Source organism: Adiantum capillus-veneris, chromosome 23 (assembly GCF_014529385.1).
Source record: "Adiantum capillus-veneris isolate H3 chromosome 23, ASM1452938v2, whole genome shotgun sequence".
NCBI classification, from domain to species: domain Eukaryota; kingdom Viridiplantae; phylum Streptophyta; class Polypodiopsida; order Polypodiales; family Pteridaceae; genus Adiantum; species Adiantum capillus-veneris.
In genome coordinates this window covers 24,972,442-25,044,530 of record NC_140953.1, presented here as the reverse complement: position 1 = coordinate 25,044,530, position 72,089 = coordinate 24,972,442, and the positions used below count along the sequence as shown (strand labels likewise).

General features: G+C 42.1%; 2 protein-coding genes across 5 annotated transcripts; both read right to left on the bottom strand.

Moving 5' to 3' along the window:
- Positions 1 to 48,364: 48,364 nt before the first annotated feature.
- LOC147427534 (uncharacterized) lies at positions 48,365 to 50,207 on the bottom strand. Of its 4 annotated transcripts, none has more exons than XM_086497249.1 (3): positions 49,744 to 50,207; positions 48,940 to 49,607; positions 48,365 to 48,854 (listed from the first exon to the last, which is right to left on the bottom strand). In XM_086497249.1, exons 2-3 carry the CDS (start codon positions 49,386 to 49,388, stop codon positions 48,719 to 48,721), a joined length of 585 nt encoding a protein of 194 aa, XP_086353375.1. In that variant the 5' UTR covers positions 49,389 to 49,607; positions 49,744 to 50,207; the 3' UTR covers positions 48,365 to 48,718. The 4 variants fall into 4 exon arrangements, with proteins under 4 accessions (XP_086353375.1, XP_086353376.1, XP_086353377.1 ...); XM_086497250.1 differs by having other exon boundaries at positions 48,940 to 49,592; XM_086497251.1 differs by having other exon boundaries at positions 48,940 to 49,403.
- Positions 49,880 to 50,431, bottom strand: LOC147427533 (uncharacterized). Its single transcript, XM_086497252.1, has 3 exons — positions 50,210 to 50,431; positions 50,079 to 50,113; positions 49,880 to 49,938 (listed from the first exon to the last, which is right to left on the bottom strand). The coding sequence occupies exons 1-3, from the start codon at positions 50,338 to 50,340 to the stop codon at positions 49,880 to 49,882; spliced, it is 225 nt and encodes a 74-aa protein (XP_086353378.1). The 5' UTR covers positions 50,341 to 50,431.
- Between the last annotated feature and the right edge of the window lie 21,658 nt (positions 50,432 to 72,089).

Here is a 72,089-nt window from a genome sequence, read left to right as displayed (position 1 = left end):
TGTACCACCATCCGATTGCGACGCTCCACAACTCCATTCTATTGTGGTTGTAAGCTATAGTAAGAAGACATTTTATGCCATGCTCATTGCAGTAGTTGTTGAATTCATTTGAGAGGAATTCTCCTCCTCGATCTGTGCAAAGCTTCTTCACCTGCTTTCCTGTTTCATTTTCTACAAACTTTTGCCACATTTTAAACTTTCCAAAAGCTTTAGACGTCTCACAAATGAAATACACCCACATTTTTCTACTAAAGTCGAACAACAAAAATTAGAAAGATCCACCCAAAGCAGATGTAGACATTTGACCACAGAGATCTGTGTGTACCAACTCTAGAGGAGATTGAGCTGGTTTACTTCTCTCTTGTGGAAATGCCTTTCTTTGTTGCTTGCCCATCATGCAAGCTTCACAAAATTCATTCGTATCTAAGATTTGAGGCATGTGTGCCACCATCCCAGATTTTTGCATCTCTTTTGGCACAACAATGCTTAAGTGACCAAATCTCTCATGCCATCATTGAGTTGTTCCTTTTTTTGTAGTGACCATAAGTGCAAAAAGTTTGTAGAGGTTGTTGCATCTTACACCCTTTTCCACTGTGCTGCCTTTAGAATCCAATATTTCTGCTCCACTTTTCTTAAAACGGACTTCAAGATCACGATCAGTGATCGCGGCAATGGGCAACAAATTCTTCTTGATTTGAGGCACGCACAACACATTAGAGAGCTCTTTAGTTTCACTTGTAGCTGCAAAAAGAAGAAATTGTCCCAGAACCTTCGAGTGAACATTTGGCATTATTCCCAACAATTACACTTATGGGTTCATATAGAGGCTTCCAGAAACTATCCTAGTCTTTCTTACTAGTCATATGTTGAGATGCAACACTATCTAGAATCCAAGAACCATCAACAAGCAGAGTTTGTGCTGATGAGCATACCTCTTCTATGATGGCCCATAGCTCAAGGTCTGTCTTAGCATTGTTGGCAGATTCTCTTTCCTTCCAAGAAGCTTTCATGGGCCCATTCTTCTCGTCTGCTTTCTTCTTTTTATAGTCTTTAACAACATGAACCTTCTTGTCTCACAGTAAAAAGAGCTACCTAAAAATTTACTCTTCTTGGGCTTCTTCTTAGAAGCATTTGACATAGTCTCCTTGCCTTTTGCATTGGTTGTGAAGGCAGCATCAACTCCACCATCCGTGGTCCTGAGTCGCAACTCCTCTTCAACCAACATTGCACTCAGTTCTTCAAATATAAGAGGGGTTGGACGAACTTGAGTGTTGAGTGCCATAACGAGACCATCATATCTCATCGAAGTATGTGAGTACAGCGTCGAGCTAAATATTTTGGAGAAATAGCCACACCAATGGTAGCTAATTGATCTTGGAGGTCCTTAATTAGCTTGATAAAGGCCTCCACTTTCTCTTTGTCTCAGCAAGTTTCTCAGCAGCAAGCTGATTTTTCAGATTTTGAATTATGGTGTGATTGTGCACCTCATATTGGCGAGCCAATATGTTCCAAGCTTCATGTGCTTTAGTGGTATGTTGAACCAAAGTGAGAAAAAAATCACTTACACCAATGGTGCATAATGCATCTACATTCCTTCTTTTCTAGGCACGTAAAAGAGTAGCATCCGAGGGATTTACAACGCTTCGATTTTCCAGATTATTTGTTGCAGTGGGCTCTGGGTCTGCACCATTGGGCCCCAACATCGTATCCAAAAATTCATATGAATATAGAAAATATAGAATTACAAAAATTTTGAATTCCCACAATGTGTAGTTGGTGCCATCAAGCTTTCCTTTGGTGAATGCTGGTGAATGAATGGAAAGCGGAGTACCACTGGCAACAACATTTGAAGACGCCGACATAATTGATGTTGGAAAGTAATACAAGTAATTCTTGTACTTTTCTAGCTACAAGCACCTAGTGCTCTGATACCAAGTAGGAACTGCGGAATACAATAAGGATCTAGTAGTAAGGAGAGTAGAGAGATATATGATGCAAAGTAGATTAGTAAAAAATCAAAAACTTTAGATTAAAACACTAGTACAAAGTGATGGCATCATCCACCCATGCGCTCTCAAGGTAGAGATTAGATGGCAATTTAGACAACTAGAGTAAGTAGGAATACAAGGGACTAACAATCCTTCAACAAGGATGTGGGTGTGTGTGCATCAAGTGTGCACACCATTCTACCGAGTTACTCATGAGAAGGCCTCCTTATATAGATGTAAGGGAGCCTCTAAACGCCCATGTGTAGCCGCCCTTAGATAGCTAAGTCTAAGTAGAACTCGGCCATGTGTCCATGTGTATGGCGGCCTTTGTGTAGCCAAGCCCAAGTAGTACTCTCCCATGCACCCATGTGTATCCGCTTTTGGGTAGACAAGTCCTCCTAGAACTCGGCCACCGGCCAAAATAATAAGGCCACCGGAAAAAGACCACCGGCCATCGACCACTGGCCAAAGACCACGGACAACTGGCCATCGGTCACTAGACGACCATTTTCCAATTGTCTTTCGACTGTCATCCCGGCCAAGACATTGCGGAGAAAGGAATATTCCGACAAATAAAAAGTCCCAAAGTTGGCCTTGAATTTGCTCCGTACCATCCACGATCACAAATAGAGATCTCGTCAGCCTGTTCAAAGCTGGAATCACCAAATATATGTGCATCATTGGCTTCTCCTCATATGGGGGCCTTGCAACATATATTTTGGTGGCAAAACTGAGAGAGGTGGGCATTGCAAGTATGCCAACAGCTTTTGGAGAAGTTGTAAGCTCTAAGTTCAGCAATCAAGTTCAAGAGCTAGTAGAAACATATTTCACACACAGCGGAACTATTTTGAAAATGGATTTATTTATGAAAGCTCAAAGATTATAGACTTGGAAATGAAGAAAATTATTGGCCAATGTCATATTTTCTTCAATAAAGATGATGGGGATTATGTAGAGTTCCTTAACTATGATGAATCTTGGGAACACATTTTTGCAAGAAGCACAGCCAAATAAAATGTAGCTTTGGAAGTAGAAGATTCAATCCCAGAGGACTGTGTTTCAAGTAATCTAATAGAGGTAAATAATGAATTTGATGCTAAATAAAAATTTATGGAAATTTTTCAAAGATTGCTTGCATGGGATTTACCTCCATTATTAGTTCCAGTGAACATATATACTCTGTTGAAAGTGTTTCAGAGGCTAGTCACCTCGGCAAAAGGATTGTTCTCAAGGAGCTGAAGAAGAATACTTATAGGGTAGTGATGAATTTCTCAACATCATGGAAGCATGTGAAGTCAAACAAATCAATAGGGTTAGTGAAGATGATTGCATAGATAAAGTTTTATTTACGATAGTTGATGGAGTGCAAGAGATTGTGGAGACAACACAGGATATGCATGAGAATGCAAACGAGTATATGTTTATTGCTCACAAATTGTTTATATTTGATAATAACACCGAACAAGAAGAAGAATCCATTATTAATGATTTCTTCAATGGATTTGATGAAGATGCTCATAGTAGTACAGAAGGTCTTTCTGATGCATGTACCCATTCAGAGGGGGTGAAAGAAGAATCTCCACAAGAGCACGATATCCAAGGATTATTTTTCTTGTATGCTTTCTCATCATGAGCTGCAAGAGGCAGCAATGTCTAGCTCTTTGACAGATGATGCAAAATTTCAGTATCCAATCACTCCAATGGAGGGTGTTGTGGATGTAGATTTACAGGTAGAAGCTGACCAAAACAAGGATGTCTCTAATATAGGTATGGATTGTCCAAGGGTTCATGATGATTATATTGCTAGAGGGGGTGAAGATGGTATGCTAGCTCATCAACCAAGGTAGAAAAGCATCCAGATGCTTGCTATCTTCTTCAAGGGGTATGGATTTTTTATGGTAATTTGTTTATTGCTAATCATGTCAGGGAGCTGATGGTTACCAGCAAATGGGAGTAGCTACTCTTGTATGCATGCCAAAGGATAGATTCTCTTCCCAGTCACACCAACAAATTTTGGGAGCTCTCTCTTTATTCAGGATAGATTTTCCTATTTTGTAAAGATTACAAGTGTTATGTGCTTAGTATGAACTTTAAAATTGTGCCCCTAGTATAGCATCCTCGTGTTGGAGAGAAGGGATGAAAAAGCCTTCTTTGTTGACATAGCTTTGGACATGAAGCCTCAACTTCCCAATCAAGGGAGTAACGGAGGCTTGATGTTCCTTGAAAGCTATGTCAGCAGTTACAGTGTCTCCCATCTCAAATGCTTGAATGCCCAACTTGGTGGCCAACTCCATTGCTATGAAGTTGTGAGTAGAGCCAAGTTCAAACAAGATGAAGGCATCATGCTCCCTTACCTTTCCCCAAGCATAGGAGAGAGGTGATCCTTTGCAATGAGAATCCTCTTTTGGAGCTTCGATGGTGGAAGCTCTAGGAGTTTCATTGCGAGCATTTCTCTTGGGGCAAGAATGATAGCCATGTCTTTGCTTCCCACACTTAGAACATTTATGGTCCTTGCGAAAAACTTCAAGCTCTTCAGAAGAGGATTTGTTTTACCTTTGTAACTCCCTTCTCCTTGGATTGATTGTTGTTGTTGTTGTTGGAATTGCCTTGGGAAGAATTTTGGGCATTGGCTTTTCCCTTTGTATCACTCTTGTCTTTGTTTTCCATGGGCTTGACATTCCTTTCAGCCCCTTGTTGGAAATTGATGCGCAAAGAAAGCATGGTGTGGTGGATTACTTCGGTGACAGAGCCAGTCCATTTTGAGAGTTGACGTACTCGGCCATCTCTTTAGGTAATCTCGCACAGAATTGTTGCTTTTGCTTGGCAAAGTCTATCTTTTGAAAGACAAAAGCCTTGAGATGTAAATCCCAAAAATTGTCTACATATTTGTGGATAGACTCATGAGAGAGAATCTTGAAACTGAGTCATTTGATAAGAACTTTGTCCTTTACATCCCTTGCAAGGAATAACTTCATGATGGAAACTCGTAGAGTTTTCCATGTCTTTGGGGCTTCACCATTGCCACGAAGGCTAGCCCACGATTGACGAGCCGATTTTTTCATGAACAATACTTTTGCAAGAGAGAGAGTTTAGAGAACATGACAACAATTGAGGATCGGATTTATGTGGAGTCGATCCCCCCTCCAATAGGCATTTGTATTATAGAATCTCCCATGAAGAGAGACTTGGTACAATACAATCTTTGTGTTCCTTGTGACCTAGGTGATGCAATAAAGATGGAAAGCTTCATGCATCACGAGAATAACATAAAATTTGTAAAAAGCATTAACTATCCCAAGCTTTAGTCGCAAGACCTCAAACACCTTCGAAGGTGGAGAGAGCTAGCAGCGAATGAGGATAGGGAAGAGGAAGAAAACATTCCATAGGAGAAAGAAGTAGTTTCTCATTTATCATCACTCTTCTTCCTAGCATACATAATAGCATAGTAATGAAGATGGAGAAGATGGAAAACTTAAGCATTGAAGCATGGCTCTTGCTTGGATTTGCATTCCATAGCCAAGAGTGTTGGTGTAGGCTCTCAACTTCTCTACTAGCTTGGAGAAGGAGATGGAGCTCTTTCACTTTGCACTATACACAATGAGAGTGTGTGTGAGTGTGTGTGGGAGAGTATACCCCTCAAGAAACCCCCTAGATTGATTTGGTCAACCCCCCCCCTGTTGTAGCTCATGCTTGAAGATCATTGGACCTCTCCAGGCCTAGCCAATCACATGCAAGGAGCATATCAAGCAACAAGGGTAGCCTTGGGACAAGTGTCCCCATTCCCCTTTGAGAGACAGGACTTGATAAATGCTAAAACATTTAATTAAATTAACTAATTTATCATTGGAAACATCACTTGAAACTATGAGTAGAAGTCCCCCCCTTGACAATAACATAGGTGAGTGTGTGTGCTTCTCTGAAACGACTATCAGTGTGAGACAAAAAAGAACTCAGAACCAAACATAAAAGGGCAGTCTTACCGCTGATGTGTGGCAATGTCTATAACCCGTACATTTTATTGACAAATGACTGACATGAAACGAAACATAAAATAGAAGAAAAACTACAGGACATCACTATCTACGAAAAGTGTTGGTGCTTCACCATCTTCATCACTTTCAACCATGTTGATTTGTCACTTATTCTTCTTAAAACATTTATCCAAAGGATGATTAGTCTTTCCACAATGGATGCAAGGAATTTTGTTGAAACAATTCTTGGTTTGATGATTGTTGCGTCCACATATTGCACAAGGTCTAGTGTTGGTAGTAGGCTTGGTTGAAGTTGCAGTCCTGGTTGAATTTGTAGTTGAAGTGCAACCACAAGCTACATATGCAGTTGGTATGAAAGAACTAATACATGGTACTCATTTCTCTTCTTCCTGCAACGAATTAACAATACCATCCAAAGAAGGCAGTGGATCCTTCTCCTCTAAAATAGTTACAATTTGACAAAATTCTACAGGTAGGCTATTCAAAAAAATGGCTATAAGATCTTCATCTGGGACATGAGCTTCAACATAAATTAGCTGAGTGCGGATGCTTTTTAGTCTGTTAGCTAAAGCTGTAATATTTTCATCATCATGCATAGAAAGAGTGTTTGGCTCATTTTGGATCATTTGGCTTTAGGACCAAACACTTTCTCTAGCTCTATTGAAGCAACATTTGCAGATTTCATGGCATCCAGATAATGAATAAAATCATCCTCAAGAGATGTCAGAATAATACCTAAGGCTTGCTCATCCTTGCATTGTTGCTCAGCAGATAATCCTCTGGTAACTGCAGCGGATGTGCCTACTTCGTCGGTTGATAGCGGCTTGACAACGCTCCACAGATTCTTGCGCATCAGATATCCCTTCACTTTGATTTTCCAGGTGTGGAAGCCGGATCCATTAAACTTGTCGATTTTTTATACCATGTTGAAGTCTTTAAGAAGCTTGATAGAAAGATTGTGTTATTGGTTATTGCATCGGCTTAACTTTCAGAGAGGTTGTCTTCGTCTTCAACTGTCTTTGTATGCACGTCTTAAGATACTGCAGACACTTTCTTTAGAAGCTAAAGGTTTGGCAAGATTCATCCATATCACTACAATTTACTATTCCTGAGCTTGAAAAAACGGGGAAAAAACGCCTTCAAATTTTCCTAGCCAATATACTATTGAGCCAAGCACGGAAGGTGTCTTACACCTTGTCAAGGGTGTGAATACCCACTTCCTTAGAGCCAAAAGGGTCAAAAATGTAGACACTTGGTAAAATCAATGTGAAAAGCCTCTGTAGTAGATTCGGGCAAAGAAGAACGAACAACACGATGCAGTTTTGCTTCCAAGGAGCCTGTAGAGGCCGAATTGGCAAGAGTTGCAGTGTCAAAATATCATCAGCATCCCACGGCGACCATATTGATGCCGAGTTTGCTCATTTTGATGCAGGTCGACACCAGCTTCCCCCTCTGCAAGCGCCTATTCCCGCGAAGCTTTCTGAGTTGCGGGCACCTCGCTCTGATGTCAGTTGATGTTGTCGACTAGGGTGGATGGTGGCGTGCAGCCATGGCTAGAAGAATGCAGGTGCAGAAACGAGATAGAGAGAGAGCGAGAGAGAGAGAGAGAGAGAGAGAGAGAGAGAGAGAGAGAGAGAGAGAGAGAGAGAGAGAGTCGACATAGCAAGGGAAAAAAAGACACGCTATACTTGATTGCATTACTTTGTTAACACGCTTACAATATAAATCAAAAGTAGCCATGCAATTTGGCTCTAAACTAATTGTACTCTGCATGCTATAAGATGATTTTGCCATGGGTTTGACACTTGACACTGGACATTCCCACAATTGGGCTTGCATACCCAACAGTTCAATCTCTCTCTCTCTCTCTCTCTCTCTCTCTCTCTCTCTCTCTCTCTCTCTCTCTCTCTCTCTCTCTCTCTCTCTCTCTCTCTTTATATATATATATATATATATATATATATATATTTGCAAGATAGTAGGCAAAAGCAGTTACTTAACAATAGTGCAATAATAGGTAAAGGAAACTAGCAAATTGTAGCCAGATGTAGCAATCAAAGCCAAAGTAAAGTGACCAAGTGTGTGTGTGTGCGCGCGCACGAGAGAGAGAGAGAGAGAGAGAGAGAGAGAGAGAGAGAGAGAGAGAGAGAGAGAAATAAGAAGAGAAAACTGGAATAAGCTTTCCTCGAGAAGCTTTCTATCACTCAAGTTTGTTATATTGGTTATCCCAGCTCCCTCTGGAGTATCAGGTCTCTTGGGATTGCTCCTACTATGTTATAAAAATCCCTTCTTCTTATTCTTCCTCTTCCAAGAGTCACTATCAATCAAACGCTCATGTATCAGTTCTTGAGCCCAGGGCTCGTCAAATATATCTTTGATGTCTCTTGTTCAGGACTCGTTGGATAGATCTTTGAAGTCTCTTGGGATTGTTCCTACAACGTTGTAAAAATCCCTTCTTCTTATTCTTCCTCTTCCAAGAGTCACTATAAATCAAACGCTCATGTATCACGTCTTGAGCCTACGGCTTGTCAAATAGATCTTTGATGTCTCTTGTTCAAGACTCGTTGGATAGATCTTTGAGGTTTCTTGGGATTGCTACTACCACGTTATAAAAATCCCTTCTTCTTATTCTTCCTCTTCCAAGAGGCAGTATCAATCAAATGCTCATGTATCAGGTCTTGAGTCTGGGGCTCGTGAAATAGATCTTTGATGCCATTTGGAATTGTTCCTACAATGTTAAAATTTCTCTTTTCTCCTTAATTTTCAATATGACTCTCTCTATATGGTTATGGCATGTAACAGACCTATGCTCAAGCTATAAAGCGGCAATTGAAGACGCCCTTCGTCTATTCAAAGATTGTCCATCCCCAAGAGGTCTAGCACATAAAAACTGCAAGTGGGTATAAAAAACTTGGAAGATCCGCTTTTTGAGGAATAATTTGATAGGCTTTCAAGAACCAAGCCATTCTGGTATGCACACATATAGTTCACTCTTGCTATCTCAAACAAGCGTGGAAATCAAGAACCTTTGAGTTTTCAAAAGAAGCCGTGTGACGCCCAACTTTGAAGGAATCATACAAGAAAACAAGCAATGGATTCTCTCTGTTAGGAACTCTAAGGAGTGGAACCAAGCACTCTCCGACAATGGTTGGTTAGTAACTGCTAAGTATGGGATTCTTGCTACCAATTGATACACATCTTGAATGGGACATGTGTTAGCAAGCATGAAAAGTCAAAGGTCTATCCTTTTGTATCGTTTGCCTCCTCAAGCTACATGCTCTGCTTTAGGCTTATAGTAGAGTCATTTTTTACTTAATAGTCTACCACTCACAATTGTAAGCATGGTAGTGTTTGGGAAAGGTTTGCCTCAGGTTAGCCTTGAGCCGGTTGAAAATCGCAAATTTGAAAAATTCTACTAGCGTTTCCGGTTTGCATCTTGGCAAGGAGGAAACCCAACTGTTTAGGAAAAAATACTTTCCCGTACATTGGAGTATGGCCACACCAAAAAAAAAAAAAAACATTTCAGACTTTTGAAAATGTAGACTAACTTTTGTAAAGTCACATTACCGACAATACATTTAATGGTTTAAGAAAATGAAGAAAGAGGATTTTAAAGGTAAGTGAATTTTTTGAAAGGAATAATTTTCCAAATGAAAGCTTTTCAATATGCTTTTCTCGCTCTCTATTTCTCTCTGTTTTGCTAGGAGTTCAAGACTTGTCAGATAGATCTTTGAGGTTTAGTCTCTCTCTCTTCTCTTCGCTCTCTCTCTCTCTCTCTTTCTCTCTCTCTCTCTCTCTTTTCCATTTCCCTCTTGAATAAGAGGTCTTGAGTTCAAGTTTCCTCGGCGGGTAGATCTTTAAGGTCTCTCGGGATAGTTTCCTACGACGTTAAAACTCTCTTCTTCTCTCTCTCTCTCTCTCTCTCAATGAGTTTTTAGCAGTGTTTGGGAAATGTGTCTCAGTTTGATATCGTGCCGTTTTCAATTTCCAAAATGCCGGTTGAGGGCAAGGGGAAAAGGAGAAATTCCGCCCCAAAATAGAGAAAAATAGTGTAAAAACCGTAGAAAGTAGACTAATTTCTAAAATTTCCTCTTGGTGAATTCAAAGAAAGGAATTTTGTATGTTTGGAAAAACTGGTTTTTGGTATTTACGAGCGAGAGAGAGAGAGAGAGAGAGAGAGAGAGAAGAGACTTTGGAATTGTCGACATAGTGCATGCACGCATGATGTTGACACTAGCCTACATGCAGCTTAACTTTTGTGATGGTGATTGTGCATGATATATTCCTGGGCGCCCAAGTTTTTGTCGGGGACCTCCGCCTCTCTGTCCCCTGTGTGTGTGTGTGTGTTTTTTAGAGAGAGAGAGAGAGAGAGAGAGAGAGAGAGAGATCGTCAACTAGCTGACTTTACCAATCTTCTAATCTAAGACCGAACGCATCACCATTTTCAAAAACCCAGCTTATAACTTTCAACCCTATAACCTAAGAATTTCAACTGGTTTTCAAACCTCACTAACCCATGCTTTCAACTATTAGTAAACCTAAGGTTTTCTCTAAGGCTATCTATTGAAATATATAAAAGCTAAGGCTTCATCAATTTAAGCTAAACTCTTCTCTAATTATTCTTTCGATCATAATTAAACCTAAGGATTTTAAACTATAAGCTAAGGTTTCATCAATGCTCTTCTCTAACTAACAATGCTTTCAACCATAATTTAACCAAAGTTAGTATTAGGGTTTGATACCTCAAAGTCAAACTTTATCCTTTAAAAGGATCCAACACTTTTGCATGGAGCTTCCATGAAGTGGACAACAAGTCAAAATTCTCAAAATAGGTTGGCCAAATCCAACTTGAAGACCTCTTTGCTTTGGGATAGCAACAACAAAACCATGTCACTCTCATACACATTTTGATCCTCTATGTGTGTATGCCACTGCTCATCATGTCAGTGTCGATCCATTGTTCCTCACATCAATCATCGACGATGATCGTTACAAAGTATTGTCATCGTTTACCTTTACCATGTTGATTCTTTTACAATCACCCAAGTCAAGAAAAGATGAAAAGATGGAGAGCCCACTTTGCCACAATTAAGTTGACCTTTCCAATTTCTCTTGATTGAGCTCCCCAAGTTCTTAACTATGCATACCCTCCAAGTTGACCTTTGGTGTGTGATGGAGATGCCTAAAGCCACATGGTGTACTTCTAGATCTTGGTAGTGATGCACTTACAAAGACCTTGAGAGATAGATTTGATCTATTTATGCTACACACAGTATAAATTTAGGAGTTGGTGCTTATCATGGATATGTTACTTTCCCAAAAGAGTTGCTATCAAAAATGCTTTTGAGTAGCCTTCTTGCATGCTATTAGAGGTGGAGTCCTTTTTGTAAGCTTGGTGGGCATAAAACATTCTAGATTTATTTTACACACACATGCCTCCTTGTGAAGTCAAACACTTAAAAATCTATGGCTTCATTTTTCCCTTGGAAACTTGAGCCACATTGCTATGCACCAAGATATGTATGAGATATACTCTTACAATGACTCCATGCTCGTCGATGGGGGACAATTCTACCAACTCTACAGTGACCATACTAGTACAAATAGATAAAGAGGTGAATAAACATCCCACACTAGTACAAATAGAGAGAGAGGTGGATAAACATCCGCATCGATAAGGTTGGTTGAAGTTGTATGGTGGGACATTAACGGTTTTCATCTATGCAAAATTACCTATCTACTTGTACCCTTGAACAAATCATCGAACTACGATCCGAATGAAGCTACAATCGTTGCTTTGCAGCAGTGGATGCATTGAGTCAGTCAGTTTTATTAGAAAAATAGCACCTTGCATAAAGCTACTCACAAATTTATCTTTGTCAAAAATAAATTCACCCTATTTAAATATGTATCATATTCCTCATTAATAAGCCAAATGGTAAATTATATAGCTCTGGTGTTTTTCACAAAAATTATGACACTTGAACATAGGCTAATGGAAGCTAGGGTTTTACTTGCTTTTTCGTGAGCCTACTACACAAAGTAAAGGAGGTTGGTGTACAAAGTCTCTTAGACCTACCCAACAACCAGCATTACTAAATCCACCCACATCCACACATTCAGCATAAACATACATACTTACAAGTGTGTCTTGTCAAAACTCTACTACTTTGCATACCTCGCCAACCTTGATACAATTTACAAAGATTCAAAGTGGACACAATAAGAAAGTCAATATACCAAGAGCATGATCGGGTCAAGGCTATTACTTCCTTGCTTCTCTCTATAGGGTTGGTTAGGCCTTGTATAAGAGATGTAATTGTCAACAAAGTCATTTTCTCTTTAGGCTTGAGGGATACATGGAATTTTCATTTAAAAATTTTCAAAATTCGGAAACTTTCACCATTTTACAATGATACTTCTGTTCAAAAGCATTCCTAAAGTTTTTAAGGGTTCTCATTCTCTCTCTCTCTCTCTCTCTCTCTCTCTCTCTCTCTCTCACACACACACACACACACACACACACACACACACATACATGCACACATTGAAAATTGTTGTATCAAAAGCACATCCATGATCTCCTTCTATATTAGTAGTGTTTTGACACTAGTGGGTGTGGACACAATATCCTTCATACAATGTTCCATTGTATGTTTCGTGAGAGTTTGAAGGTGCATTTGGTAGAGGGACCTCCCCAATAGAAAAGAGAAATTATGAAGTCCATCAAGGAAGACAATCCACTATTGAAATGGCATACATGAGAGGACAAAGGAACTATCGAATGCTCATCTCCACCCGACCACCTTCTTATGAGGGATGTTACAGTGTGCCCAATCATGGCTACACAACAACTAAACCTACATCCCTTTGCTTAAAATTGTGCGCCCTTGTGGCTACACATTGCCTTTAATTAGTTTGAGTAGCCAAAGGTGAGTCGTGACCCTAGATGTGACCAACGCTAACATCAAACAACACACTCAAAGTATTTTATAATAATATGGATTAATTGAAATTGCCAAATACGATTATACATATGATCAAGGCTATAACCAAAATTGCACACTCATAATGTTTGATGGAGTGATAATGAGTCTTTGTTTGTTTATTTACCAAGGCATTACACTCATAAATCATACCATACCCACTCGTAGAGGTAATGATAAAATCTACACTAAAACTACTAAAATAATAAATAAATATGAGCAATAAATATCATACTTGCACATCATGGTAGATCTTGAACTGGAAGTGGTGTTTAATCACCCCTCTAGGAGAGCTCTAGGAGTTAAGATTAAGTGGGTAGATCAGCATATTACCATCATCAACACATATTGACCTTGCTCATCACAGGAAAGAGTAAAGCTGTGGGAATAGCTTAAGGGCTATCATGTGGAAGAGGAGTGTCTTTTGGTTTGAGACTTTAATATGGTGGAGAAGAGAAGAGACGGAAGAATTGGAGCATCAAACATTCTTGTTGGATCTAAAAGATCCAAATGGCAAAGTCTCTGTGAGAAATGGGCCTTAATTGACATGTGGGAGGCAGGGCCATGGAGCAACACACCTAGGTTCACATACACCATCCTAAAGTATGCTGGTACAGCTTCTCGGCTAGATCGATGCTTTAGCTCTTATCAAGCCAATTGGTTGCCCCCATGGGTTGAACTAATGGTGGTTACTTCACAGTATCTATCGGATCACCTACCATTAAGTATAAAATTTCAAAAAACCAAACATGAAGATCATTTTCCCCAGGGGAAAAGAGATTACTCTCATACGGGGCTCACCTCTTCAAGGACCCGCTCTTCAAAATCCTCACACACAAAGCTTTGGGTAAGCTTCGAAAAGATGTGCATTCAGGAAGCCCTAGGGCTTGGGACGTTTTCACCAAGAGAAAGCAAAAAGAGATTAAACTATAGGTCCTAGAAGAAAGAAGTATGTTGAGGGGCACCTTAAACAGCTCGCAAATGAAGTGGAGGTTCTAACCACCAAAAAAAAAAAGAAGGGTCTGCCTCAAATTTTGACATACATGATGGCTTGAAGTCAAAATGAACTTAACTGACCACCAACTAGAGGAGGTGAGGAAGGCCATAATCCTATCTAGAGAAACCTTTCTCCAACCAAAGGAGGCCAATCAGGCTCACTTCTTTAGGGCCCTCAAAGTCAAAATGAATAGGGGTTCACTCGCTCACAAATGGGAATGGAAAGGAGCCAAAACCATAGAGCTTAGACTTTTACCCCTCCTAAGTCCTCACACCTCACCAGCATGGTTTTATCAAGGGAAGATCCATCTATGATAACATTTTTGCAGCAATGGTTGATATTGAATATGTTGCTTTCACTAAGCAAGAGTGTATCCTACTATAGTTAGATCTAGATAAGGCCTGTGACATCATGAATTCACTTGGCTTTGGGCCCCATATGTGCCAACTCGTCAGCACCATGTGTGCTGGTAGCCATTCAGAGATCCTTTTCAATGAAAGGATTGTGGGTGCCTTAGAGGTTAAAAGATCCAACAAGCAAGGCTACCCTCTTGCAACTCTGTTATTTGCCATTGGATCCCATCCTCTAGTAACATTACTCAAAGACAGTGGTTCTAAAGGGGAGATTCAAGGACTAACTCTACCTAACAACAACCATCTGTTGGCTAAGCTTTTTGCAGATGACTCCCTGCTTTTCCTCAAAGTGTGCCATCAAGTCATTAGGAAGGCTCTAGAAATTGTGCAAACCTACGCCTTAGCTTCAGGGTCCAAGTGTAACATCAAAAAGTCAAGATTGATCTCTCTCTCTCTCTCTCTCTCTCTCTCTCTCTCTCTCTCTCTCTCTCTCTCTCTCTCTCTCTCTCACAGTGTGTGTGTGTGTGTGTGTGTGTGTGTGTGTGTGTGTGTGTGTGTGTGTGTGTGTGTGTGTGTGTGTGTGTGTGTGTGTGTGTGTGTGTGTGTGTGTGTGTGTGTGTGTGTGTGTGAGAGAGAGAGAGAGAGAGAGAGAGAGAGCACAATGCATTTGATCCATCTATGTGGACAGGGGATATTGTGTCAAAAGGGGAGATATTCCGGGGGAGCCCTTTGGGTTATGGAGAAGGTAAGGACCAAGATGGGAAGGTGGGAGGTATGTTCTTCTCCCCTTCCCAAGTAGAGTTAAGTTCATCAACTCCTTATGTTGCCTTCAACGGTGCGCTTCTTAAGCTGGCCAAATGCAACTGGAAAAAGTTCTTGAAACCTGTGAAGAGATTCCTATGGAAAAACAACACTAAAGACTCTACACCTTGGTAGTGGGCTAGATGGGAGACAGTTGCAACTAGTGGAGCATGGAGGTCTAGGGATTCTTAACCCTAGCATCAATGCAAAGGCCCAGTGTACTAAGTTTGTGGTGAAAATAACTAAGCAAGACCATACCTAGGCTATTATGGCCAGGTCTATGATGGACATCTCTAAATTATACTCAAAAGATGGCATGTGGAAAGGGATGGAAGTACATGATAAGCTTGTTGCCCCTCATTTGACAGCCCTTAAACTTGGAGTCTCGATAGGTGAGCTCATTCGAAAATGCAACAAGGCAATGAAATCTTTGGCGTGGGGAGAGCAGACAACGTATTTCCACAACTCCACGACTCATTGATCCCCTTGGCTCTCTAGGGCTGGAAGCATATCTATAACCCCTTTCTAGAGGAAAGTTTCCAAACAAATCAATAACAAAGGTATCAAATGTCTTGGCCAACTTTAGGACTACAACAGCTATAGATGGAAAGAAATAGACCAACTAGCTAGTCAGTATAACCCCAGTGGGACTGAAATCTTGATGATCAGTAGATCCCTTAAACAGTTGAACGGGTGGTATCTTTCGGACTATGATTCCGGATTTGAGTGGAAAGCGTGGTAGTGGCTAAAGGATAAACACCGCAAACCAAGGGAGTGTACTTCTCACTTATGTGTTTGAAGGACTGGCTCTCTCCACTCAACAAATTATGGGGCAAGCAATGGCCAAAGTCAAGATGGGAAACAATTTTGAAGAACATATGGCACGTGCATTGGCCGCATAGGATGAAGGACTTTGTATGGAAGGTGCTATGGGGAGCCTTGCGGACTGGGGTGAAAGTTCTCGCTACGGGAAGTGGTCAGGATCGTTGCCTGCAATGCAAGTCCACTAGTGAAGACCTCGCTCATTTTTTCAAGGAATGTCCGGCGATTGGTGGCAGGAAAAATTTGCAAATGGGTTCAAAAAACCTGGAAAATAGTGTTCTACAAGAACGATCTCTTCTTGGGAGGGAAAGCGTATAAGAGTGAAGTGCTTCTTAGCATAACACAAGTAGTGAGATTTTGCTACTTTAAGCATGTATGGAAGAAGGTTGGACCTATCCAAACACTCTTGTGCATATATTAAATAACTAGCTAGCATGACCCGCCTACCGGCGGGTCTCGTTCGCTCTTACTATGACACAAATTAAATTAATGACACACATGGTATTCATAAATTGTGCTTGTATGATCTTAATTAGTATTTTTCATAGTACACACGCGCACACGCGCACACACACGCAAAGAGCGCAACATGGTTTTCATTCCAAATAGTAGCCAATAATTTTGTTACAAAAAAGAGGCTTCTTGATAAGAGAGTAATCATCAGAAACATAAGGGATAAAACATAAGGAATCCCAACCCCAAAAAGAGATCACCATCAAACCAACCCCATTGTATAAGGCATCATTTAGGTTTAAAGCGAAGCTTGCGATAGACATGGGTTCGCAACCATAACACCCAGGGCCGAATGTATCGCACACTTCGTTCAAGATGCCTTGGAGTATCATCGACAACATACATTCTCACTTTCCAATTCTCTGCTTCAAATCCAAAGGAAGGTAGTGCATTTAAGGGCCGTGAAGGAGTACGAGCGGAAGTGTAACACGAGAGAGAGTGTGAGAAGAAGGGCACGATGATAGGGTGAACTCTCTCTACTGTAATGTGTGGAGAATAGTGTGTTCTTATTAGGTTTTTACAAAAGAATATGTGTACATACCTGGCGGCCCGCCCACTTACCTGGGCGACCACATTGGGCTTTATACCCCAACAACCTCCCACTTAAAGTCCAATGTGGTACTTTAAGTGTGAGAGAAGCTACTATACAAGCTAATATACAAGAGATGTAGAGAAGTGATGTACTACCCTACACCTAACTGCTTGCGAAAGTGTGAAAACCTCTCTGAGGGAAGTCCTTTTGTAAGTAGATCAGCAGGATTTTCTGTGGTGTGAACGTTGACAAGCTGAATTTGCTTATCCTCGAGCATTTCCCTGATGAAATGATACTTCACATCCACATGCTTTGTCTTTGAGTGATAAACTGGATTGCGAGCCAGTTGTATAGCACTCTGACTATCACAATATAACACGGGCATCTCTTCTTTGATTCCCAAATCTGTTACTAGTCGATTAAGCCAAATTGATTCTTTGCATGCCTATGATGCTGCAACATATTCAACCTCTGTAGTAGAATGAGTAACACAATCTTGTAATCTAGAACGCCATGATACTGCTCCACCAGCCAATGTAAAGACATACCTTGATGTAGACCTTCCGTTGTCTAAGTCACCTGCATAATCTGAGTCTGTAAAACCCTTTACACTTAGCTCCTGACACCCATTGCATATACGCATACTCTTTGTAGCTTTCAGGTATCTCAATATTCCTTTCACTGCCTCCCAATGTTTCTTGCCTGGGTTTGACATGTATCGACTTACTACTCCCACTGCAAATGCAATTTCTGGGCGAGTAGCAATCATTCCATACATCAAGCTACCCACTGCAGAAGCATATGGAATCTCATCCATTTCAGCCTGTTCTTCCTCAAACATAGGACAATCTTGTTTGCTAAGTTTCACATATGGTGGCTATGGAACACTCAATGCCTTTCCCTTCTCCATATTGAAACGTTGCAAAACCTTGTCAATATACTCTGCTTGAGCTAACCAAATCAACTTCTTTGATCTGTCTCTCTCAATGCGCATACCAAGTATATGACTTGCCTCACCCATGTCTTTCATGTGAAACGATTTTGCCATCTTTGACTTCAGAGCTGAAATTTCTTCCAAGTGCTTGTCAGCAATCAACATGTCATCCACATACCAAATAAGGATCAGCCAACTACCATCCTTAGCCTTCTTTGTATATAGACAGTGATCGAACTCACTACGTTTGTAGCCTTGAGAAAGCATAAACTTGTGGAATTTATGGTACCATGCCCTCGGTGATTGTTTTAAGCCATAAAGACTCTTTAACAACTGGCATACCAAATCTTCCTTGCCTTTCTCAACAAACCCTTCTGGCTACTGCATGTAAATTTCCACATCTTAATCACCATGCAAGAACGTTGTCTTGACATCCATTTGGTGCAACACCAAATCTAATATGGCAACCAATGCAAGAAAGCATCTCAATGTAGTCATATTGACCACCGGAGAGAAGACTTCATCAAAGTCAATGCCTTGTTCTTGCTTAAAGCCCTTGGCAACAAGCCTTGCTTTGTACTTTGGCTGACTATCATGAGCGGTGATCTTATACCTGTAAACCCATTTACAAGGTAGAGCCTTTTTGCCCTGTGGTAATTTAACTAGCTTCCATGTCTGGTTTTTATGCAGAGCTGTCATCTCTGACTGCATGGCCAATTGCCAATTCCCAGAGTCCTTCATTTGCACTGCTTCCTTGTAACATGAAGGCTCATTGCCATCAGTCAACATGAAATAGTTCATAGATGGAACAAACCGATCAGGAGGTCGCGTGACACGTCCAGATCTACGCAAAATAGGTGGCTCAGGCTCAGCCACAACCTGTGGTTCCAATCTATCCTGTCCTTGCTCCTCTTGAGCCCTGACATTTTGTCTTGCACGTGCAGGTCCATCTTCTTGGAAGACAACTCTTCTAATCTCCTCAACCCTCTCTAGTTTAGAATGATATTTGGCTTCATTAAAGTGAACATCATTGCTGCGGATAACCTTTCTGGATTCGGGATCCCAAAGTCTGTACCCCATCTAACTAGAATTACCATAGCCTAGAAAGATGCACTTTCTACTCTTTGGCTCAAGTTTGTTCCTAAATTCCTTCTGAACGTGAGTATATGTCTCATAGCCAAAGACTCTGAGATGCTTGTATGAGGGCATTTTGCCTGACCATACCATCTCTGCCACTGAATCCTTTTGCAAAACCAACCTTGCTAGGAGATCTATTTATAAGATGAACAACTGTTGATACAGCTTCAGCCCAAAACCCATTTGGCAGTTGTGCATTAGACAACATACTTCTGACCTTCTCTTGTATGGTCCTATTCATCCTTTCAGCAACACCATTTTGAGGAGGATTGTAAGGAGCAGTAAGTTCACGTTTTATACCTTTTGACTCACAAAACTCCCGAAAGGCCTTTGAAACATACTCTCCACCATTGTCAGTGCGTAAGCATTTCAGCTTCTTGCCACTCTGATTCTCCACAAGTGTCACAAACGTTTTGAAAACACTAAACGCTTCATCCTTGTGCTTGAGAAAGTAAACCCATACTTTCCTCGAGTAATCATCTATAAATGTCATAAAGTAAGAAGCTCCCCCTAGAGATAGGTTAGGCATAGGTTCACACAAATCACTATGAACAAGTGCCAACTGTGTATCTCTTCTACTACTTCTATGCTTATGTGGATGATTTGTTTGCTTACCATACAGACAATGTTCATAGAATTCAAAATCATTAAATGAAAATCTAGGCAAATAACCAGAACGAGACAAGATTTCCATTCCCTTCTTGGACATATGTCCTAACGGGCTATGCCACAAAGAAACGTTCGGCTGCTCGGTTACATTGATTACATTTTTAGAGACATTTGATACATAAATCATGTAAAGTCCTCCAGAATTTACTCCATGTGCTACTGTCATCGAACCCTTGGATATCTTCGACATGTTTTGTCCAAAAGTGATGACGTAGCCAGCATCATCAAGTAAACCTGTGTTGATCAAGCTCTTGTAATTGCGGGAACATGTCTCACATTCTTCAGCGTGAAAGAAGAGCCATTCTGAAACTTCAATTGAACATCTCCAACACCTAAGATCTCAGATGTCTGCGCATTGCCTAGCTGAACATGATCTTTAGTGGTCACATAAGAGGTAAACCACTCCTTGTTTGGAGACACATGAAGTGATGCCCCTGAGTCTATAATCCAGTCACTCAGTGCATTTCCATCAGATGATGTAAGAAGAGCTGAGTCCATTGTATTCTTCAAGAAGTAGATGTCTCCTGACACTAGACTGTCATCCTTTGCAACAGTGTTTGTCACATTTATTTCTTGAATCGTCACTGAGGACTTGTTCTTCTCACCATGGTCTTCATCTTTCTCTTTGCCTTTTTCTGCTTTCCATTCTCTGCAGTCTCTTTTCATGTGACCCTTCTTGCCACAATGGTAGCATTCTATGTCACTTTTGCCTTTAGCACTGCGGGACGTGCTACGAGACTGATCCCTCGTTCCACCTTTGTACTTTTCTTTGTTCCTTCCTCTGACAACTAAGGTTGTTCCTTTGCCTTTGTCCATTGTCTTTCTGTTGGTTTCTTCAGTAAGCAGACTACCTTCTACACCTGCTATGGTCAAACCATCTGGAGGTGCAGAATTACTCAAAGCTGTGCGAAAAGTGTCCCAACTTTCTGGCAATGTGATCAACAGGAACATATCTCTAACAGTTTCATCAAACTTGACACCTTGAGCTAACAACTAACTGTAGATGGTGTTGAATTCATTCAGATGATTGGACATAGGTGTCCCTTCTTTCATCTTCAAGTCAACAAGCTTCTTAAGCTAGTATACCTGTGAAGCTGCACTCTGCTTCTCATAAAGATCACTCAGCTTTGTCCATGCTTCATAAGCCGCCATCTCGTCTGCTACATTGAAGTAAACGCTTTCTGCCAAAGTCAGCATAATGGTAGAAAGTGCCAATTCATCCATTTCGCTCCATTCATCTTCGTCGATATCGTGTGGTTTTATCCCCTTGAGCTTTATAGGTTTTATCTGCTTCTTTTGTACCAACACATGCCAAATCTGCTTCTTCCACAATGGGAAATTGGTTCCATCCAGCTTCTTGATATTGTGAAGAGCAGTGTCCTGTGATCCAGCCATAGCTACGCTTCACAGTAGTTTACTTTTCTGGGAAAAATTCGGCAGAGTTTCTCATGTAAATTGACCTCTGAACCAATATCAACCTGTCAAATGAACCAATAAAGCTTCAGATTCTGCAGAAATTTTGCCAGAGTCTCCTTTGTAAAATGGCTCTGGTGTACTAAAAAACAGACCAAAAACAGCTCAAGAAACCATTGTCTCTCTAACACTGTAAGCTGTGGGTAAACCTGTCCTACACCTGTACTGTCTTGTCACTGTCCTGTAAGCATAGACTGCGACAATGCCTCAACGGCAGTAAAGCAAACATGCAATTCCAACTCTCTAACTCACAGTCAATACATCCTAGCTGCCTATCTAAGGGTGCTCGAGGGATCGCTCCAAGACCTGTATCACCGAAAGGATCTCAACATTGGAGAATCCCCCAGCTCAATAAAACCTCACTCGACCCTCAACAAAGGCTGCAGTAAATCTGACAATACATAGACTTCCCACAAAGTCATACATCCACAAATTTCCCACTGTATGCTGTAACCGCTGCAGCGGTTGTTTGCTGCATGACTCACAGCCAGCAAACCCTCAACAAACATACATCATCTCTGACAATACATCCCATGTGGAAGTACCTACAATGTCAGGATGAAATCTGGAATATCAAGCAGCAAACACAAGCTACCTGATGAACTGGTGGATGTCGCCTACAGTCTGTGTGTAGGTGAGCCCGTGTCGTATGTGACACGCCTCCAAGAACTGTAAGCCGTCCTTCGTTGTGTAGATAGCCACAAATCAGCACTTTGGAAGTGCAGATATCCTGAGCACTTGCAGTCGTAGGTCGAAACCCCAAAATTGCAGAGTCGGATCTGCACCTGCTGAGAGCACGTAGTCGAAAATGGCATGCGCAGCACTTTGTAGAAGCCGAACGGTGGCCGAGATGACCTCAGAATGAAATTCTGAGAACACCAAGCCCTTCGCACTCTCCCACAGGATTTGGGGCCGTGTCTTCGCCTGTTTGTCTTGGGTGTGTGAGTGTCACATGTGTGAAGAAAAGAGTAAATTGAATACCGTTTCTATCAACCAAGTGTGGAGGATAGATTAGTTCCTACGATACTAAAACTTCTCTTCTCTTCCCTTCTCCTTCTTCTTCCTCTCTCTCTCTCTCTCTCTCTCTCTCTCTCTCTCTCTCTCTCTCTCTCTCTCTCTCTCTCTCTCTCTCTCTCTCTCTCTCTCTCTCTCTCTCTCTCTCTCTCTCTCTCTCTCTCTCTCTCTCTCTCTCTCTCGGAGAAGATGTTTTATTGAAAATGAGTGAAATTTGTTGTTCGCTCTCATAAAATGATTGAAAATAAATAAAATATAAATTTTCTCTTGCAAGGTCCGTCGTCAAGCTCGTCGAGTCGTCACCATCCACAAATGACAATCTCTCTCTCTCTCTCTCTCTCTCTCTCTCTCTCTCTCTCTCTCTCTCTCTCTCTCTCTCTCTCTCTCTCTCTCTCTCTCTCTCTCTCTCTCTCTCTCTCTCCATTGCTTGAGTGCTCGACAGTCTCTGTCGCCCCTCCGCCCTAGCTGCTGCAAGCCGGTGGCATGTCCCTGTTCTTGTTGAGCGACCAACTGGCATGTTGAGTGTTCTTGATTGTGTCGGTGGGGCGAGGTGCTCAGAGCGACCGCATCACAGTGGGCATGTGCACACACACATGCACATAGAGGAGGTAGTTGCTTGGCCAAAGCTAGAGAGAGAGAGAGAGAGAAATGCAAGGAGCAGGTCTGCTCTAGTTGGTTGATTTTTTTTCAAAGATAAAAGCAAGAGATGGTCTAGTTGCAAGTTGTGAAGGGTTTGCTTGAGAGATGTGTCGTATGTGTGGTACTACTACTTCACAAAGCTACAGTAAAAAATAAGCTTCTATTCCCGAATCCCTAGCCCAATAACCTTCCAGAGACTTGCGGTGGATGAATGGATGCAGGGCAAGGAGCTGGAGATCAAACAACACAGACTGTATATTTGAAAGCAACACTGATTCTGAGAATAGAGAGTGCATCAGGATCGGTCCCACAGTTCAAGGCTCCTTGCCTTGAAATTCTCTCGCAGCTGTCCTCCACCAACTCTACTCCCATTCGCAACACCTCAAACTTTGTTCCTTGCATCCTACAATGTCTGTGCCTGAAATTACATCAGAACACTAAAGTTAGGTTGTCCCATGCCATGCTCTCGTTGTTGTTCGCTTGCATGGAGCACTCCATTGCCTAAGTTGTTGTGCTCACTGTGCGCGTGCATGTGATGAGAGAGGGGGAAGAGGGGGGCATCGCCTAGTGAACTGTAGCAATGGAAAACCAATGGTTGCAATTTCGTTCCCTCACCTACATTCCTCTTCTCACCTCGTTCACCAAAATGCCTGCCTTTTCAACTCCCTACATGCCCGTTTCCCCCCTCCGGGCAAGCCCTTTGCAGCGGCTCTTCTTTTGCTGCGTGGCGGACCGGAATCCAATGATGCCTGCATGTTCAGCTCCCTACATGCCCGTTTTCCTACCTCCGGACAAGCCCTTTGCAATAGCTCTTCTTTTGCCGCATGGCGGACGAGAATCCTTGTGTGCGTAATAGATAGTATAGATGTACCGTACTTTGGTCGGATAGTGTCATTGAGCAAGTAAGTTGCGTACATTTAGAAGAAGGGTTTTAAAAAAACCCAGAGTTACGGCCAACATGCTTACATGCCTTGCATGCACAATCAGCAATGTAGCAACAACAAAGGTTGCATGCACTGCATGCATCATCATGATAACAACTTTGCTCGTTTTGCTTTGAATTACAAAGGTTGAGCAAATTACCACGTTGCGACAATTTTGTATATCTTTTTGAATACACCTTTACTTCTTGAATTCTCAAGCTTGAGATCGACGTCGATGTCAAGGAGAAAACTTCTTGGATTCCCAGAATTGGATCTTATCCATTTCGGTAGTCCTTGTTTTTGCTTAACTTCTCCAAAATTGGAGTGGACAACCTTTCTTTGAATCTAGCTCGCACCCGTGAATTTTGTTTTGTTTTGATTTGATTTGCATCCAAGTCATAGCCAAGAATTCTTGTTTTTCTTCTTTTAATTTTGTGTTAGGCTTGCCTTGCTTGGCCCCTTATATAGAGCCTTGCTCCATCAAAGGTGAATCACCCATTGTACTACGAGTTGTGCTTTTTATAAGCAAAAGCCTGATTCAAAATTGCTTGAGAATTGCTTCAAAATTCTACTACAGAAGCCGAATATGTAGCTCTTACAAAGGCTAGCAAAGAGATTTTGTGGCTTCAAAGATTCTTGGAGGATCTTGGATACAAGCAAGAAAATTGTGTCTTGTATAGGGGCAGCCAAAGAGCCATTCATCTTGCAAAGAATTCATCCTTTCACTCAAGGACGAAGCCCATAGAGGTAAGATATCACTTCATAAGTAATCTTTTGGAAGAGGGACAGATAAATCTTGGAAAGGTGCACACAAGCGAGAATCCCACACAGGCAGGCTAACAAAGGTGGTCAACAAGGAGAAGTTAAGCTTTTGCTCATCTTCAATCGGCATTCAAGGATAAGAAGCTAGAACCAAAAGCAGTCATAGGTTTGGTCTGGAAATGAGTCTCCAATTTTAGTCTCAAAAGTACACATTTGTAAATCTCCCGTTATGAGGAGAAGTCATCGTGCATGAGAAGGATCACTGGCCAGTCAGACTCCGCTAGAAAGTGATCGAAAAATTATTGTAAGAAATAAAGAAAGTGATACTCACCGAGAAAAGGAAATAAAGAATAAAGGAAAAAGGGGTGTCAACGATCGGCGAGCGAGAGAGAAGGGGGGGGGGGGGGGATGCAACACTAAACATGTTTTTCTATATTAATATCATCAGTAGTGTTCATATTTACAAGAATGTGGAGGTAATGCCATTGCTTCAGCAAAGAGGGTCTCTTGAGATCTCTCTCTTGCATTGTGAGCTGCTTCTTCAATGGAGGTAGCCAAATGTGCTTTGTAAGATAGAGTTTTGAACAAAAGAGTCTAACTCCAAGAGAGAAGCATTTTTCAACAAGACAAGTTGTTTGACCCATGTATCCGGTTGAACTCTAGGGAAGGATATGGGCAAGAGTTTTTTAACAAGATCCTCCAAACGTTCTTCTACCACCTCATGGAAGAAGTCAAAAAGTTTTTGGAGGTTTTCTACAAGGAGAGCTTGGGCTTGTATATAAACGTCAGAGCAATCAAGTTGGTATTGTATGTTAAGGCCAACAAACTTAGCATTGAGAAGAGCTTGGACACTAGAGTCTTCCAAAACAAGGCGTGGTGGTTTCATACAAAGGCTATTAGGGGCTTTATTGCTAGCACGGAGGTTTTGGAGGTGGAGGAGGTGAGATTTGGCTTTAGAAAGCTTCAAATTGATAGTTTTGAATTCTTGTAGAGAACTTGACACAATTTTTATCGAACTCTAGAGGCTTGCTGATGGAAGGGAGGGTGGGGAAGGGGGAAGTGGGGGGGATAAGGTTGAGGGAAGAGTCGTTGGAGCACAAAGGGGAGGGGGTAGTGACAAACGAGGAAAAAACACCAAAAGAGAAAGGCGCAATGAGGGGAGGATTGGGGAGCACTCCCTTTTGAGAGGTAAGGCCGATGAGTGCACCGTAGCTTTTGGCACCTTTTGAGGGAGGGGAGAAATTGAATTCCTCCATGGGGAGGTTTGTCATGAGGCCTTGGAGTTCTTCCATGCTAAAAAGGGTTTTCTTGGAGGAGGAAGAGGGATTCATAGATCTAGGTTGGGTGATAAGTGCAAAGGGGTTAGTGAGGGTGGAAGCCGAAATGAATCTCGGTAGGGTGGTGGCGAAAGTTGATGAAGAGGATGCCGACATGGGAACGGCAAAACTCGATGAAGAGGATGCCGATGTGAGGAAGACAAAAGTGTTCTTTGGGGAGGGAGGGCCGTTGGAGGAGAGAACGGTTGTAGAGCTCGATGTTGGGAGGAAGGGGGAGGTTCCAAAGGAAGGCGTAGGATTACTTTGGAGGGAAGGGGTGGAAGAGGATTCCATGTTGAAAGGGTGTTGGTAGGTACACGGGGGAGGTTGGACAAAACTTTAATTGCAAATCTTGATGGATGTCATCGGCAAATTCATTCGCCGCTGCCTAGCAACCTTTTGAAAGGTGAGCAAAAACTTTTGACAGAAGCTTTAGACCTTCCACTTAAGCTTTAGACCTTCCACTAGGAGAAAAATTAAGAGTAAAGGGGAAGTGTAAGTAGTGGCAGTTGCTCAACTTATGAAGCCAAGGAAATTGTGGGTAAGTTTCCAATGGTGAGACACTGCTAGAAGGAAGCAACTTATGAGAATAAGGAGGATTTTGGGGGTATGTTACAACAGGTAAACGACTGCTGGAATCTAAAGCCAGAAAATAGGGTTATTGCATTTAGAGTTGTAGACGGTACTCAGAGCATCCTCTAAGCTTTAATTAAAGTCAACATGAGGCAATGAAGGTAGGTGTGGGAAGCTCTTGCCAGTTAAGGTAGGTAATTTCATGCAGCCATTAGGCTTGAGATTCCGTCCATGATGGATGGCTCTTGTCCTTGTTGAAGGCCCTAGATACTAAAAAAAGGTGAATTCGACCATTCATTGCAGAAGGTTAGGGGTGAAAGGCTGTTGTTGTAGTTGAAGAATGTTGTGCGTGAAGCTAAGAAGAGTTCTCCCTTATTTGTGGGAGGCATTGCATGTATGACCATGACTTAGAAATGGAGCCCGCACCTTCAATTGCAAAAATTTGTGGCAACTGTGTTAATGCTTGACTCTGTCAATCAACTATTGCACCATAGTATCCGGCTCACCACCAGCGGTGCATGCAAACTAACAATGAGTAGTTAGGGTGTGAATACACGCCAAGTGTGCTTGTCAAGCTTGTTGGGCCGAGGCCGCCGCTGCTTGCATGGTGTTGAATCAACGTCAAGGTGTGTTGAATCAAATTCCAAGGCGCTCTTGTCCAACTCTATTGGGCCGAAGTCGTCATTGCTGCCTGTGTGGTGCTGAATTTGGTTCGTGTTGGTGAGATGGGGAGTCCAAAAGTGTTGTCTACGACAGGTGTCTTCTAGTGTGCAGGTAGAGTTGAGTTTTTAACAGCCGAAGCCCATCAAAGCTATGCATCCACAAGATAAATGTGCAGACGAGAAGGCACTTCCTAGAACGAGTGCTAGGAAGGGGAAAGCAAATGCGAAGGTCACAGAGAGCTCTGAGTGGAAAAGAAGACAGGCAAAGGGTTGAAGGTAGTGCGATGGCGGAGGCTGGAGTGCAAGGCCGAGGGGGGGGGGGGGGTTTATCTTGATGGCAGCGTCTGAAGCAAGGCAGGGAAGAGAGGACAAATGAAGGCTTCCTTAATAAAGTATGATGGGAATGGGTGGAAAGGGATCCAAAAACCAAGGCTTAAGGAAAAGTCAGGACCAAGAAAAAAGAGCGAACTTAAGAGTGGTATGGAAAAATATGTCTCAGCTAGGTATATATCATGCTGTTTTCAATTTCAAACTTGCCGTTTGATAGCAAGGGGAAAAGGAGAAAGTCCGTCCCAAAATAGAGAAAAATAGTGTAAAACTTAAAAAAGTAGCGGAAATTCTTAAAATCTACTATTGGCCAATTCAAGGAAATGGATTTTGTATGTTTGGAAAAATGATTTTTCTGAACGTTGAGTAAAAGGGACGAGGGGTGTGGATAGGGAGAAGGAAGGGTAAAATGGTTGGTGGTAAGTGCTACGCTATAACATCGGAGGCATCAATGCCACAAAACTTATGAATTGTAAAAAATTAAGCGAGTGATACTCACCGAGAAGTGGAAAGAAAGGTGATAAGAGCGAAGTATGGTTTTCTGTTTGGTTCGGGGGGGGGGGTGTTACCATATACATGTGGTAGTGATGTGTGTGAACACACTAGGACCGCCGGGGCATTTTTTCCCTCTTTAGGAGGTTTTTTCCCCCGTGCATTGTATATACGCCCATCACTCTAGGGCTATCTATCTTTCCATTGCACACTAAGTAACATACTCTCTATTGTGTGCCTTGAGCTTCCTTCGTCTTCTCCAAGCTGTGTGTGTTTCTCTGCAACCCTAATTCCAACAATTGGTATCAGAGCAGGTCACGTCCTCCCGGGCTTAATCGCCAGCTGCTCCAGTACACGCCTGCTCACTTTCTCCGATTTCAGTGAGCTTTGGCGAGCGTTCGCAGGTCAACAAATATTTTGGGTAAGCTCGAAGAGCTTGGTCTGCTCAGAATTTTGATTTGGGCTCATTTCGGCCTCCGTTTCCACTACGAGCAGTACTGCACAGGCTATTTCGTCATTTTGTGCAGATTTTCTGTCAGTGCCGTTTTCTACATAACAAGTGCCTTACAGTCTTCTACGGTTTGTGCTATATAGCACAAGTTGTTCCCGCTCCATTTCTCCTATTTTCGGGAAGTTTTCACATCAGGTGCAGCATTTACCATGGCTGACAACAACAACACAGATGTGTTCAAGATGTTTGCTGCTGAGGACAGGTTGGATGGGGACAACTACCCTATGTGGGCTTATATGATGCAACATGTTCTTGTGTCAAAAGGTGTCTGGAACATTGTGCCGGGCATTGATGTACGTCCTGGTTCTGAAGATGTAGGCGATATTGAGGATGTTGCAGGTCTTGCTGCAAGGATTGCAGCTGTTAGAGTTGTTTTGCCTACGGCAGAACAAGCTCGTTGGGATGTTAAGGATGCGCAGGCTCATGCATTGATTGCGTTGTCTGTGAAGCGCACCATTATTCCTCACATCCGTTCAGCAAAACCTGCAAAACAGGCTTGGGATATTCTAGCAGGTCTTTATGCAAGCCGCAATGAGGCTAAAATTGCTTTGCTGCGTAAAGAGCTAGAGTCGAAGATTATGCATGAGGAAGATGATATGGACACTTTCCTTGCTAGTGTCAAGGATATCAATGAGCAACTCATTTCTGCAGGTGAAGTCATTTCGGACAGTTCCCTTGTGCAGACTATTCTTGATGCCTTACCAGATTCCTACCAGACTTTTGCTAGTACTTGGAGACTGATGACCCAAGGAAATCCTGAAGTTGTCAAGTTTGATGCATTATGCACATTGCTGTTGCAAGAGTCACTTTCTAGAAAAAACAGGACTAGGCAGCGTGCAGTTGAACAGGCTTTTATTGCTTCTCAAAGAAAGGGTGGTAACAGTAATGCAGCCACTTCTTATGGTTCTGCTACGAGTGGCAAAATTTCTGTTCCTAATGCTTCTGCTGGCAGCACTTCGTCTGGCAATTCTGGTGATAAGGGCAAAAAGAAGATGCGTTGCCATTCTTGTAAAGCCAATGATCACTTGATCAAGTCGTGTCCTAAGTTGAAGGCCAAAGAGGCTAAGAAGAAAGAGGGTGGTTCCACTGCAAATGCTGGTTCCACTACAAATGCAGCCATTGTTGAGTCTTCTGTGAAAGGAGATTGTGATGCTGATGTTGATGCAGAATGGGCTTTTAGCGCAGAGTGCACTTACAATCCTGCTGTCCATGATGCATGCTTGTCAGTTGCTGCAGATTCACATGTGTGGTATTTCGACAATGGTGCTACAAAGCACATTACCTCACATCGTGAATTGTTTACCTCTCTCGAGTCTGTCCCTCATGGGAATTCAGTCACTTGTGCCAACAACGCCTCTTATCAAGTTCGGGGAGTTGGAAAGATTGTGCTCACTGCTGCTAATGGCAGTTCCTTCACACTTGTTGATGCACTTTATGTACCTGGGATCAAGAAGAATCTCTTGTCTGTATCTGCACTTGCTAGACTTGGACTTGTAGTCAAATTTGTGGATGACAGATGTACAGTTATGATCTCAGTTTTGGTGATGAAATTGTTGCATCTGGGCTTTTGTGCCGTGGGCTGTATAAGCTCACTTTGTATGACAAGTGTGGACAAAATTTTGCAAATGCTGTTGCAGATTCAAGGGCTATTTCAGATGCAAAACTTTGGCATGCACGTTTTGGTCATCTGAATTTTGCCAGTTTGCTGCGTTTGCAGAAATCTGATATGGTTGCTTCTTTGCCGCCTCTTGAAGCACCTATCAAACATTTTTGTGAAGGCTGTATTCTGGGTAAAATGCAGCGTTCTAAGTTTCCAAAGGATGGTTCAGTTAGGGCCACATGCAGGTTGTAGCTTGTGCATAGTGATGTTTGTGGGCCCATGCAAACTCCGTCCTTGGGCAATTACCTGTACTTCGTGACTTTCATTGATGATTACTCCAGGCATGCGTGGGTATTTCCGCTTAAAGCGAAGTCCGAAGTTTTTATGTGCTTCAAACAATTTTTGGCTATGGCTGAAAATGTCTCAAAATGTACTATGGGCACCCTCCGTTCCGATCGAGGGGGGGAGTATATGTCTCATGAATTTAATGCATTTCTGGCTAGTCGTGGGATAAAACACCAATGTACAGTGCCTTATACACCTCAGCAAAATGGTGTTGCTGAGAGGAAAAACAGGTCACTAACGGAAATGGCACGATGTATGGTCAAAAGTCAAGCTTTGCCGCATTCTTTTTGGCTTGAGGCCATCATGTGTGCCACTTATGTACTTAACAGGTGTCCTACGAAAGCTTTGCAGTCTATTACTCCATATGAAGCATGGCATGATAGAAAACCTTCTATTGAGCACATGCGTGTTTTTGGCTGTTTGGCATATGCTTTGGTGCCACAAGTGCAGCGCAGAAAATTGGATGATAAGGCTGTCAAATGTATTTTTGTTGGTTATAGTGCTGAAAGCAAAGGTTACAGGTTGTATCATCCGCAAACAAAACGTATTCTGGTTTCACGGGATGTAGTGTTTGTGGAAGATTCTGTTCAACCCTTGCTGTCATGTACTAGAGACAGTAATGTAAGCTCACAGGACATTTATGACACTTTGTTGCCTCTTTTCAGTGGTGGAAATACGAATGTAAGTTCCAATGAGGCAAATGTACAGCCTATGGGGGTTTCTGAAAATGTTTTAGAACAGCCTATTACTGATGCAGATGTACATGATGTACTTGATGAGGAAAGGGCTGAAAATGAGCAGGCTAGAGGTATGCCAAAATGGCTGGTGCACACTTTGCGTGACAGTAAATTGGATGCACCTTTATCTAGTCGTACTCGTTCAGGCTCTCGCCATGCATCTTATGCATCAGATTGTTATGCTTTGGCTGTGTCTAGTTTACATGATGTTGAGGAGCCTCTATCTTTTGATGAAGCACAGAATTCAGAAAATTGGATTGCTGCCATGAAATCAGAATATGATGCACTTATAGAGAATGACACATGGACTTTATGTGATTTGCCTCCTGGCAAAAAGGCCATTGGTACAAAGTGGGTTTACAAGTTGAAACGCAAGCCGGATGGTGAGATCGATCGCCATAAGGCTCGACTTGTTGCAAAGGGTTATGCACAACAAAAAGGCATAGATTATGAAGAGACTTTTGCTCCCACTTGTCGTATGACTACTGTGCGTTTTCTATGTGCATTGGCAGCTCATTTTGGTTGGGATGTACATCAATCAGACATTGTTACTGCTTTCTTGAATGGTGACATATTTGAGGAAGTTTATGTAACGCAGCCTCGCGGTTTTGTCATAAAAGGACAAGAGGACAAAGTGTGCAAATGTAAGAAGGCTTTGTATGGGTTGAAGCAATCTCCTCGTGCTTGGTATGAGAAAGCTGACACTCATTTGGTTAAACGAGGCTTTCGTAACAGTCCAACAGAAAGCACATTGTATGTAAAGCGTGAGGATGATGTATTTCTCATTGTGGTTCTTTATGTTGATGATTTGCTGATCACTGGACCAAATGAGAGACATATTGCTGAATTTAAGGCTGATTTGAATGCTACTTTCAAGATGAAAGATTTGGGGCTGTTGCATCATTACTTGGGTATACAGTTTAAGCAGTGTGATGGTGGTATTGCCTTGTGTCAGAAAAGTTACATAGAGACATTGCTATGTAAGTTTGGACTTGAGGATTGCAAACCTATTGCCACTCCCATGGAAACAGGTTTGAAGTTGAGTCTACATGATGCTGGCGATCCTGCTGATGTCACTCTTTACCAAACTGCTGTTGGCTGCCTCATTTATGTATGCAACACGAGGCCAGATATTCAATTTGCAGTCTCGCAGGTCAGCAGATTTATGCATAGCCCAGGGTCTAAGCATTGGCAGGCTGTCAAGAGGATTTTCCGCTACCTTAGTGGAACTTTACATCTTGGCTTGTTTTATCCCAAGGGGGGATCATTGCCGCCAGACTTACATGCTTTTTCGGACTCAGATTGGGCTGGTTGTTTTGACACGCGAGTGTCCACAAGTGGTTTTTGTTTCATGCTTGGCAGTTCATGTATATCATGGTTGAGCAAGAAGCAACCTACTGTGGCCACTTCGAGTTGTGAGGCTGAGTACAGGGAAGTCTTCACAGCTACGGTTGAGTGTGTATGGCTCAGACGCCTTATGGCTGACTTGGGTGTTGGTCAGGACACTGCCAACACTATCTACACTGACACTCAGAGCGTATTGGCAGTTGCGAGGAACCCAGTTTTTCATGCTCGCACAAAGCACATTGAGGTGCATTACCACTATGTCAGGGAGAGGCTCTCAGCAGGAGAGATCAGCTTGGCTTATGTGCCAACACAGGACAACCTTGCAGATCTTTTCACAAAGGCATCGTCTCGTGAGAAGCTTGAAGCTTTCCGCAAAGCTTTGGGCTTACTCCCCTTTGTGGACTGATCCTGTCCTCAGGGCATGGCACTTCCCTTTACTCATGTGCCAGCTCTCGTTCACCGCATCACTCCAGGGGGGGATTTGTTACCATATACATGTGGTAGTGATGTGTGTGAACACACTAGGACCGCCGGGGCATTTTTTCCCTCTTTAGGAGGTTTTTTCCCCCGTGCATTGTATATACGCCCATCACTCTAGGGCTATCTATCTTTCCATTGCACACTAAGTAACATACTCTCTATTGTGTGCCTTGAGCTTCCTTCGTCTTCTCCAAGCTGTGTGTGTTTCTCTGCAACCCTAATTCCAACATTTGTTACCATATACATGTGGTAGTGATGTGTGTGAACACACTAGGACCGCCGGGGCATTTTTTCCCTCTTTAGGAGGTTTTTTCCCCCGTGCATTGTATATACGCCCATCACTCTAGGGCTATCTATCTTTCCATTGCACACTAAGTAACATACTCTCTATTGTGTGCCTTGAGCTTCCTTCGTCTTCTCCAAGCTGTGTGTGTTTCTCTGCAACCCTAATTCCAACAGGGGGGAGGGAGAAGGCAATGAAATAGCACTAAGCGCGTTTTGCTATATAGAGCTCATTAGTAGTGCTAAATTCCTAAGCAAGAAAATGCGAAGGAGAAGCACAAGTGAATCATCAAGTGCTGCACTATCAGTGGAAACAAGAGGAAGGCCTAAGGAGAGGTTCAAAAACCAAAAGGGTCGTGATTTGCTCAAGGCAGAGCAAGTCACACACAAAGTCAGTTCTTGAATGTTGAAACTGCAGCAAGAAAAGCCACATCAAGAAGGATTGCTAGTCCAAGAAGAAGAAGGAGTTGGACTCTCAAGACAACAAGCCAACATCGAAGACCAATGTGGCAGGTAAAGTAGAGCAAGATGCTCTAATTCTCTCATTAGACAATGTGTCTAATTGCTAGATAGTAGATTCCGGAGCTTCATTCCATGTGACACCACACAAGCAACATTTCCAAGATTACACCAAAGGTAATTTTGGGTATGTATACTTGGGAGATGATGAAGCTTGTGAAATTTTTGGCAAAGGTACAGTTTGTGTCAAAACTACTAACAAAAATGAATGGAAGCTTAAACATGTTAGGCACGTTCCTTCTCTTCGCAAGAATTTGATATCTACAGGACAATTGGACGATGAAGGTCACAACATTGCATTCGGAAACAAACGGTGGAAGATCTCAAAGTGATAGTTGGTGGTTGCCAAAGAAGAAAAAACACTTTACTTGTGTATTGTCAGCTCGCAATCTTCAGCTTGTGCAACAACTATAAAAGTCAATAGTGCGGTGTGGCACTACCGGCTTGGGCATATGAGTGCCAAAGGGATGCAAATCCTTCAAACAAAGAAGCTTCTACTAGGTTTGAAAGAAGTGGACTTAGAGTTCTGTGAAGATTGCGCTTATGGTAAACAAAAGAGGGTAAATTTTCAAAAATCTAGAAATGAAAGAAAAAGTAAAAAACTTTAGTTGGTTCATTCTTATGTTTGGGGTCCTGCAAGTACACCATCACTTGATGACTCATTGTACTATGTAACATTCATAGATGATGTGATTAAGAAAACATGGGTTTATATAATGAACAAAAATCTGATGTGTTTTCCATATTTCAAAGGTGGAAAGCCTTTGTGGAGAATAAAACAAGTACCAAGGTTAAATGCCTCAAATCTGACAATGGAGATGAATATTGCAGCCAAGCTTTTGAAAGCTTTTGTGCTAGCAATGGCATTTGGAGGCAAAGGACAACCCCAAGGACACCTCAACAAAATGGGATTTCAGAAAAGATGAACAGGAAAATCATGGAGCGAGCACAAAGCATGCGGCTACATGTAGGCTTACTGCGTGAGCTTTGGGCGGAAGTAGTAAGTACGTCTGTATCTTTGATCAACCAATCACCCTGGACTGCATTGGATGGGGGATTTCTAGAGGAGGCATGGACAGGTAGACAAATGAATTATTCATTTCTCAAGTGTTTGGGTGTGAGACTTTCATGCACATAGATAGAAGCCTAAGATCAAAGCTAGATGCAAAGTTCAAAGAGTGTTTCTTCATTGGATATGGAGAAGGTGACTTTGGGTATCACCTATGGAATCTTGAAGATAGTAAAATCTTTAAAGGTAGGGATGTAATTTTCAATGAACAAAATATGTACAAAGATTACTTGGAAAGAAAAGAAACAGCTGATGAGCACATGGAGCTTGAGGACGTTGAAGACTCAAGGAGTGCAAATGGTGACAATGTACAACAACATCAACCAAATGAGGAGCCTCAACCTATTCCCCAAAGATCTACAAGAGTAAGTAGACCTCTAGAAAGTTTTACTCCTTCCTTCAACCATCTCTTGATCTCAGATTTTGGAGAGCCAAAATCATACGAGGAAGCTATGCAACACGAATCCAAAGAAGAATGGATAAAGAGCATGCAAGTGGAGATGGACTCATTACATTGCAACCAAACATGGGAGTTGGTTGAGTTGCCTAAAGGTAAGCGGGCACTTAAGAACAAATGGGTGTATAAGCTAAAGGAAGAAGAAGGTGGGAAGAAAAGGTACAAGTCTAGGCTTGTGGTTAAAGGGTTTTCTCAAAAGAAAGGTATTGACTTCAATGAAATATTTTCTCTTGTTGTAAAATTGAACCCAATTAGGCTTTGTCTTAAGCCTTATGGATGCTCATGGTTTAAATCTCGAGCAAATGGATGTAAATACGGCATTCCCTCATGGTGACTTAGAGGAGGAAATTTACATGCTTCAACCAAAGGGGTATGAAGTAAGAAGTAAGGAGAAAATGGTTTGCAGATTAAAAAAGAGCTTGTATGTTTTAAATCAAGCACTAAGACAATGGTACTTGAAGTTTGATCGATGGATGATGGATCATGGATTCAAAAGATGCAACTCAGATCATTGCGTCTACACAAAGAATTTGGGAGATGGGCAGTTCATCATCCTAATGTTATATGTTGATGGCATGCTTATGCAAATGCTAACATGCAAGACATCAAAGAACTAAAAGAGGAGCTGTCTAAATCTTTTTCAATGAAATATTTAGGTGTTGCAAAGAAAATACTTGGTATGAAGATATCAAGGGACACGACGAAGAAGACAATAAAGCTATCTCAAGAGGATTACATCAAGAAGGTACTAGAAAGGTTTGCAATGCAAAATGCAAAAATAGTTTCTACACCTTTGGCTGGTCACTTTAAACTAACCAAGGATATATATCCAAAGACACAAGAGGAGATAGACTATATGTCTAAAGCTTCATATGCTACAGCGGTAGGTTCTCTTATGTATGTTGTGGTATGGACAAGGCCAAACATTGCACATGTAGTGGGAGTTGTAAGTATGTTCATGGACAACCCAGGTAAAGAGCACTGGCAAGTTGTGAAGTGAATAATTAGGTATCTAAAAGGGACAACAACATATGCTTTGTATTTGGAGGAGCTAATATTTTTCTTCAAGGGTATGCTGATGCAGATATGGAAGGTGACAAAGATACTCGAAGAAGCACTACTGGCTATGTCTTCACGGTTGGAGACACAATAGTAAGCTAGGCTTCAAAGCTGTAGAAAGTGGTCTCACTTTCTACCACGGAAGCAGAGTATGTAGCAATGACGAAGGCAAGCAAAGAAATCATGTGGCTTAACAGATTCTTAGAAGAGCTTGGATTCAAACAAGACAATTGTGTCTTGTACAGTGATAGCCAAAGTGCTATCCATCTTGCAAAGAACTCAGCCTTTCATTCAAGGACAAAGCACATTGAGGTGAGATATCACTTCATACACACTCTTTTGGAAGAGGGACAGCTAAAGATAGGAAAGGTGCATACAAGTGAAAATCCTGCAGACATGTTTACAAAGGTGGTCAACAAGGAGAAGTTGAGCTTATACTCATCATCAATTGGCATTCAAGGATAAGAATCCAAGATGGAAAGCAGTCAACAGGTTTGGTGTGGAGATCAGTCTCCAAGTGGGAGATTGTTAAGTATGGAGCATGATTTATCCCTTGTAATTTTTTGTATAAAAAACGCACATTTATAAGGCCCGTGTTATGAGGAGAATCCATCGTGCATGAAGAAAAATCACTCGTCGGAAACCAAAATTTTCACGGCCAGTCTCGAGCAAAGCTCGAGACTAGTTTCGCCGGAATATTATGGTCGAATGGTAGCCTGAAAGTGGTCGGAAAACGGCCAATCGTTTGGTCGTTTAGCCAGTGGTGCCAGTAGTCAAAGGCCGCTGGCCGATGGTTTGAAGTCAATGGTCAGTGGTCGGTGGCCGAATTCAATGGTCGGTGGACGATTTCAAAGGCGGTCTTGTCTTCTCAATGGCTGCCACACATGGGCGGATTGGAGGGTCCAATTTGGACTTGTCAACACAAGGGCGGCTATACACGACTGTCTCTCATGAGAGATGGCAGCCCTTTTGGCCTATAAAAGGAGGCCTCCTCTACACACAAAAACGGATTGTAAAGCATTGTGGTGCATTGTGAAGTTAAAGTGAGGTGGTGAGAGTGAAGCAAGGCGGGAGCTCCAAAAGGTTATAATGTCTTTGTAATCTACTTCTTGTTTTGACGTACTAAAGCCATTGAGTGGTTGCTTTCCCATGGATATAGCCCACATAGGGTGAACCATGTATATCGTGCTCTCTCTCTCTCTCTCTCTCTCTCTCTCTCTCTCTCTCTCTCTCTCTCTCCCCCTCCTCTATAATTTCTCACATGTGAAAATTATCTCTCTCCATTAAGTAAACTACTCAATTATCTACTTAGCTACGTCCTATTTCCTGACAATTTGAGTCAAGCTCACACAACGGTTGTAGGACTCCACTATGCGGAAGACCAAACCTTATGACAATTAACATGGTTAGGAGTCTATTGGCCTACTATGAAGAAAGACGTTCATGACTTTGTGAACAATTGTTTTGAGTGTAAGGAAAAGGTCGCCATACCCCATGGTACATTATTCCAAATCTCTGTGACACCACAATGGAGTAGATATCTGGTAGAATATTTGACCAATAGCCAACTTAAGATCTCGATTTGTTAGCTACTCAACCATTGAGCACAAGAACAGGACTACCATGCAATTCAATGTCTACAGGCGATAAAGAACTCAGGAGCAAGTACCAACAAGGATTAAAGTATCCCCTAAAGCGGACTCAGCTCGCAAGCCCGACCACTACTTTGCACCCTAAGTAGCTATGTCGCAAATGACACAGGCAAGGAGGGGGGAATGTTAGTTGCTTAGCTAATGAAAACATCACTATCCTTTTTTATCCCCACATCTTGTATCAAAACCCTATTTATTCATTTGAAATCCCGTAAAATCCATACTTGTTGTATCAAATTTATTTGCCAAAGAGTATAAAGGGGTCAGAGGCTTCTAGATTTGTAATTATTTGTAGTTTCTAGCCTTATCAGAGAGCCATTTATTTAGGGTTTCATTTCTTAAGCCTTGGCTAAGGTATAAAAGACAATTTTTGTAACTTTTGACCTAAGTTTTTGGATAATGAAAATGAGTGTACGGTGCAGCACTGTTCTGTTAGTCCTCTACTATTTCAATCTTTCATGTCTCCCTTGTGTGAAGTGGCATTGAAAATCCGAGCATACCAATGCGCTCACAGCAGGTGAAAGCTCTTTCATTCTGTGTAAGTCTCTCGCAATGAAGTTATATTTTTAGTTGTGTCTGTCTACGAGCTATTTTCATACCTTACGCACCATACACACATCAAAATTAATTTTTGACCCTAGGAATAGATAGAGCACATCCTAAGGACGCTATAGAGTGCATCAAAGGCCAAAACCGACCTACCCAAACTATGATGTTTATCTTCGGCGTGATTATGTCCAAGTGTTAAAAATGACTTTTGAGCACATGAAGATGGTGTGGATACTCTGCACATTCTAGGTAGTAAGTTTCATCACATTTGGAGCATTGTAGCTATACAAAATCATCATATTAGGCTTGTGGTAAGAAGGGTAGCTTTTGGTGTTTGACACACACATGAGACCGATCTAGGTGAGAGCACCCTAGACTTGGGTTTTCTAAAAGGTTAGCTATCTCTCATAGCCTCCATGCACTAGTTAGGTCAGCTACATCCCACCGATTGACATTTTGTGTCTATGGTTCTTGCTTTGCTAGCATCGATATGGTGAGGCTTAGGAGCTGGCCGACAGCATGAAAATACAAAATTGCGACGAAAAAAATTTGACAAATTTTTGACAGTATTCCGGATATTTGACCATAATAACCATACATGCCATAAATATACTCAAAACCATAAGCAAATCATGCACAAAATCCGCAGTCAAGTATACATGAGTTGTCTCAAAGTCTCAACTCTCTGAACCTGAAAAACGATCCTATAATCCGAAACACAAAGTGCATCAACCGCACTCTGCAAGCAAGACAATTACTACCAAGAAACTAGATGCAAACCGGCCAAAATATGGCATAAATTGATGCTCAAAGTACTTGAAAATCATTCCATACATGCCATTGCAAAAAGGAAAATATCATCATCGAAAAGCACACATCATGTGCATCCCCATGGCAAAACAAATGAGCATCAAAGTATGCACCAAATGTGCATCAAATAAGCATCTGAATCAGCTCACAATCATGTCATAAGTGCCTACAAAACTCAACTCACAATCAGGTCATAAGTGCCTACAAAACTCTCTGCAAATCCGTGCACCACACTCTCCGAAATCTGCTCAATGGCACAAGTCAATGCGCAGAACTTGTAATGAATCCACTCTCGAATCCTGAGAGTTCACAAGAGTGCATACATCCACCAAACATTCTCATCTTATGCACATAAATTTTCTGAAATTTTCATCCCACTCTCTCTTCACTGAGAGCAAACCATATATGCACAAAACAAGAGAATGAACAAGCTCAATCTGAGCTCCCCGGATGGAGTAAATCATATCCAAAAGCAGTCTAAATCATCACAATATGCAAACATGTTCTGTATATCAATCTGCAAGTGTATGTGTACATATACGCATGCCAAAAAACTCCTGCAGTGCAAAAACCCTATATGTAGAAGAATCTGTAAAAGTAGATCACACTACTATCTGAAGTAGATAGCTTCTAAACCATGTGGAATTTGCATAAATTTCCTTCTGCAAAGTTGTAGAGCACATAAAAATGGTTAAATTACGTGGGAATTGGCATGAAACGCTAATTCTAACCAGGAAAATTCTAATCTGCAAGATCTGCAACTTGTCATACACAACCTATAGGCAGTCTGAGCAACGTAACTCAAAATCGGTAAGGATTCTAAGAAACTTCCTTTTGTTAAGAGCATAAAAAATTGGCCAAGAATTGAGGTAATCGATCTGATGGAAAACTTTTGACGTACCAAAATGTGTTGAAGTTTTTGCTACTTTCCCACGTGCTTCCCTGCCAAGCTCCAATGTTGCTCTCCAATCCTCAGGCTCTAATACCAATTGAAGCTCACGAGCGAGAGCATGTGTGTTTGTGTGTGTGTGTGTGTGTGTGTGTGTGTGTGTGTGTGTGTGTGTGTGTGTGTGTGTGTGTGTGTGCACGCGTGCGTGCGCACGTGCAACAATGAGAAAAGAGAAGAAGAGGAAACATGTGTTTGTAGAGGTTAAAACTCACTATAAATATGTGAGCCCCCTTATTCTATTATGTACATAATGAATAAGTACAATGGGGGGGTGTTTGGCCTAACTGGCCACATGGGGATTTACCCCAACATTCAGCACCCTACTCAATGGGTCTAGTTGCTCTTCTCAAAACCACCCCTCTTTCCTCTTTTTTGGACCCCTGCTTTTTCTCCACCCTACTTACATACTCTATCCGCTTCTTCTACTTTTGGTCTTGTAAAAAGAAGATTCAAATATTGGCTTCCTTCTACTAACCCCTTTCTTTTTAAGGTGCTAGTCTTAGGAAAACAATATGTTAATGCTTTGGAAAATAAGGTCACTAACCTCGCTTATGATAACTATGATAACCTCTCTAATTTTCCTCTCTCTCACATTATGAAAAGAAACTTCTTGGTTTAGGCTTTAAATACATTCCTCCCCCCTCCCCTCTCCTCCCTCTTACACTCCTTTTGTTTCCTAGAAGAAAGCTACCAAATTAAGCTCTTTTTTAAGGAAGTCTTTCCTTTATCAAACAAACATGGGGTTGAAATCTATATAGATCGTTCGAAAGTGTATGTGGTTAGAATTAGTGAACCATGACATTGAGTTTTAGAATTACTTGCTGACAAAAAAATAGGGAGAGTACTACGTGGACCCCTAGGATACCATATTTCTAAACATAAAATGAGAATGTCAATGGCTAGAGATAGTTGGTAGCTCCAACAACACCTAAGATTGCACCTATCAAAGTGGATATTTCACTTGGTAGATCTCACAATGCCAAAAGTATCATTTGTGGTACTTTGGGTACTGTGAGAATTGTTGGTATGCCATACAGCACCAAAACTACAAAGGTGGTATGTTTTTCTACCAAAGCTACAAGAAATTGGTACTTTATGTAGACATGGATATCATTCCTTCTTACTTGCACTTGTGCAGATTCGCCATGTTAGGTAGCATGACCTTAGTGCATAATTGCAAGTTTAGGCAGCACAACCTCGACCCAAAAACCTTTGTATTGTTGCACAGTTGTGCATGCCTTGCATATGTGAATTATAATCGACCTTGCTGATTATCAAACAAATAATCGACCGCTCCTTCACAAAGTGTCATTTGTCATTTTGGAAGCGTAAAAACATTTCTTGTGTAGGGTTAAGTCCACCAACTAGTACACCTTGCATGTAGCTCATAAAGAATAGAAGGATAAGCCCTTGGTTGCAATGACAATCTCAATGGGTTATTCAATACCCTTGAGTGTGTCGCACTATCTATAAGTGGCATTGATACATTCTAGTATGATTTGATCTTGTCGTACGTAAAATATGAACTTGTATCCAAATAGTGCCTTTCCGTAGATCCTAACTCAACTAGCATGGCATTTGCATGGGGGTGGAAGCCTTGCTTTCCATTATGGCCTTCAAAGTATCCTACCAATCAAGTTATGATCTCTCAAAATAAAGGCAAAAAACTCATTAAAAATGGGTAAAAACTTTAAATTTTCCAACCTTGTCATTCTGCCTTTGCCAACTTTGGTTAAATGCTTGAACCAAATACTCTCTTGAGAATGAATTTTGGATGGATTTTTAAGTTCTCCTGATGTGTACCATGTCAAGTTAAATAAGCTTTATCAAGCTCAAAAACTAGATGCGGAAGCATTTTGTGCTTCCAACATACGAGAAATCCCGTTATTGTTGATGAAGTCCACATATACAGGATTGAGATCTTATCTTCATTGTATCAATATCAACTTGAAAGCAATTGTAATTTTGGGCCCTAAGGATTTCTTGGGTCGCTAAATCGCTTCACTCCTTTGCACGGCATCGCTCCTTGAAGTTGATAGCATCGCATGGTTGTGCATGACCTTTTCCAGCTTTGTATGGGCCTTTTACACCTTCTAGCCTTGCTTATTCCTTCTTGGCATTGTCCCTCTTGTCAAGAGATTCCAAAGCCTTGCTTGAGAGAGCCTTGCATGCCGCCGTGTACAGTAGAATATTCATAAATCCTGAGCCTTTTTCCATCGACTAAGCCACGCATTGAGAGTCTTGCATGCCCCTCCTTGGCCCTGGTTTGAACGCCACCAAGTGAGATCCTTAGATTGGTGAGAGGGTGCTCTTGGGATGACCTTAGGGCTATCCCTTGGGCGTCCCAATTATTGGTAGATAAGAAATGGAAAGCTTTCCCTAGCGTGCATGCAGAGCAAACATTGTGAGAGAGAAGGGCAGGTGGTGGGGTGGGTGGCGGAGGAGGGGGTTCCGATGCCCTCTCTAGGCCTTTCCTAGCAACACTATAGTGACGTGAAGTTCTCGCCTTGCCCTCTTAACCGTGCCAAGTCCACCAGAGTGTGAAAATATGCAAGTCCCTCAAGCGGTGTGTGTGTGCGCGCGTGCACGTGATCCCACAAGCTCTTTGCTCACCTTTGTCCTTGACCACTGCATGATTTTCATGCGCCCTTGTGGCTTCCCTCTCCCCGCCACCTTTTCTTGCTTACAAGCAAAAGTGCAAAGGTGAGAGAGAGAGAGAGAGAGAGAGAGAGGGGGGGGGGGGGGGGGGGGGGGGGGGGGGGGGGGGGGGGGGGGGGGGGGGGGGAGGAGGGAGACCTCCCAAGCTCTGATACCAGTGAAAGACCAGAGGAACTAACTCAACCCAACATACTCCTCTTATAGGCTTCCTAGCCTACCTTTAAGAGACCCCTTGACATCTCATGCTTAGCTAGCCTTGCTAAGTTAGTACCTCTCTGGTCCTATAATTGTCCTAACATAGCCTCTAGCATCTTGAAGAAGCTAAGGAAATACATTGTGTTCATTAGAAATTTCAATATGGTTCTTAATTTACTTTACGAATGGAACAATCTTAGCAAAGTTTTATTCCACTTAAAAAAGGAGCATTGGGAATCTCTGTAAGAGTTTATCGGCCTTGTGGATATCTTTGGAAGGTCGTTGGATTTACCTAGGCGAAGAATCATTCTAGAGATTGTTACACGTCAACCAAGCTTGATGGAATTTATTATTCACTTGATTGGATAAAATATCATATGAGGTCTATTGTAACATTCATAGGTATGCTCAATCTTTTGAATGTACATGCTCTTCTGACTTAAAACCTTGCTCTTCAATCCCATACCCTAAGCTTGTGTACACCTCTCTAGGAAGTTTACAGCAGCCAATATTAATTTTTGACTAATTTATCAATGTCCAATATAAGATGCAAACATTCAGTAAGACAACAGCTCAATACCATAGATAATGCAATGTCATAAAATCTAATATATAACTAACCCAAATGATTTTCTCATATTGAACTTATCATTCAATATGGGAAAATAAATGGGAACAAGAGTTAGAATATACACGTGCTTTTAGATCTATCTCAACACAGGACCAAAGGGAGAGAAGACGACGGGTCCAAAAGGGAGATGGTCTGTCAAAGAGCAATGACCAGATAATGGAGCTTAAAAGACCTTAGGGTTAGCTTCATTAAAGACCTTCAATGGTTAGTGTTAAAATTTCTTTGACCTAGGACCTTAGGCAAGTTGGGGCTGACCTTGAGGTGGGAACATTGCCCAAGCTTGAGGTGCTTGTCGTGCTTACTGACTAAGGTGCTTGTCGTGCTTGATGACTAAGATGCTTGAGGTGCTTCATGACTAAGGTGCTTGAGGGGCTTGAGGTGTTTCAAAGTCAACAAGATCCCTACAAAGGAGGGAACAATCCCTAAAGCTAGGGGCATGAGAGAGAACACACATACACGCACATTCAAGGCAAGGCCAAGACTCAAGAGGCAATAAGGACATGTGTCAAACACTTACCCATGTTGCCCTCATAAAGTGCCTAAAGCATATTGGTTGGCCTCTAAAGGGGTCCAATGGAAATTTAGTTCCATTAATTAATTTTTCAAGCATTATTCAATCCCTCTCTCTCAAAAGAGAAAGGAGGCCACTTTTCCAAATGCCTCCCTTGTTGCTTGATATGACTAATGCATGTGATTGGCTAGTCTAGGGGAGGTCCAATCAAATCATTCCTTGAGCTAGAAGAGGGGGTCAACCCAAGCAAGGAGGGGGTTAGCTTTCCCATATACTCCCTCTCACACACACTCTCTCATTGTCATAGTGTGTTGAGCAAGAACTCCATCTCCTTTTCCAAGCTTGAGAAGTTGAGAGCCTATCCCAACAACTTTTGGCTATGGAATGAAAATCCAACCAAGAGCCATGCTCCAAAGTGCAAGCTTCACATCTTCTTCATCTCCATTACTATGCTACTATGTTATGCTAAGCTACAAGAGTAATAACAAGTGAGGAGACTATTTCTTTCTCGTATGCTACTTCTTTTTCCTCTTTCCTAGCCTCACTCCCTGCTTGCTCTCTCCACCTTCGAAGGTTTTGAGGTCTTAGGATTGAGGCCGGGGATAAATTAATGCTTTGGTAAGATAGTCATAGCATTGGTTCATGAAGCTTTCCATAGTCGTTGCACCAAGAAGGTCTCAAGGGACATAAAACTTGTATATGTACCAAGTCTCTCTTAATGGGAGAATCCATAACTCTCTTTTACAAGTATTGTTCATGTTAAGCAAATTAGGTGTAATGTTCATTTTGCTACCTTTAATCAAATACTCTTCTTATGCTCTTTAAGAATTCTCTTAAAGAAAATACAGACTATTGTTATTTCAAATTCCACTACAATCAATGTCATAGCCATATTCCATTACATGCCATAGGGTGTTCAATGGAGAATTGTACAATGTTTATGCTGCACCTAGAGCTATTGTATACATTTTGTGAAATTATGAGTTATGTGTTTTCCATTTCTAAATTTGGCACTATCATAGATTCTTCGGTGAAGAGTTTGACACCATGAATTTTATGATGCTAACCCTCATTCCTTCCAAAATAGAAAGTACTATCTCAAGGCTACCAAACCCCCTGATATCCATCATATCCCATGCACATGAGAAACCATGGGTTCTTGCAGTTAAATATCTTCTTGAGGTGTGACTCTTAGGTAAATTAACCAATCAAGCTCGGCAAACGATTTTATGGAGCTGGCCTTAGATCCTTTTTACCCCCTTACGAGAAGGTAAAATAAAATTTGAGTAGGAAAATGCACATAAATTTGAACTTTTCAACAAAAAATCTTGAATATAGTGGCGGTCTCAAATCCTTCTCGCAAAACATTGAAAACATTGAAGCATGCATTTTTTAATTTGAGGAGGTTTTGGATAAAACAGACCTTTCTTTTCTCGAGCCTTGCTGACCGAAGTCTCAAAACCACGGAGAAAGATTTTGTTTAGGGGTTCACTAAGAAAGTAAATTTCTAGTAACTTTCACATAAAGTTTTGCTCGTCCCTTAACAACCCAACTGCCCAATTTTTTATTGCTTCATGGAAACAAATTTGTAACACCTTGAATTATAAATATAGGCAAAGGGATGTAGCAAACTTCTTAGGATTAGAAGACGTGGACAAGAGTTCCTTCCCAAAGTCTAGAAAACGCCTTGAAATTAGAAATGGTGCATTGGAGTTTATTTTGAAAGTCCCATGTGCGTTGCGAGAAGGAATTTAGAGTGAACCAATCAATAACAAAGGTGTCCCTAGCGTAGCTCAAATAAATATGCTCAACATTATTTCTTGCCTTTCATTGAAACAACAATTTAAATTTGGCACATGATATTAGACTCCCGCCATTGTTTCAAGATCACACACTACCAGAATGGAAATTCACTCTACTCTCAGACTCTTGTGAAGAACCAAGACTTCACACTTACATTTTGCTTTGAAACTTCATAATTCTGCTCGACTTTCCTTCCTACTACTACATGAATGGCAAGTTTCACAACGCATAACATATACAAATAAGAAATTCACAATGGTCACTATGCTTGTTGGCGCAACTTTGATGCTCTTCAAAGATCTTTTTGAAATACAAATTCTTTGTGGCGTGTTCTCTTAAACGCCCTCACTACATCAGCCGAGAGAACACCCTCCCGGTACTTTGTAGCTGCCCTACCATAATAGTTCGATGGAGTCATTGACGATCCATTTACAGTGTAAATGGATCGTATAGGGATTATGGCATTTACATACTCCAACACCTCTCCAATCGGTGCATGGGCTTACTAGACATTGATTCCCTTCTCTGTAGACTTGTAGAAATGTCACTCTTCCAAAAATTTCAGTGGCCACACTTACATGGTCTCATATTGGGTATGGAGTCTTGTAAGATGTTGAATGTCTTTTAAGTGACACTGAACTTTCAAGAACTTCGCAGACTATATTATTTGCCTTGATAAACCAGATGACATTATGAATTATCGTATTCACCCAAAAAATAGAAGGGGTTCAGTAAACTACTTTTCTGCATGGATGCTCCTAATTTAAGTTAGCTACCAAGACTTTTTCTGGCACATTAATAGCGTCACTGTGGTAGCTCTCAGCCTCACTCTATGGTGCATTGGTGCAAGGTACTTCGTGTAGCCTTTATGCACCTGTAAAACCCTTTTCCTAGTTTCTGGTGGCGATGGTCTTAGCTACTATGACTATAGTGAGAATGCTTCTGCGTCTCCATAATGGATATTCTTTAATTCCCCAGTTCAGGCAGGAAGAAATTTGCACCTCGCACACCCTTGCAAATGTACTTGAAACCAATGAAATAAAGAATTATGACAGTAGTGACCTTCCATACCACAGATAACCTTTACCGCGATAGTAGGCAGACTCTTGAGTCCACAACCAAAATAACAGTGGAGACGGGGGAGAAATACGTTTCATGCTTCCAACCTTGGGCATGTTAAACCAACCGCCAGCAAATTACCACAGCACCGCATTTTCGTGTGCTTGTAAGCAGAATGTGGGCATAGATGCTAGTGTGTTCATGCCCTTGGACAGGGTCTCTTTCAGAAAGCTCATAAGCAATCATCTGTAGAACACTTCTTAGCCAGAGATGTTGCAAAACTGGCACATGAACGCCACCTTGTTACCTGCTGTGTGATGTAGCTGGTAATGTATTTATCATTGAAAAAATCCCAGCAACAATAAAGCCGGTGGGTTTTAGTTACACGTACACCATTCCCACCTTCAAAGCTACCCTTTTTCTCATCCTCACTCCCATACTATTCAGGCCGTTAGTTACACGTACACCATTCCCACCTTCAAAGCTACCCTTTTTCTCGTCCTCACTCCCATACTATTCAGGCCGTCAATCTTCTAACCCCCTCACCTTGGTACCTGAAGCAAACACCTCCAGCAGGAAAACTCAACTAGATAGCCACATAGCCAACAGCAACAATTCCAAAACAGCACAATAAGTGGGCATCTGTGCCAACATACCTACCTTTCCATGAATTGATTGCTGCAGACTCGCATACCCTCTAAACCCTGCTTGTAAAAAACCTTGAAACATACTGTCAGTCCACGCATGACCCTGTTCTTATCAGACTCAAAATTCATCAGCCACATAAACCACATCTCAAGTGGCAAATAAAATAGCCCATCACTTAATGAATTCTGAAGTGAGCTCCATAAGCAGTGGTAGTTCCGCACAAATCAGAAAGAAAATCAGAAAATATTTAAGTATTGGAAAATAACCAGCCAAGATAGATGAAAGAAGATTGATCGCTGCAATAAGAATTCCAACACATAAGTAATCAAAAGGTTTACAAACTCTCAAGTTAAGGTGCAATTGGAATCCATAAAAATTGTTTTCAAAAGAATTATCTCTTGGAGACAAAACAAGGGTTACCACACACAAAAGAGACATTCAAAGTTACTCAACCACTCCTGCCACTTTTGCATCAGGTAACAGTTCAGCCAATGCTGAACCATGGTCAGTTTAAACACTTGCAACCACATCAACCTTAAAAAAACATCCCTCTTTGCGCTTATGAGAGGCTTCAATAGAGACTGGGACTGGCAAACACTTCGCTAGAACTTAAACAGTAAGCGTCTTCTCTAAAAATAGGAAAGGCATACTATTCAACACAACTTATGAGAAAGTTGAGAGAACAAGCTAATCCCAGAAATATGGTTTCACACACAGATTTGTACCTGCCAAGGCATAAGATTGACAGTTGCACACCTAACATGTCAAATGCTATGTAGCTTCATGGAAGCCTATGAACCAGTCGACAAGACCTGTCCTTGAATGTTCTGTGGACTAGCTAGCAGACAAACACTGTATATATGTTGGCTAAGTCACTGAGAACTTAGTCAATGTGAGTATATGATTGTCTGAAATGACCCTGTTAGTAAAGTAAACCGTAACTTAGATTGATGGCAGCTTGACCAGTGGACGTATGTACCTTTTCTCTTCTGAAGAAGGGTTCTCTTCTGAAGAAGGGATCTCCTCATCCCTTGCATCAGAAGCAACACCGTTTTCTGCAGATTCAAGAGGTTCCTCCCTAAAAGAAATGACCATAAAGTCATTCAACTTTGCCAGTGATCATAAAGCAAGAGAGGGAGAGAAAGAGACTTATTCCAACTTACCTAGAACCACCTGCAATGAAAGAGGACTTCCATAATATCGCTTCTTGGTTCTGAGAGGAGGATTGATTTTCATCATTCGCGATGGAAGTTCTACTCAACCTGCTCAATTTAGGTAGTTCCTGCTCAAGCCGAGAAGAAGTGGAGCAAGAGGACACTGGCATCTTTCTGTTGCATCCCGGCTTAAGCTTGTGCTGCAAAGCAAGCTTCACTTTAGGAGATGACATCTTTTGTGCAGAAAAACCTCTCTTGGCCGCAAGCTGGGAAGAAACAGGTGACGGCGGAGGTTTGCGATGCAGACGGCATCGAAAAGATCCTGCATGTGTAGTTGGAGCACACAAACAATTTGGCCTCTTGGCTTCAGCATCATCTGCATCGCGCTTCGAGCCAGAAGGAGGTTGAGATACTGAAACTGCTCTCTCATTCCCAGCCAGAACCTGCTTATCCTCCATCCAATTCTGTTGCCTCTATAACGCAGGAAAATGCTGCTTAGATCAAATAGTTCTCATGGACATTCAGAAAGGTTCAAGACACTCCACTTCATCTTCCTGGGCCTCAGGCTCCTCACGGTTGTTGATGTGCAAAAATGCATACACATGCAGTAGAGATAGCATACTACTAAGAAGCATAAACTCCCGATATATGTTGCCACGGTCCTAAACGTAGAGGTCCTGATACAATAAATCAGAAGAGGAAAACAGAATCTTCTTCTTGAAAAACAACTGCGTTCTTGAGAAATTACGGATTGACAGAGGTTACAACTTCTTGCTGGGCCTTTAAGGTAACATGCAAAAGCACAGGCCATACCTTCTATCAGCTTCTGGCAGTCGTGAAGATGATCAAGCGATGCACAATAAACGAACGGCAATGCAGCTTCTCATACACAGGCCATACTCGAGCGAGGCACATTTCAGCTTCGTTTGAGAGTGTGCGTTTGCGTTTTTTAAAGTTTATCACGCATGCACAGGGACAAGCTCCTCAGACGTGATGTGGAAGATGACCCTGTCGCAAGCAACAGTGCGAGGAGGAAATCTTTGATTTCAATGGCAAAGCCTCTCTCTCTCTCTCTCTCTCTCTCTCTCTCTCTGTGCGCTGGTTATGCAGGGGAACAAAGCTTCGGCACCTGTGGCGGGAAAACACACCTCCTAATGATGAAGAAAGAGCAAGCGCCTGTTCACTGGTTCAACGGTTATGCAAGACAAGATGATGAAATGAGCGCTCCGTAAGCCCGTGGGCAAATCTGAGCTATGGCAAAGAAACTTGAAAGCTTTACTGTGTGGATCTTTGTCTCTTGAACGTGCAGGAATTGTGGAAGCGCGGGTAAAAAACGGTGTTGTCAGCGGAATCTACAGAACGCTTTCTTTCGTTGGGTGCAAGTCTGCATACACACCAGAATACTTTCATTTTCTTTCATTTTTGAAAGTTTGTGATTGGAGAAGAGGAACAATAAGAATCTGACACATGTTCGATCCAGCTTCTTCTTGGACCCCGTGCACATGATTGGACCCCTGATCACTTATCCCATCGGCCTACTTAAGTGACAGCTCACACCTCTCACCGAACGACAAGAGTGCAAAGAGAAACAAGGCGAAACAATAGGAACAACCCAAAGAGATCTTTTTTTTAAAGCAAAACTCACAATTGTAAGTGAATTATAGTAATCAACCCAAGGTCTTGTCATGCTCATGTTGAGCCATGACATCATCCAAGGACCAAAATTACATCGGCTATCAGGGCAGCCATCCCAACCAACTCGCCCCCTTATCCTTGATACATAAGGTCCATTATCATGTTCTTCTACGATCTATTAATTACCGAAAGCCAAGATTTTCCCCCGTCCTAGGCATACCCTCTGCTGACCACAAGGCACAAGTACTCTTAGACCAATCCTCTGAGTGTTGCTTGCACCCAAGCGTCCATATTAGCACTTTGCTTTCTTGCATAATTTCTGTGAAGCTTGCCACCTCAAGACCTCCTTCAAACACACGGCGGTTCCTTGTCTGCCATACATTATGTAAGAAGAAGTACCTGACGATTTGAGTGCTGGTGAGGACGGCAGGACCACCTGAATTCTTCCCTCCAAGGAATAGATCAGTCTTGTAAAAACCAATTTTCCATGTTCTTTGGACCCACTTGCATATTTTCCCTGCGAGGCCTTTGATAGTTGGGCAATCCATGAAGAGGTGGGCCAGATCTTCACTAGCCAACCTGCACCCAAGCATCGATCTGACCCAATCCCTCTTTCCTGAATCTTCACCCCCGTCGGTGGAGCACCCCAAATCACCTTCCATAAAAATACCTTCATGTGCTGCGGAACCTTTGGCTTCCAAATGTTCTCCATTACTTGCTCCCACCTTTCCTCCGGTCGTTGTTTTTCCATATCTTGTTAAGGGGGCTATACCAATTCTTCTTATGCATCATTGTATGGTAAATGTCTTTAGGATGGAGTTTCCATAAGAGACTGCTTCCGGGCCATTTCTAGGTGTTCCAGTCAAACTCCGAATCACAGATAGGCATCACTATATTGTCAAGCTCTTTCCTCACTTTGTGGACCAGCAAGACCTCCAAGCTATTCAGTTGGTACTGGGTAACCAGAAGGTCGATGGCTCTTGTTGTCACTGTCCCAGAAGTGCCCCAGTCGATTCAGACCCTTATTATTCAGCTTCGTGGCTGTCTCTAACCAATAGGGAATTTGTGGCGGATCTACAACTTTGGAAAACCAGGGGGACCAATGCAAAATGGAGTTCTTGAAGTATCTGGTTTTTCCCCACCACTTTAAGACTCCTGCTGCTCTATTGCATTTTCTTACCAATTCTTCTGAGCTGCCCCCCAATTTTAGGGTAATCCACGTCGAGGCTAACAGCTTGTCATGAACCTCCACCCCTCTCCACTTTCCACCTTTCGAGCCAAGTTTAGCTGCTTCTATCATATCTTTGATCATGACAGCCCAAACTTGATCCTGTTTAGCCAAGGAAACAACAAATTCGGCGCAACAAGCTTCTGCATGGGCGTTGCTATAGAACATAACAGGACATACTCAGATTGACGTCAAGCATCTAACATTGAAGTAAGAGCATGGTCATGCGAGGTATCATTCATTGTTTGATAACTAAGCCAACTATGTCCAGACAGAGCATTAAATGAATAACTAAGCCTCTTGCATGGTCATGCGAGGCTCTGTAATTCATTCATCCTCCCAACCAAGCCTTGAACCTCACAACTATGGAAAAATCGGCGTAGTTACAAAGGGTGGACATAGTTATTCATTCATCCTCCCAGCTAAGCCTTGAACCTCACAATTATGCCAAAATCGGCATAGTTACAAAGGGTGGGCATAGTTATTCATCTAAGGCTCCTTTTTGCGTGTGACCAAAAATGAGGCTTAGTTAATTGTTCAAATAACTGATAACTAAGCCTCGCATGACCATAGCCTAAACAAGTACAGAGTGCATTGGTCGATTTTGAAAAAAGAATTGCATATATGATGATTGATTACCTCTATAGCTATTTGTAGAATGGTCAAATTTCACGGAATTGGCGAACTTTAAAAAAATAATTGCATGTATATTTATTACTCTAAATCAAGCGTCTTATCTCTCATAAAACCTGAGAGAGAGAGAGAGAGAGAGAGAGAGAGAGAGAGAGAGAGAGAGAGAGAGAGAGAGAGAGAGAGAGAGAGAGAGAGAGAGAGAGAGAGAGAGAGAGAGAGAGAGTGTTACCTGTTGTCACGGTCGGAGGGAGCAAGGAGTCTGCTATTGATCACAGAACCTGGTGCAAAACATATCTGAGGAAGAGAACGCTGGGACAAAGGGTTGTCCTCGTGCTACATAATGGTTCTGTAGAGGAGAAAGTTGGGATGCAATATATAAGATGTATTGTCAGACAAGGACATACGTAGATTCACATCAACCACCTAGGAATAAAGTAAACATGTACAAAGTGCATTGAGTACTGCAATACATAAGTTGAAATGTCAAACTATGAGAAAAGAAGTGTGTGTCTATTTGATATATAGATACGATGATTGAGATTGAGTGTGCATTAGTGAGGAAAACATGTGGCTAAGCTAAACTTAAGGAAGCATTGACAAAGTCAAAAAATACAAAAACCATCAACACACAATAAAAATTACATTGCACTACCGACTTGATAATCGTGTACGGGTATCGTTTCGGTGCAATCACCTAGTAGAATCACTCAATAAGTCTGCTATGGATATTGAGTTGGGGGGGCGCCTTAATTTGTTGTTTCGACTCTACGCTATACCGGGTTTTTTTTAAATTCAAACCGTTTAAAGAAATATTAGGTTTTGTATTATACTGATACCTATTAAGCTAAGGTGGATGTGATAGGGGGGCAGACATGAGATGGTCTTCCAAGCTGGTGTATTAGTACTTGAAGAGGCAGAAGCTGTTACCATATACATGTGGTAGTGATGTGTGTGAACACATTAGTACCGCCGGGGCATTTTTTCCCTCCTTAGGAGGTTTTTTCCCCCGTGCATTGTATATACACCCATCACTCTAGGGCCATCTATCTTTCCATTGCACACTAAGTTATACACTCTCTGTTGTGTGCCTTCATCGAGCTTCCTTCGTCTTCTCCAAGCTGTGTGTGTTTCTCTGCAACCCTAATTCCAACAATTGGTATCAGAGCAGGTCATGTCCTCCCGGGCTTAGTCTCCAGCTGCTCCAGCACACGCCTGCTCAATTTCTCCGACTTCAGTGAGCTTTGGCGAGCGTTCGCAGGTCGAAAAATTTTGATTTGGGCTCATTTCGGCCTCCGTTTCCACTACAGACAGTATTGCACAGGCTATTTCGTCATTTTGTGCATAATTTCTATTAGTGCCGTTTTCTGCATAACAGGTGCCTTATAGTCTTCTACGGTTTGTGCTATATAGCACAGGTTTTTCCCGCTCCAATTCTCCTATTTTCGGGCAGTTTTCACATCAGGTGCAGCATTTACCATGGCTGACAACAACAACACAGATGTGTTCAAGATGTTTGCTTCTGAGGACAGGTTGGATGGGGACAACTACCCTATGTGGGCTTATATGATGCAACATGTTCTTGTGTCAAAGGGTGTCTGGAACATTGTGCAGGGCATTGACGTAAGTCCTGGTTCTGAGGATGTAGGCGATGTTGAGGATGTTGCAGGTCTTGCTGCAAGGATTGCAGCTGTTAGAGTTGTTTTGCCTACGGCAGAACAAGCTCGTTGGGATGTTAAGGATGCACAAGCTCATGCATTGATTGCGTTGTCTGTGAAGCGCACCATTGTTCCTCAAATCCGTTCAGCAAAATCTACAAAACAGGCTTGGGATATTCTAGCAGGTCTTTATGCAAGCCCCAATTGTTGGAATTAGGGTTGCAGAGAAACGCACACAGCTTCGAGAAGACGAAGGAAGCTCAAGGCACACAATAGAGAGTGTGTTACTTAGTGTGCAATGGAAAGATAGATAGCCCTAGAGTGATGGGCGTATATACAATGCACGGGGGGGAAAACCTCCGAAAGAGGGAAAAAATGCCCTGGCGGTCCTAGTGTGTTCACACACATCACTACCACATGTATATGGTAACAAATCCCCCCTGGAGTGATGCGGTGAACGAGAGCTGGCACATGAGTAAAGGGAAGTTCCATGCCCTGAGGACAGGATCAGTCCACAAAGGGGAGTAAGCCCAAAGCTTTGCGGAAAGCTTCAAGCTTCTCACGAGACAATGCCTTTGTGAAAAGATCTGCAAGGTTGTCCTGTGTTGGCACATAAGCCAAGTTGATCTCTCCTGCTGAGAGCCTCTCCCTGACATAGTGGTAATGCACCTCAATGTGCTTTGTGCGAGCATGAAAAACTGGGTTCCTCGCAATTGCCAATGCGCTCTGACTGTCAGTGTAGATAGTGTTGGCAGTGTCCTATCCAACACCCAAATCAGCCATAAGGCATCTGAGCCATACACACTCAACCATAGCTGTGAAGACTGCCCTGTACTCAGCCTCACAACTCGAAGTGGCCACAGTAGGTTGCTTCTTGCTCAACCATGATATACATGAACTTCCAAGCATGAAACAAAAACCTGATGTGGACACTCGCGTGTCAAAACAACCAGCCCAATCTGAGTCCGAAAAAGCATGTAAGTCTGGCGGCAATGATCCCCCCTTGGGATAAAACAAGCCAAGATGTAAAGTGCCACTAAGGTAGAGGAAAATCCTCTTGACAGCCTGCCAATGCTTAGACCCTGGGCTATGCATAAATCTGCTGACCTGTGAGACTGCAAACTGAATATCCGGCCTCGTGTTGCATACATAAACGAGGCAGCCAACAGCAGTTTGGTAAAGAGTGACATCAGTAGGATCGCCAACATCATGTAGACTTAACTTCAAACCTGTTTCCATGGGAGTGGCAATAGGTTTGCAATCCTCAAGTCCAAACTTACATAGCAATGTCTCTATGTAACTTTTCTGACACAAGGCAATACCACCATCACACTGCTTAAACTGTATACCCAAGTAATGATGCAACAGCCCCAAATCTTTCATCTTGAAAGTAGCATTCAAGTCAGCCTCAAATTCAGCAATATGTCTCTCATTTGGTCCAGTGATCAGCAAATCATCAACATAAAGAACCACGATGAGAAATACATCACCCTCACGCTTTACATACAATGTGCTTTCTGTTGGACTGTTACGAAAGCCTTGTTTGACCAAATGAGTGTCAGCTTTCTCATACCAAGCACGAGGAGATTGCTTCAACCCATACAAAGCCTTGTTACATTTGCACACTTTGTCCTCTTGTCCTTTTATGACAAAACCGCGAGGCTGCGTTACATAAACATCCTCAAATATGTCACCATTCAAGAAAGCAGTAACAATGTCTGATTGATGTACATCCCAACCAAAATGAGCTGCCAATGCACATAGAAAACGCACAGTAGTCATAGGACAAGTGGGAGAAAAAGTCTCTTCATAATCTATGCCTTTTTGCTGTGCATAACCTTTTGCAACAAGTCGAGCCTTATGGCGATCGATCTCACCATCCGGCTTGCGTTTCAACTTGTAAACCCACTTCGTACCAATGGCCTTTTTGCCAGGAGGCAAATCACATAAAGTCCATGTGTCATTTTCTATAAGTGCATCATATTCTGATTGCATGGAAGCCATCCAATTTTTTGAATTCTATGCTTCATCAAAAGTCAGAGGCTCCTCAACATCATGTAAACTAGACATAGCCAAAGCATAACAATCTGATGCATAAGATGCATGGTGGGAGCCTGCACGAGTACGACTAGATAAAGGTGCATCCAATTTACTGTCACGCAAAGTGTGCACCAGCCATTTTGGCATACCTCTAGCCTGCTCATTTTCAGCCCTTTCCTCATCAAGTACATCATGTACATCTGCATCAGTAATAGGCTGATCTAAAACATTTTCAGAAACCCCCATAGGTTGTACATTTTCCTCATTGGAACTTACATTCGTATTTCCACCACTGAAAAGAGGCAACAAAGTGTCATAAATGTCCTGTGAGCTTACATTACTATCTCTAGTACAAGACAGCAAGGGCTGAACAAAATCTTCCACAAACACTACATCCCGAGAAACCAGAATACGTTTTGTTTGCGGATGATACAACTTGTAACCTTTGCTTTTAGCACTATAACCAACAAAAATACATTTGACAGCCTTATCATCCAATTTTTTGCGCTGCACTTCTGGCACCAAAGCATATGCCAAATAGCCAAAAACAAGCATGTGCTCAATAGAAGGCTTTCTATCATGCCATGCTTCATATGGAGTAATAGACTGCAAAGCTTTTGTAGGACACTTGTTAAGTACATAAGTGGCACACATAATGGCCTCAAGCCAAAAAGAATGCGGCAAAGCTTGACTTTTGACCATACATCGTGCCATTTCCGTCAGTGACCTGTTTTTCCTCTCAGCAACACCATTTTGCTGAGGTCTATAAGGCACTGTACATTGGTGTTTTATCCCACGACTAGCCAGAAATGCATTAAATTCATGAGACATATACTCCCCCCCTCGATCGGAACGGAGGGTGCCCATAGTACATTTCGAGACATTTTCAGCCATAGCCAGAAATTGTTTGAAGCACATAAAAACTTCGGACTTCGCTTTAAGCGGAAATACCCATGCATGCCTGGAGTAATCATCAATGAAAGTCACGAAGTACAGGTAATTGCCCAAGGACGGAGTTTGCATGGGCCCACAAACATCACTATGCACAAGCTGCAACCTGCATTTGGCCTGAACTGAACCATCCTTTGGAAACTTAGAACGCTGCATCTTACCCAAAATACAGCCTTCACAAACATGTTTGACAGGTGCTTCAAGAGGTGGCAAAGAAGCAACCATGTCAGATTTCTGCAAACGCAGCAAACTGGCAAAATTCAGATGACCAAAACGTGCATGCCAAAGTTTTGCATCTGAAATAGCCCTTGAATGTGCAACAGCATTTGCAAAGTTTTGTCCACACTTGTCATACAAAGTGAGCTTATAAAGCCCACGGAACAAAAGGCCAGATGCAACAATTTCATCACCAAAACTGAGATCATGAACTGTACATCTGTCATCCACAAATTTGACTACAAGTCCAAGTCTAGCAAGTGCGGATACAGACAAGAGATTCTTCTTGATCCCAGGTACATAAAGTGCATCAACAAGTGTGAAAGAACTGCCATCAACAGCAGTAAGCACAATCTTTCCAACTCCCTGAACTGGATAAGAGGCGTTGTTGGCACAAGTGACTGAATTCCCATGAGGGACAGACTCGAGAGAGGTAAACAATTCACGATGTGAGGTAATGTGCTTTGTAGCACCACTGTCGAAATACCACACATGTGAATCTGCAGCAATTGACAATCATGCATCATGGACAGCAAGATTGTAAGTGCACTCTGCGCTAAAAGCCCATTCTGCATCAACATCAGCATCACAATCTCCTTTCACAGAAGACTCAACAATGGCTCCATTTGTAGTAGAACCAACATTTGCAGTGGAACCACCCTCTTTCTTCTTAGCCTCTTTGGCCTTCAACTTAGGACACGACTTGATCAAGTGATCATTGGCTTTTCAATAATGGCAACGCATCTTCTTTTTGCCCTTATCACCAGAATTGCCAGACGAAGTACTGCCAGCAGAAGCATTAGGAACATAATTTTTGCCACTCGCAGCAGAACCATAAGAAGTGGCTGCATTACTGTTACCACCCTTTCTTTGAGAAGCAATAAAGGCCTGTTCAATTGCACGCTGCCTAGTCCTGTTTTTTCTAGAAAGTGACTCTTGCAACAGCAATGTGCATAATGCATCAAACTTGACAACTTCAGGATTTCCTTGGGTCATCAGTCTCCAAGTACTAGCAAAAGTCTGGTAGCAATCTGGTAAGGCATCAAGAACAGTCTGCACAAGGGAACTGTCTGAAATGACTTCACCTGCAAAAATAAGCTACTCATTGATATCCTTGACACTAGCAAGGAAAGTGTCCATATCATCTTCCTCATGCATAATCTTCGACTCCAGCTCTTTACGCAGCAAAGCAATTTTAGCCTCATTGCGGCTTGCATAAAGACCTGCTAGAATATCCCAAGCCTGTTTTGCATATTTTGCAGAACGGATGTGAGGAACAATGGTGCGCTTTACAGACAACGCAATCAATGCATGATCCTACCCATCCTTAACATCCCAACGAGCTTGTTCTGCCATAAGCAAAACAACTCTAACAGCTGCAATCCTTGCAGCAAGACCTGCAACATCGCCTACATCCTCAGAACCAGGACGTACATCAATGCCCTGCACAATGTTCCAGACACCCTTTGACACAAGAACATGTTGCATCATATAGGCCCACATAGGGTAGTTGTCCCCATCCAACCTGTCCTCAGCAGCAAACATCTTGAACACATCTGTGTTGTTGTTGTCAGCCATGGTAAATGCTGCACCTGATGTGAAAACTGCCCGAAAATAGGAGAAACGGAGCGGGAACAACCTGTGCTATATAGCACAAACCGTAGAAGACTATAAGGCACCTGTTATGCAGAAAACGGCACTGACAGAAATTCTGCACAAAATGACGAAACAGCCTGTGCAGTACTGCCTGTAGTGGAAACGGAGGCCGAAATGAGACCAAATCAAAATTCTGAGTAGACCGAGATCTTTCAGCTCTCAAAATATTTGTCGACCTGCAAACGCTCGCCAAAGCTCACTGAAATCAGAGAAAGTGAGCAGGCATGTGCTGGAGCAACTGGCGACTAAGCCCGGGAGGACGTGACCTGCTCTGATACCAATTGTTGGAATTAGGGTTGCAGAGAAACGCACACAGCTTGGAGAAGATGAAGGAAGCTCGAGGCACACAATAGAGAGTGTGTTACTTAGTGTGCAATGGAAAGATAAATAGCCCTAGAGTGATGGGCGTATATACAATGCACGGGGGAAAAAACCTCCTAAAGAGGGAAAAAATGCCCCAGCGGTCCTAGTGTGTTCACACAAATCACTACCACATGTATATGGTAACAGCAATGAGGCTAAAATTGCTTGCTGCGTAAAGAGCTGGAGTCGAAGATTATGCATGAGGAAGATGATATGGACACTTTCCTTGCTAGTGTCAAGGATATCAATGAGCAACTTATTTCTGCAGGTGAAGTTATTTCAGACAGTTCCCTTGTGCATACTGTTCTTGATGCCTTACCAGATTCTTACCAGACTTTTGCTAGTACTTGGAGACTTATGACCCAAGGAAATCTAGAAGTTGTCAAGTTTGATGCATTATGCACATTGATATTGCAAGAGTCACTTTCCAGAAAAAACAAGACTAGACAGCGTGCAGTTGAACAGGCTTTTATTGCTTCTCAAAGAAAGGGTGGTAACAGCAATGCAGCCACTTCTTATGGTTCTGCTGCGAGTGGCAAAAATTCTGTTCCTAATGCTTCTGTTGGCAGCAATTCGTCTGGAAATTCTGGTGATAAGGGAAAAAAGAAGATGCGTTGCCATTATTGTAAATCCAATGATCACATGATCAAGTCGTGTCCTAAGTTGAAGGCCAAAGAGGCTAAGAAGAAAGAGGGTGGTTCCACTGCAAATGCTGGTTCCACTACAAATGGAGCCATTGTTGAGTCTACTGTGAAAGGAGACTGTGTTGCTGATGTTGATGCAGAATGGGCTTTTAGCGCAGAGTGCACTTACAATCCTGTTGTCCATGATGCATGCTTGTCAGTTGCTGCAGATTCACATGTGTGGTATTTCGACAGTGGTGCTACAAAGCACATTACCTCACATCGTGAATTGTTTACCTCTCTCGAGTCTGTCCCTCATGGGAATTCAGTCACTTGTGCCAAGAACGCCTCTTAATTATCCAGTTCAGGGAGTTGGAAAGATTGTGCTCACTGCTGCTAATGGCAGTTCCTTCACACTTCTTGATGCACTTTATGTACCTGGGATCAAGAAGAATCTCTTGTTTGTATCCGCACTTGCTAGACTTGGACTTGTAGTCAAATTTGTGGATGACAGATGTACAGTTCATGATCTCAGTTTTGGTGATGAAATTGTTGCATCTGGGCTTTTGTGCCGTGGGTTGTATAAGATCACTTTGTGTGACAACTTTGGACAAAATTTTGCAAATGCTATTGCAGATTCAAGGGCTATTTCAGATGCAAAACTTTGGCATGCACATTTTGGTCATCTGAATTTTTCCAGTTTGCTGCGTTTGCAGAAATCTGATATGGTTGCTTCTTTGCCGCCTCTTGAAGCACCTGTCAAACATTTTTGTGAAGGCTGTATTTTAAGATGCAGCGTTCTAAATTTCCAAAGGATGGTTCAGTTCGGGCCACACATAGTGATGTTTGTGGGCCCATGCAAACTCCGTCCTTGGGCAATTACCTGTACTTCATGAATTTCATTGATGATTACTCCAGGCATGCATGGGTATTTCCGCTTAAAGCGAAGTCCGAAGTTTTTATGTGCTTCAAACAATTTTTGGCTATGGCTGAAAATGTCTCGAAATGTACTATGGGCACCCTCCGTTCCGATCGAGGGGGGGAGTATATGTCTCATGAATTTAATGCATTTCTGGCTAGTCATGGGATAAAACACCAATGTTTAGTGCCTTATACACCTCAGCAAAATGGTGTTGCTGAGAGGAAAAATAGGTCACTGACGGAAATGGCACGATGTATGGTCAAAAGTCAAGCTTTGCCGCATTCCTTTTGGCTTGAGGCCATCATGTGTGCCACTTATGTACTTAACAGGTGTCCTATGAAAGCTTTGCAGTCTATTACTCCATATGAAGCATGGCATGATAGAAAGCCTTCTATTGAGCACATGCGTCTTTTTGGTTGTTTGGGATATGCTTTGGTGCCACAAGTGCAGCGCAGAAAATTGGATGATAAGGCTGTCAAATGTATTTTTGTTCGTTATAGTACTGAAAGCAAAGGTTACAAGTTGTATCATCCGCAAACAAAACGTATTCTGGTTTCTCGGGATGTAGTGTTTGTGGAAGATTTTGTTCAACCCTTGCTCTCATGTACTAGAGACAGTAATGTATGCTCACATGACATTTATGACACTTTGTTGCCTCTTTTCAATGGTGGAATTGTCATAATAATCAATATCTAATTCTTCTAAATGATTTTCTCATGTTAAACTGATCATTTAATATGGGGAAGTGTCAGGGGAGAAAAAGCTAGAATATTGGTTAAGCTAGCAGACCGGCCACATTAGGGATCCAAAGGAGGGAAAATAGGGATCGAAAGGAGGGGGGCATCTGCAAAAGAGCCATGTGCAACAATGGGCTAAAAAGACCCTAAGGTTCAGCCCATTAAGACTTCCAAAATGCTAAGGTTCCAAAATTCAAAGGTTGTGTCCAAAGGTCAACCATAGGGAAATTGGATGCTTTGTGTGTGTATAAAAAATTCTTTGCAATCCCTACTTAGGAGGGGGCGAGCCTTGCATGTAGGGGATGAGAGAGAAAGACACACACACACACACACACACACACACACACACAGACCAGCTCCCTCTACACAAAGGGAATGAGGGATACATGTCAGCTCCCTAGGCCAGATGCCCACAAGGTGTACCCAATTCCTATTGGATGGCCTTGGAGGTGGACCAATGAGAATTAGGCTAGAGTAAATCTAGTTTAATAAATTTAAAAACACTTAATAAAAGAACCAATGAGAATTAAGTCCTCTAGAAGACTATTGGACAGTCTCCTAAGGGGTCCAATGAGCATTCAGCAGCCCAATGGCTTGCCTGATTCCTATTGGCCAGGAGGCAAAGGGTCCAATGAGAGTTTAGTTGAATTATTAAATTACCTAAAGCTCTCACAAAAGGGGAAAGGGGGACACATGTCAGAAGGCTATCACTTATGCTGCTTAATTGTCATTGGCTAGCCCTAGGGAGGTCCAATGAGAGGACAGCAAGAGCAAATAGCAAGAGGGCTCGCCCAAGAGAGAGAGGGGGCTGATTTTTGCAAGGCATTATCACACACACACTCTCACACAGTCTATGGGAGAAGGAGGAAAAAGACTATCTCTTCCCAAGCTTTAATGAAGATCTCATCACCTACTCCAAGCTTGTGAGATAGAAGCCTACATCGACACACTCTTGGCATGTGGATGCAAATCCAACCAAGAGCCAAGCTCTAATGCATGCTCATCTCCTCTACCAAGCTAATTAATAAGCTAAGATATGCTAATATGAGTGATTATGTGAGGAGATGTACATCTTTCTCGTAAGAATACTCCTTCTTCCTCTCAATCTACTCTCATACCCTGCTAGCTCTTACCATCTTCGAAGGTGTGTGAGATCTTGGGTCTGAGACCGGGGATAATTGATGTTGTGTTTGCTAAGTGTTTTGCTTAGTGCATGAAGCTTTCATCTTCATTGCACTAGCTAGTCTTGAAGGAACACAAAGAATTGTATTGTACAATGTCTCTCTTGATGGGAGAAACCATAATACAAAGCCTTTTGGAGGGGGGACTGGCTCCATGCAAATCCAGTCCTCAACTGTTGTCAATAGCTTAATTTCTCTCTCTTTTGAAAGTATTGTTCATGCTATCTAACTAGGTGTTATGCTTTTTGTTGCTCTCTCCACCCAAGCACTCTTGTAATTCTCATTAGGAATCTATTCTAATGAAATACCCACTATGTTCATGCTAATTTCCGCTACACACAAGTTTTTAGGCCATTAAATGTTACATTGGTATCAGAGCACAAGGTTTCTCTTTTATTGCTCAAGAAGGGAGGTCCTCAAGCTAGCTATAAATGGTTGGTATTATTAATTGCATGTGAGTAAGTAGAATAGGGGATTTTCAGCCTTGCAGTGCGCCTGCCTTCGTACAGCTAACGGGGCATCACCGTCGAGAGCTATGGTCTTAATAGTGGAGTCCTACGGGGCTTGCCTACGGCTTAACCACTATTGAGCTATTAGAAGCTTGACAGGAGCCGGTGATGTTTTGGTGTTGAAAGACCCTCTCTTCTATTCCTTGCAATTATTGGTATTGGAGCCACGGGTACAGTAGCTTGAGTGCTTTTTTTTAAAGGGGTAAAGAGGAGTAGCAACTAGGGCTTGAAGTGCCAAAGTACACCTAAAAAGTTTACACCTAAAAGTTGTTAGAATGGCTAACAATAGTAAAGAGAGTGAAATAAATGTTGATAACTTTGATTTTGCTAATGAGCAAGCTACTAATGATGCTCCGATGCTTGTTAACTATCTTGTTTCTAGACTTCAACAAGCCATGGGCAATCCATCTCTCCAAAGTGAAGTGCAATGGCAGCTCCATGCTCATGGGATTCTCCAAGCTCATCACCATGATGAGAGAACACCTAGGAAGCCTCCTTGTGAGACTTCCAAAAGAGGTCTCTCTCCGATTCGGGAAGAAGAAGAGAATCCATACGAAGGGCTCAAGAATTTACTTCTTGATGATGCATCTCCTTCCCAAAGGAGAACTCAAGAGCTTCCACCGAAGGAACGAGAAAGAAGTGAGTCTCCCGCCACCTCGGCGGAGATGGCTCCACGAAGACGGCGGGCTAAACGCTCTCCATCACCACCAAAGCGGAGAAGACCATCGCACCCTTCTCCACACCATAATTCAAATAGGGATGATAAAAAGCAAGAGAAGAAAAAGGCGAGAAAGAGGACACCCTCTTCTCCATCTTCTTCATCCTCTTCCTCTTATGAAAGTGATGGTGAAGACGACGAAGATCAAGACAATAAATAGGCGAGAAAGAGGACACCCTCTTCTCCACCTTCTTCAAATTCTTCACCTTCTGAAGAAAGTGATGGTGCAACCTTTGAACCATCAAAAAGAAGAGGCCATAGTAAATCCTATGCCGCATGGAAGAGGTCGTCCAAGCTCAAGAAGTTCAAAGAGGGTGGGAAGAGTATCTCTTTCCTTACCTATGATGGCACCTTTGGTGCTACGGACAAAGTCTTGGCCTTTATCCAACAATTTGATGCGGCGTTTGGAGATGAGGGCTTCACGGAGTCCTCTAAGCTATGCCATGTAGCTATGCACTTTCAAAAGTCCGCCAGGCAATGGTGGTCTAGCCTACGAGCCAATGGTGAAGCTCCACGAACATGGAAAGCTTTAAGAGCTTCCATTATGAAGCAGTTTTTGGCCACCGATGCCAAAGACAAAGTACTCACCGAATGGCAAAGCTTAAAGCTCTCTCCCTACGAATCCATCCACAAATATGTAGACAAGTTTTGGGACCTACAACTCAAAGCCACTGTCTTCAAAAAGTTGGATTTTGGAGAGCAAAAGCAACAATTTTGTGCGGGCTTAACCGAAGAAATGGGGGAGTATGTCAACTCCCAAAGGCCACGTACCATATCCGCGGTAATACACCATACTATGGTGGCCTCTCGAATCAATTTCCAAACGGGGGCTAAAAGAAATAATAAGCCCACGGAAAACAAGGGTTCCAACGAGCCTAAGGGGAAGGACAATGTCCAAAAGTCTCCTAAGGGCAACTCCAACAAAGCTAAAGAGAAGGGAGTTTACAAAGGTAAAAACAAACTCTCCTGAAGAGCTTGAGCGTTATCGCAAGGATAACCGGTGTTTCAAGTGCGGCGAACAAGGGCATGCATACCGCGCTTGTCCCCAAAAGAACAACCGCCAAGATCCTCCTAGAGCTACCTTGGTTGAAATCCAAGAGGAGGAGACTCACCAAACTCACCACAAAGGATCTCCTCTATGCCATGCTTGGGGAAAGGTAAGAGAACATGATGCTTTTATTCTCTTTGACCCTGGTTCTACTCACAATTTTATATCTATAGAGTTGGCCACCAAGCTAGGCATACAAGCCTATGAGATGGGAGATGTTCTACCCACAGATAGTGCTTTCAAAGGGCAAGAAGCTTCAGTCACTCCCTTAATCGGGAAATTGAGGCTTCATGTCCAAAGCTATGTGGACAAAGAGGACTTCTTTATCTCTCCTCTCAAGCATGAGGATGTAATCCTAGGGGCACCATGGTTTGACCGCCTGGCTACCAATGTTAAATTCCCTGAAAGGAGAATCTCCTTTAAGTTCAGGGAAAAAGACATGTATATAGATGCTAAGGAAATGGGTAACACTATCCCCATTGTACATACACCAGCTTTCAACAAGTCAATAAAGAGCTCTATTTCCGTGTACATGATTTTTGTTAAAGATTCTCAAAATGAACCTAATGCTTTAGCAAAAGAAAATAAAAGCAACCAAAAGGAATTAGAGTTATCCAATTTTCTCAAGGGGTTTCAAGATGTTTTTATTGACGACATCCCTTGTGAGCTACCTCCTAAACGAGGTAATGATGACCATGCAATTGAACTTCTTCCAGGAAGTTCACCGCCTAACAAACCTCCTTATAGAGTTTCTCAAGCTCATGAGATTATGTGGCAAGTGCATGAGTTAGTTGAGAAGGGCATGGTTAGGCCTAGCTCATCTCCATTTTGCTCACCTGTGCTTTTAGTGCAAAAGAAAGACGGCATATATCGTATGTGTGTCGACTATAGAGCACTAAATAGGATCACTATCAAGAATAGGTTTCCCGTTCCACGGGTAGAAGACCTATTTGATAAGCTACAAGGATCAACCTACTTCAGTAGGATTGACCTAAAAAGTGGCTATCATCAAATAAGGATAGTTGATCAAGACATTGTAAAGACCGCATTTCGCACCACATTTGGTCTTTACAAATATATCTCCATGCCTTTTGGCTTGACCAATGCGCTAGCCACATTCAACCGCTTGATGGAGAAACTGTTCAGGCCTCATCGAACCTTCACTGTAGTGTTCTTTGATGATATTATCATCTACTCTAATTCATTAGACGAACACAAGCAACACCTCCAGGTAATATTTCAAGTTTTAAGAGAGAATAAACTTTATGTTAATCAAAAGAAAAGTGAATTTTTCTTGCAAGAGATTCAGTATTTAGGTCACATTATCTCTCAAGATGGCATCCAAATGGATCCATCAAAGTTAGAGGTAATAAAAAGATGGCCTAAACCAAAGAATCTTCATGAACTAAGAAGCTTTATAGGTATGTGTGCATACTATAGACGCTTCATAGAAAAGTTCTCACAAATTGCGGGACCATTACATGACCTAACAAAGAAAAGCGTTAGGTATACATGGTCTGCTAAGGAGAACAATGCTTTTGAAAAGCTTAAAGAAAAGCTTATCTCTCAACCTGTGCTTACACTACCGGATCTCTCAAAACCATTTGAGGTCCAATGTGATGCTTGTGGTGATTGCCTTGGAGCTGTTTTGCTCCAAGAAGGGCACGCCATAGGCTATGAAAGGACGATAGTAGACACGTTCAGTAAACAAGCTCATTTTATACATGTCAAAAAGACTATCAAAGCCCATCAAATGGCAACCCTCTTCATTTCACAAATTTTCAAGTACCATGGCTTACCAATGTCCATAGTGTCGGATAGAGATCCTAGAATGACCAGTAATTTCTGAAAGGGTCTCTTTGAGAATTTAGGGACAAGGCTAAACTTCTCTTAGGCCTATCATCCACAAACGGATGGCCAAAGTGAAATAGCTAACCTAACAATTCTCGATCTACTAAAAGCCTATGTAATGGAAGTAGATCAAAGATCCCAATGGGAGAAGTACTTACCCTTAGTGGAGTATGCTTACAATAACACTGTACATACTTCCACGAGAAAAGCACCTTTCGAGGTAATTGAGGGAAGATCAAAAATTCCCTTGCTACTTAAGGTACATGGGAAGATCTTCGATGCAGATGAGTATAGCCGAGACCTACAAGAATCTTTTCAAAATATTAAGGATGCTATCTCTATCTCACAACAAAGGCAAAAGGCTGCTGCTGACAAGCACAGAAGAGCCCAAGCCTTTAAAGAAAATGATTGGGTCTTATTAAAATTCCCCAAGGCTCGATTAAGGGACACGACGGGCAAGAATCCTACGGGACACCAAAAGTACTATGCTAATCTAGCAAAAAGGTACTATGGTCCCTTCTAGATTCTTAGGCCAATCAATGAGATGGCCTATCAACTCAAGTTGCCCAATCATTGGCTCATACATAATGCTTTCCATATGAGCCTATTAAAGCCTTACAAAGGAGAGCCACCTCAAGAACCAACTATTGAAGACCCACCGGAGATCGAGGACCAAGAGGAGGTGCTACAGCCCGAGTCCATTCTCCGACATGAAGACAAGGTACTAAGAGGCGGTAAGACTATCCGACGATATCTAATTAAGTTTAAGAATTATCCTTTTGAAGATGCTAGATGGATGCAAGGCATACAATTAAAGGATAACCTAAACCTTGTCAATGCTTACAATGCTTCCCAAGAGTAAGCAAATGTATAAAATGTTAAAAATGAACAAAGTTTTTGTCTTATAAGACTCTCTTTTTCTTTATTGTGCACAAAAATGAAGTAGTATGCATGCTTAGATCAAGTTTGCGGGGACGACGTCTCCCAAACACCAAGTAGAGCTTGTCACTCTACTATGGAAGATTGATAGGACTAATGTGCAGACATGCTTGCGGCAGCCTTAGGCTCTCAAGCACCAAATGGACTAGTCATCCATTGTGGAATGATGTCGTAGGGTAACATAGGGATCCTCTATCCGCTAAGAAAAGGACTCATGAATATACTTTATCTTCTCTACACCATAGTCGAGGACGACTATGATTTCAAGAGAGAGGTAATGTCATAATAATCAATATCTAATTTTCCTAAATGATTTTCTCATGTTAAACTGATCATTTAATATGGGGAAGTGCCAGGGGAGAAAAAGCTAGAATATTGGTTAAGCTAGCAGACCGGCCACACATTAGGGAATTTCGGAGGTCATTTGGAGGGCCTTCTAAGAAAATGTATTTTTTGCACTCTCTCTCTAGAAAAAATGGCAAATAATAGAGTTGGGTCTTTCATAGTAAAAGTTCAAAAAGTGTACTTTAAGTAGATTCCTTACTCTTCTGAACATTCGTTCGTAGTGATTGAGGGATAATCCTCTTTTCAGTTGCATTGAATGAACCTCGTCAATATGGAGGGAATAAGGCTAACATGGAGGGACGAAGGCACAGCCGCTATTCACTTTCCATTAAACCTGCACATTTGGCTAATGGTGCACTCCTCAAATGGCACAAATGTTACCCAGAAACGAGCCAAATATCACCTTCACATTGATTTGGACAATGAGTACCAACCATTGATTAAGCGTAGTAAAACAAACACACATATACCTCCCGCTTCCATAGACACGCTCAGAACTCAAGGAGCTAAACACATAGATATCTGGACGAGAGGCTCTCTCTACCCTAAGAATCCAATGACTAATGTGTCTCCACCGTTTGTCAATCCTACAAGCTTATTGACCTTTGGTGGTGATGGAGAAAAGGGTCTTCTGGGTTATTGTAAATCTCTTACAAGAGAAGCTGAAACTTACAAGGGCATTCTCCAAGCTCAACAATGTGAGATTGTTCGCCTTTCACATTTACATTCTACAGATCAGGTTACCATTTTGCAACACAAAACAGAGGTACAAGAACTGAAAGGAAAGGTGCGAAGTTGTCAAATGAAGGACACCATCTTGGGTGGTCGTATCCGAAAGAAGAAATTGCGCAATCTTGAAACATTGCAGGTTGCATCCGGAGGTCTCAAGAAAAGAATCCAAGCATTAAGGTGATGCTTCTTGGTTGGATACATTGTCTTCGTTAAGTAATCTTTTTGTTTTTTCTTGTTATGTATTGTTTTCATGTGCCTAAATAGTGTTAGTTAAGCAAATTTTCTGTTATTTACTTATGCATTGTCTTCATGTAGAGATTCAATCTATCCTGACAAGGAAAACATTGACCCCAAAGCCAATATAGGAAAGAGATTGAAGCCACTTATAAGTAGAAGCCTAGCAGCAGATATAGTACATGACAAGAAGTTTAAGGTCCTACAACGAAATGTAGTGGACCGCTTTATTTCAGAGAACTCAGTGCCTGCAAAAGAGATACAAGGCACACTTGATTCACTTGGTGTAAGCAAAAGAGGATATTCGACTATCCAAAAGTCTGTCTCATCCATCTTTGTTAAGAAGGGTATAAAATCCAAACTTCTACCATCAGCCTCAAGTGTTTGGAAAGAGAGGCTTCAGCTTAACGAGGCACAGGGAGACTATCTTGGACAGCCCTTTCATATTAAATCAACTTACAGTGGCCATGGAGCAAACATGGCATATGATGAGTTCAATAATATTTTTATGGACCTGCAGATGTTACAGAAGAGAATGGTGGAGTTTTACAACATCACATTTGAAGAGTCACGAGGGGTATTACATCTTGTGTTAAAACTGGATGAGTGTGAGCTTGTTAAAGAGAAAAAGCTAGAGCGTGTTACTATTACTTTAATGAATAGAGCCCTCTCAAAGTGTCCCAGTGATGATCCTTTGTATTTTAGTGTTCAATCAGAATCTAACATATGGTGGCTTGGTGCGTTTGAGGTAAGCGAGATTCTCAGGTAAGCTCAAATGTTCACATCTACTTAAGTCTCATTTATTTTGTGTTGCAGGTAAAGAAAGAAGATCATGAGATTCTATATTGGGTGTTCCATTGAACTAATATTCCGGAGGTGATTGATCGACAGACTAACCAGGGAGAGGTACTACGTCTAGATGGAAGGGGAGACTTTCAAGTTCAGTGGCATCTTGCAGGTGACCTCAAAACATTAAAGTGCATGTATAATTGTGGAATGGGTGCAATGGCAAAGTCGCCGTGTTTGTTCTGCATGGAGCCTGCAAAGGTCATGGACCCAAAGTGGTGGAGAAAAGCTCCAACACGTCACATTGAGGATCCTGCTTTTCGACCGGTTTTGAAAATACCACTTATGAATGTCCACATCTGTACAATGCATGCCCTTTGCAGAATTGTGGAGAAATTGGTCTACTTATATATCGGGTTTGCTTGGAAGATTAAGAACTCAGCAGAGCAACAAGTAGCCCTGCAGTGCTTAGAATTGGTACTGTCGGATATGGGGCTTCATGGTGGCAATGTGAAAATCCAACGGGATGAAAAGAGATCAACTGCTGAGAAGGATGTCCCATGCAAACCATCCATCGGTGGGGTGAAGGCACGGAGGTTTTTATCTAAACCCCAAGGTACAAGAGATCCGAAGCTAACAAAACATGGAAAAATATATAACACATCTTATGTTAGCAAGGTAGAGTATCAGAGCTGGAAAAAGCTACATATTACAGTCAAAGACCAAGAACCAACTACTCGTAACGCGAAGGCTGAGGTTTGGCGATCAATAGACATCCTATTTTTGATGTGCGACAAAGATGACTGGTCACAAGGTGATATGAACAAGTTCAAGGAGAATCTCAACCTTCTCAAAAAATCATTCAAGACAGCATGGACAGACACCCAGATTACTCACTACATGGTATTATCGTGTATTTCATTCCCTTTTATGTGAAACTATGTGAGTGTAAAACATTCTAACTAATCTGTTTTCATATCCAGCACATCATCTTCAATCATTTACCATATTTTATACAAAAGTATGGGAACCCGGCAATATGGAATACCCAAGGGATGGAAAAGTCTCATTACATGGCGAGAAATGCTTATTTCAGGCACACACGACATGGTGGCTCTCGAATCAAGGCTAACAGTTTGAGAGAACTATTTGAATGGTTCTATCGTAGAATCATTCATCGAATGCAGGCAAAAGAAGTCTTGGCAAATTCAGCAACAGCACAAGCCATCAGATATTTACAACAACAAAAAGTTAAAAGATCAATGGCATACAACAACTCCGGAGCTCGTGAAAGTCAACAAAGGTGGAGAGAGACAATGGTGTATGTGAACCACACGTGGAGAAAGATACTCTAAGTGGATGACATTGTACAAAATTTATGTAATACATGATCTTATACAATTGCTACTTGAAGTGTATCAAGATTTTGAAGGTTCAATTTTGTTTTTTGGCACGTCACCCTTGTAACGAATCATGAGATGTTTGCCATACTCTAAAAGTTCATATGGGTTTTGTCTACCAAGAGCTAGTGCCATTGCTGTGTAGTACGCTGCCCGACCACCTGTATAGCCCGGGCAGTAACCAAAACAATCTCTAGCAAACACTTTGTCCACAAGAATGACTTTATCTGCACTTTTGGGCAGCACGGGTCCACCCAAGAAGCGTGATAGTGTCTTGAATGTGTAAGTTGCTATTGAACCCTCTTGTGACATGGAATTGTGAAAAAATACTATCGGCGACTCGCAAAGCTTTGAAAGGTACTGCGCTAGGGCCGCATCCCTTCCACGATACTCTCGAGTCCGCCGCCGAAGGAAGTCATCCTTGTCAGCAATCCAAGACTGCACATATTATGTCAGAGTAAGTGACACAGAGAGAGAGAGAGAGAGAGAGAGAGAGAGAGAGAGAGAGAGAGAGAGAGAGAGAGAGAGAGAGAGAGAGAGAGAGAGAGAGAGAGAGAGAGAGAGAGAGTTACCATGAAGCTCTCATCCTGCAGAAAGAGGTTTTCCTACCACAGGTCTACAGATGTAGTTGACCCTTGACCTGAATGGTTAAACCAATCCTCCACTTCTTTGTTACTTGTTGATGGTCTTAGGCTTTGACTTATTGCTTGGAAGGTGGATTTATCAGGTAGTGTATCCTTGTATTTTTCATCTTTCT

Excerpts from the sequence above, each read along its gene's own strand:
- LOC147427534 (XM_086497248.1), bottom strand. The coding sequence starts at position 49,388 with ATGGAGGATAAGCAGGTTCTGGCTGGGAATGAGAGAGCAGTTTCAGTA. Across the intron at positions 48,855-48,939 it reads TTCATTGCAGGTGGTTCTAG|GGAGGAACCTCTTGAATCTG; the intron begins GTAAGTTGGAAT and ends CATTTCTTTTAG.
- LOC147427533 (XM_086497252.1), bottom strand. The coding sequence starts at position 50,340 with ATGAAAGTATTCTGGTGTGTATGCAGACTTGCACCCAACGAAAGAAAG. Across the intron at positions 50,114-50,209 it reads AAGAGACAAAGATCCACACA|TGAACAGGCGCTTGCTCTTT; the intron begins GTAAAGCTTTCA and ends CCGTTGAACCAG. Across the intron at positions 49,939-50,078 it reads TCTTTCTTCATCATTAGGAG|GGTCATCTTCCACATCACGT; the intron begins GTGTGTTTTCCC and ends TGCTTGCGACAG.